Genomic DNA, 53,947 nt, shown 5'->3' on the forward strand with positions numbered 1-53,947 from the left:
TATCTCCAGCTGAAGACAAAGGATATTGGGGTTTGGAAGGAGGCCAGTAGGGGAGGTGACCAAGAAAAGCACAGTAAACAAGGATAAGGTGTTATGCAGGATTAAGGTGTTTGCCTTCCCCATTGATAAAGTGTTCCTCCCACCCTTCCTGGTACAGAGAGGGCCACACCTTTGCAAATGAAGATTCCCTTTATAAATGTAAATACCTCTTACAAACGGGTAACTTCTAATTGGTTTTCAGAGCTTCTCTTGTCTGTTTTTAATAACCAGTTTAAAATAATATACCAAAAATGTATATTTTGGGGTCTCAAATTCTCCTACGCTAGAGCTCTCAAATACAGGGTGTGACAAAAGTAGGTTAACAGTTGCGAGTATGTGAAACATAGTTTATTCTTGTATTGCTATTTATTGTTTTATTTATTTTTAAAATATATTTTTATTGATTTCAGAGAGGAAGAGAGAGAAACATCAATGATGAGAGAGAATCATTGATCGGCTGCCTCCTGCACGCCCCACACTGGGTGTTGAGCCCGCAACCCAGGCATGTGCCCTTGACCGGAATCGAACCCGAGACCCTTCAGTCCACAGGCCGACACTATCCACTGAGCCAAATGAGCTAGGGCAAGTGTTTTATTTTTTCATACAAACAGCTGTAAACCTACTTTTGCCCCATCCTGTATTTTGTTGAGCAAAATAAGCCAGACACAAGAGTGCCTACTGTATGATTCTATTTACATAAAGAAGGAGGAGGGGATTGACCAGGAAGGAAATTCCTGAAATGTAAATGTTCTTTATTTTTATTAGGGTACACAAAACTTACTGGAACTCAATGAAATGGACAGTTGACTTCCGTATTATGATTTCACTAAATGCAAATGACACTTCAATAAAAAGAATAAAAGTAATAACTTAAATCTGGATACCTATAACAAGGTCTGGGAGGTGGGGGCGATTATTACTTCAGGTGACCCCAAACGCTCACTAGATTAAAAAGCAACAGGAAACCCTAGACTGGAACCAGAGTACATGAGCAGACAGCAGGGAGGGACAAAGCCTAAGAAATCACTGGAGAGCCGGCAGCCGCAGCCAAACACATGCGGAGCCGTCAGCGCGCAAGTGTCCCACAAAAATAAGCCCCCGCCTCCTTTTCCGGCGCGCATGCGTCGGTCCGTGTTTAACCGGAAAAGGCCGGGGGGAAACGGCGCCATCGCGAGAAAGGAGCCGGTGGCCGGCTTGTTCCTGCGCAGATGGTGTGGTTGTAGGCATCGCGCATTCGGTTCATTGCACAGCTCGCAGGGAGGAGGACGCCGAGGCTCCCCTATCCTCCGCTGCCCCCGTCGCTGCCATGATTCCGGTGTCGCTGGTGGTGGTGGTGGTGGGCGGCTGGACTGCAGTCTACCTAACCGATTTGGTGCTGAAGGTGAGGGCCTCGGGTCCACTGCCCAAGTCCACGGTACCCAGGACTGGGGCGCACGACCCGAGGCTTTTTCTCTTCTACCTCGCGTTTCACGGTCTGGAAGCCGCGCGGCGGATGTCCACGTGCGGCCTTCCGCATGGTGCCCGGGCCCGTGGAGTAAATTTTGGCGGGCCGCGGGAGGGGTGTGGCGGTCTGCCCAGCAGCCGCAGTCGCATTGCGGGGCGGTACCCCGCAGCCTTCGGGTCCAGCCCTGGAGGCGAAGGTAGTGGTCTTGGGAGGGCCGGGACACTGCCTTAATCAGCAGCAGTGCCCCAGGGTTGAAAATGTCCGCATAGGAAAGGCATTATTACCCCCATTGTCTTTGAGGCCAGGACCCTAGAGATTCTTGTATTGGAGTGAATCTAAATCAAGTTGTGATTTACGTCTAAAACGTCAAAGTACACACGGTCATCGGGGGTTCCGGTTAAAATGTACATTCTGATTCATCCGGTCTGGGGCGGGGCCTAAGGTTCTGTGTTTCCAACAAGTTCCCAGGCGCCACAAATGTTGTTTCCTAGGCTACAGCCTATACTTCAAAGTAATAAATACTTAGTAGCAAGGATTTAGAATTCTGACTAATCGTGTTCTAATTTGCATCCTCCACCCCCTTCTTCACAATGACTATCCCCCCCCCACACACACACACACACTCTGGGTACATGGTCCATTCTCTAGTTATTTGAAAAGGGTAGCAAAAATTATGACCATTTGACCACATGCTTCGAGCAACCTTTTGGAATTGAATATTGGAGGGTGGGGGTAACTCTGTGTGGAATAAAATCATATAAATTCTCAAATGTTTAATAAAAATATTAATTACGAATAGTAAAACCATGTCGTGAATATCGTCTTAAATAGTTTCGTTTGTGTTTTAGGTTTAATAGTAAAATGAAATACTTGTTCTACTTTGTTGCATTTGAACTTGCAAGGTGAGGAGGTTACACAGTGGAGTCCTTAGATCCAAGATTGGGCTCTTCCACTTCCCAGTGGTTGTGAGACTGTTGGGCAGAATAGTCTTTTGTGCTTCCGTTTCTTCATCTTTAAAGTAGGGGTAATAATAGCAAAGATTTCCTGATATAGTAGAGAAGATTGCATTAGTACATCCACAGAAAGCCTTGCTACTCAACCTGAGGTTCAAGGATCAGCAGCACCTGTATCATCTGGAAGCTTCTCAGAAATGTAGAATCTCAGTCCTCATCTCTGGACTATAGAATCAGACTGCATCTTCACAGGATTCCCTAGCTGCTTCCTCTGCACATACTTGGCATAGTGCTTAGCATGTCATAAGCAATACAGACTACTGCTTCTTTAAACAGTGATTTTGTTGTTTAGAAAAAAGCAAAGCCACATGATTTCTTCATGCTGCATGTGTGACAAAAGTCCAAAATAAAAGGGATTTTTCAAACCTCTGTAGTCTTTGGTCAAGTGTGTGAGGTGATCAGGATGGCATTTTAGTTTCAGTAACAGCCCCTGGCTTGAAAGACCACTATTCCTTGAGCAAAAACGGTCTTATTCAGCGTATCTGCCCGGGGAATGCAAAGGCATCAGCTTTTGGAGTCTGTACCTTCAACTCCTCTGTTTCAGGGAGTTGTTGTTCTGCTGTTCCACCCTTGTTTCTTTTAGGATTTCCTCTGTGGACATCTGCTCTAGTGGTGTGTCAGTCCCCTTTAAAAAGTCTTGGAAAACAAGCAGGTTTCAGAAACTTCACCTGAAGATTGAGAGCAGAGAACATTGCAGATCCAAAGGCAAATAGATGCCTATATTCAGACTCAGGTCATTTTTTATGACTATGATAGGGGTGAAATATTCTTCTAGAGACAGATAAGTTTCTCAAACGGATGGGCATTGGTAGGACAAAATACTAACTGTACTTTCTGTAACTGAGGTAATAGGGGTCCATGTATATAAAATAGACTTACATTATCCAATATCTGTACTGAAGGACTTCAAACTTTCGTAAAAATAAAACTCTTGTTAGGCTGTATTTAAGCAGCTATACTGGCAACCCTAAAGAATGTAAGAGAAGTTACTGAGCTCAAGATGGCTTTAGATAAGTTTTTTGTTGTTGTTGTTGGTTTTTATTTTACTTTTACACCATCAAAGTAGGCCTAATTTCCTAAGGTTGCTCGGAAAAGAATAGAAAGCTGACTCCAACTAACCTGTTTCCTCTGTTTGGTTGGGATCTATTTAAATTATAACACAAGACCTCTTTCTGTGGTAGCAAATGGTAGCCACTAACTACATGTGGCCATCAAGCATTTGAAATGGAGCTGGTCTGAATTGAGATGGGCTGTAAATATAAAGTTAAAAGCAGATTTCAAAGTCTTGGTGCATAAATAAATAGGATTGTAAATTATTACAATATTTAAATTTTTTTATTAAATTTATTGGGGTGACTGGTTAATAAGATGATCTAGGTTTCAAGTGTAGATTTCTATGATGCATAATCTGTATATTGCATTGTGTGCCCACCACCCAAAGTCAAATCATCTTCCATAACCATATATTTGGCTTGCTTTACTTTTTATTACCCCTCACCCCCTTCCCTCTGGTAACCATGGTTCTGTTTTATATCCTACATATGAGTGAAATCATATGGTTCTTAGCTTTTTTCTGTCTGAGTTATTTCGCTTGGCATAATCTCAATCCATGTGGCAAATGGCAGTAGCTCATCTTTTCTTCTGGCTGAGTAGTATTCCATATTATATATGTACCATATCTTATTTATCCATTCATTTATCAAAGGACACTTTGGTTGTTTCCATGTCTTGGCCACCGTGATTAGTGCCGCAGTGAACATAGGGGTGCATATATCTATGCAAATAAGTTTTCAAATTTTTTGGGTAGATACTCAGAAGAGGCATTGCTGGGTCATATGGTATCTATTTTTTTAAAAAATATATATTTTATTGATTTTTTACAGAGTGGAAGGGAGAGGAGGGATAGAGAGTTAGAAACATCGATGAGAGAGAAACATCGATCAGCTGCCTCTTGCACGCCCCCTACTGGGGATGTGCCCGCAACCAAGGTACATGCCCTTGACCGGAATCAAACCTGGGACCCTTGAGTCCGCAGGCCGACGCTCTATCCACTGAGCCAAACCGGTTTTGGCCATATGGTATCTATTAATTTTTTGACGAACCTCCGTACTGTTTTCCGTAGTGGCTGTACCAGTTTACATTCACACCAGCAGTGAAAGACAGTTCCTTTTTCTCCACAACCTCTCCTACACTTATTATTTGTCTTGCTGATAAATAGCCATTCTAACAGGCGGAGGGTGGTATCTCGTAGTTTTGACTTGCATTTCCCTAATAGCTAGTAATGTTGGGCACCTTTTCGTATATCTGTTGGCCTTTGTATATCTTCTTGGGAGAAGTGTCTGCTCTGGTCCTCTGCCTATTTTTATTTTTATTTTTTTTAATGTTTTTATTAATTTTAGAGAGAGAGGAAGGGAGAGGGATAGAGAGATAGAAACATGGATGAGAGACAGACATCTTTTGGCTGCCTCCTGCATGCCCCACCAGAGATTGAGCCCGCTGCAACCCAGGCATGTCCCCTGACGGCAAGCAAACCGAGGATCTCTTGGTTCATGGGTCGATGCTCAACCACTGCTGGGCTCATTTTTTTAAAATATATTTTTATTGATTTCAGAGAGGAAGAGAGAGATAGAAACATCAATGATGAGAATCATTGATCAGCTGCCTCCTGCGCGCCCCCTACTGGGGATCGAGCCCAAAACCCAGGCATATGCCCTTAACCAGAATCAAACCCGAGACCCTTCAGTCTGCGGGCCGAAGCTCTATCCACTAAACCAAGCCAGCTAGGGCTGGGCTCACTTTTTTTATTGTGTTGTTTGTTTGTTTGGTGTTAAGTTGTACGAGTTCTGTATATATTTTGGATATTAACCCCATGTCGGAGCTGCTGTTTGTAAATACTATCTCCCATTCAGTTGATTGCCTTTTTGTTTCTTTTGCTGTGCAGAAGATTTTTAGTTTTATATAATCCCATTCATTTATTTTTGCCTTTACTTCCCCTGCCTTTGGCGGGCAAACTCATAAAATCTTCTCTAAGACTAAGGTCCATGAGTTTAGAACCTATGTTTTCTTCTATGTAATTTATTGTTTCAGATCTTATATTTAGGCCTTTGATCCATTTTGAATTAATTTTTGTACATGGGGATAAGCTGTAGTCTAGTTTCTTTCTTTTGCATGTGGCTTTTGAATTTTCCCAGCACCATTTATTTAAGAGACTTCCTTTTCATTGTGTAGTTTTGGCTCCTTTGTAAACAATTATTTGCCCATATACATGTGCTTTTATTTATGGGCTCTCAATTCTGTTCCATTGGTCTGTGCTTCTGTTTTTCTGCCAGTATCATGCTGTCTTGATTATCTTTGTCGTGAAGTATAATTTGAAGTCAGATTGTGTGATACCTCCAGGTTCCTTCCTTTTGTTTTGTTTTGTTTTGTTTTGCTATATTTTTATTGATTTCAGATAGGAAGGGAGAGAGAGATAGAAACATCAATGAGAGGGAATCATTGATTGGCTGCCTCCTGCACGCCCCCTACTGGGGATCGAGCCCCGCATGTGCCCTTGACCGTAATCAAACCTGGGACCCTTCAGTCCACTGAGGCCAACCCTCTATCCACTGATCCAAATCAACTAGGGCCAGGTTCATTCTTTTATCTCAGGACCGCTTTCGCTATTCCGGGTCTTTTGTAGTTCCATACAAATCTGATTATTTTTTGTTTTATTTCTTTAAAAAATGACATTGGAATTTTGATGGGATTATATTAAATCTATATATTGCTTTGAATAATATGGTCATTTTAACTGTTGATTCTTCTAATCCATGAACTATCTTTTAATTTTATCGTGTCTTTTTCAATCTTTAATAATGCATTGTAACCCTAACCGTTTTGGATCAGTGGATAGAGCGTCGGCCTGCAGACTCAAGGGTCCCAGGTTCGATTCTGATCAAGGGCACGTACCTTGGTTGTGGGCACATCCCCAGTAGGGGGTGTGCAGGAGGTAGCTGATTGATGTTTCTTTCTCATCAATGTTTCTAACTCACTATCCCTCTCCCTTCTTCTCTATAAAAAAATCAATAAAATAAAAAAATAATAATGCATTGTAATTTTAAGTATATAGTTCCTTCACATCTTTTGTTGAATTTATTCTTAGGTATTTTATTCCTTCTGTTGCAATTGCAAAAGGAATCTTTTCTCATTTCTTTTTCTGAAATTTCATTGTTAGTAGATAGGAATGCAGTGATTTTTGTACATTGATTTTATATCCTGTAACGTTACTATATTTGTTTATTGTTTCTAATAGTTTATAAAATATTTTTATTGATTTCAGAGAGGAAGGGAGAGGGAGAGAGAGATAGAAACAGCAATGATGAGAGAGAATCATTGATTGGCTGCCTCCTGCACACCCCACACTGGGAATGGAGCCTGCAACTTGGGCATGTGCCCTGACTGGGAATTGAACCTTGACCTCTTGGTTCATAGGTCGATGCTCAACCACTGAGCCATGCTGCCCGGGCTGTAATAGTTTGTTTTTATTTTTGTTTATTTTGAAGTTCTATGTTGAGTAAGAGTAGTGAGAGTGGACATCCTTGTCTTGTTCCTGATCTTAAAGGAAAAGCTTTCAGTTTTTCACCATTGAGTATATTAGCTGAGGGTTTGTCATATACACTGAGTGGCCAGATTATGATGATCTCTGAACGCATAATAACCTGGCCACTCAGTGCACTTATGTATAAGGGAAAGCTTGCAAATCTTGATATGTCAAGGGACCAGGAGATAGTGGCCCCCAGCCTCTGGCTAGTAAGTCCTCTGCTTCTTTCTAACTAGCCACAATGCATCTCTTATACATGGAAAAACCTCATTTTAAAACTAGTGGCCCAGTGCACGAAATTCGTGCACATTAAAAGGGGATTAATTAGAGGAAATAATTTAACATTGCTATTTTCCCTTTCTCTATAATAGAAGTGTCAGAGATGAAAGAAAATTAGTAAAATTATATGAAAACCTTCCTCCTGTCAGAGTCTGGGGCACACCACGGGACCCAGAGTCAAGTCCCCGCCCACCCACATGCGCCTCAAAATTGCGTGAGACCCAGACCCGGCTGGCCCCCTCCCATTGGGATAGATCCAGACCTGGATAGTCCCACCCTTGTCAATCCCTGCCGGGCAGGGGATGTAGCCTCAGGTCCCCTGGCCCGGCGCCAGGACGGGGGGCATGGCCTGAGGTCCCCCAGCCCAGACCAGGGTGAGGGGGCATGCCTTGAGGCCCCCGTCAAGCCCTGTCAGGTGTGGGACATGGCCTGAGATCCCCTGTCAAGCCCCGCTGGGGGGAGCATGGCCTGAGGTCCCCCATTAAGCCCTGCCAGGAGGAGGTGGCGCAGCCTCAGGTCCCCTGGCCCGGCACCAGGAGGGGGATCAGCCTCAGGTCCCCTGGCTCAGTGCTGGGGCAGGGGGTGCGGTCTGAGGTCCTCCAGCCTGGTGCCGGGGTGGGGGGTGTGGCCTGAGGTCCTCTGTCAAGCCCTGCCAGGTGGGGGGCGCGGCCTGAGATCCCCTGGCCTGGCACTGTGGCGGGGGGAGCAGCCTGAGGTCCCCTAGCCCAGCACCAGGATGGGAAGCGCAGCTTGAGGTCCCCTGTCAAGCCCCGCCGGGTGGGGGGCGAGGCCTGAGATCCCCTGTCAAGCCCCACGGGGCGGGGGAGGGCATAGCCTCAGGTTCCTGCTGATTGCTTGTTAAGGCTTCTTATGGGAACTTGGCCTCAGCTGTGGGTGCAGCCATCTTTGTGACGGTGTGATGGTTAATTAGCATATTCCCTCTTTATTAGATAGGATCCCAACTCTGTGGTCAGTCTACACTGAGTGGCCAGATTATTATGTGTTCAGAGATCATCATAATCTGGCCACTCAGTGTATGGTCTTTATTATGTTGAGGTACTTTCTTTCCATACTGATTTTATTGAGTGTTTTAGTCATAAATCGATGCTGTATCTTATCAAATGCTTTTCCTGCATCTGTTGATAAGATCATACGATTTTTATCCTTTGATTTGTTAGTGTGCTCTATTACATTGATTGATTTGCATATGTTGAACCATCCTTGTGCCCTGGAATGAACCCTCCTTGATCATGATGTTTTGTTATTTTTATGTACTGTTGTATTCAATTTGCTAGTATTTTATTTATGATTTTTGCATCTGTATTCATCAGAGATGTTGGTTTGTAGTTTTCTATTTTTGTGTTATCCTTGCCAAGTTTTGATATCAGGGTTATGTTGGCCTCATAAAATGTGTTAGGAAGTATCATCTCTTCAAGTTTTTTGAGGAGTTTGAGAAGGACAGGTATCAAATCTTTGAATGTTTGGTAGAATTCAAAACAAAGCCACCTGGTCCTGGACTATTATTTTTGGGGAGGTTTTTGATAATTGTTTCAATTTCTTCACTGTTGACTAATCTATTTAAGTTTCCTAATTCTTCATGATTCAGTCTAGGAAAGTTACATATTTCTAGGAACTTATCCATTTATTTATTCCCAGTGCTGTTCCTGTAGCCATATGCTGTTCCCTGTAGCCATATGCTGCTGGCAGTGTAGCCACAGTGCATGGCAGTGGGGTGATGTGGGGGAACCCGGCCACCTCTTTTGTTGCTTTGCCCTCCTGTCAGTGCCAACCAGTGGACCTTTCACACACACCACCCCCTCCCCCTCTCCACCGAACCCTGTGGCTTTGTTTCTCTACCTGGAATGCGGATTGCCAGACAACCGAGGGCACACCTCTGTGCTTTGTCCATGCCCAGGTCACTGGGCTCAGCTGCAGCTTGTACTGTCCGCACCTGCAGGAATGCTCATTAAATCTCTTTGCTTTTCTTGACGGAAGGGAGTGCCGGCCACAACCTGCTTCCTTCCCTCTCCACGCTGAGCCCCTTTGTGAGTTCCCAGCTGCAGGGCTTCGTCCGTGGCTAGTCTCAGCTTTTTCCCTTCTAGCCTTCCCAGTTTGCTCCCACTTGCCCACCTTTAGATGTTTCAGTGTGCGGTTTCTCAGACATGTTTGTGCATTGAGCAGGGAGTCCTTTGTTGAAATTGTTGAAACTTCAAGGGGAAAGACCAAAGGGATCTCTCATGCCACCATTCCTCTGATGTCACCCAGTACACTATTTTTGATATTGATTTGAGTTGAAAATGTATTTAAATTAATTACAACTTTTTAAATATTGGCTACAAGGAAACTTAAAATTATATAAATTGGATTGTGGCTGGCATTTGTGGCTCACATATTTCTATTTGGACCATGCTGTTCTCGGCAGAGGTCAGCAAACTTTTTCTGTAAAGGGTCAGATACTATTTTAGGCTTTGTGGGCCACACAGGGTGTTGCATATTCTTATTTGGTCGTTGCTGTCTTTGTACAATCTCTTAAAGATAAAAACCATCCTTAGTTCATAGGCAGTGCAAAAACAGACTGTAGGCCAGATTTGGCCCATGGGCTCTAGTTTGCCAGACCCTAACTTCAGCAGACCAGCTAATGTGAGGCCTTTCCTTTAACTGAAGAATGAACATAGAGTTTTAACATTATTAGCATTTGAGCAGTCAGTAGCTTGCTTTCCTATAGAAAAGAGCAATTGTTTATTTTCTTAAACCTTATAAATTGTTCTTCAAAATGGAATGGTGTGGAATGTTTCTTTCTCTTTTAGTCATCTGTGTATTTTAAGCATTCTTACGAAGACTGGCTGGAAAACAATGGCTTGAGCATCTCCCCTTTTCACATAAGATGGCAAACTGCTGTTTTCAATCGTGCCTTTTATAGTTGGGGACGGCGGAAAGCAAGGATGCTTTACCAATGGTATGCTTCATTTTCTTTTCTTTTTTTTTTTTTTGGTTTAAATTAGTCATTGTGATCATGAGAAATGCTTGTTAATGGAACTGTTTCCATCATATTCCAAACTCCTGAGTTTTAAAATGTTGACAGTGTAGAAATGTTCTGGTTTTATATAAACGTATGAGATTGCATCATTGTGCTTTTGCATACATTAAAAATCAAGATTCTATATTTTTCTTTTTTTTAAATCCTCACCCAGAGATACGGTTTTATTGATTTTAGAGAGGAAGGGAGAGATTGAGAGAGAAAGAAAGAAAAACATCGATGTGAGAGAAAAGTATCGATTGATTGTCTCCTATATATGCCCTAACCGGGGATTAAACCTGCAACCTATATATTCCCAACTGGGAATCGAACCCACAACCTTTTGGTGCATGGGACACTGCTCCATGCAAGTGGGCTACCCAGCCAGGGCAAGGTTCTATATCTTCATCTGGATGGTAGATACATGGGTGCACATATGTAAAAATTCAGTGAGCTGTACACTTTAGACTTGCTCACTTTATTCTGTACATTGTACACTAATAGAAAAGCAAAAAACCTATGGAGCCTTTTTTCACAGGAAAATAATCCTGGAGAATTCTCTCCCCCATCATCACACATAGGAACGTGGGTCCTGGGAGTCATAGGATGCCCAAAAGTCTGCATGTTTCCCCTTATACTTTTTTTTGTGATATTCCTCCAGGAGAAGGATTTTAAAAACATTTAACAACCAGTAAGGCATAGGCACAAACCACGTGGGAAAATGGCTAGCCAGATTGCAGTGTTGGGGTCCTAGAGCCCCCTTGTAATGCCAAGCATACTCCTTTAGTTAAAAAATATTTAAAAATCATGGAATATATAGCGTTTATGGTTAAGAGGTTTCTGATAATCTCTGGAATACCCTAGAGACAGACAGGTTTTATAATTGAGAGAATTTCTAATATGGGAGTTTGGGGGCCATTGTCTAAATTGCTTTTTGTTAAAAATTTAGCTCCAAATGGAGTAGTGCTAAATGTAAATAGATCATCTAAAAGCGGTAAATGCGCCAGCACATCAAAGCAAAGAAAATAAAAAGCAGGAAGTAATAAAGAGCAGAAATCAGTGAAATAAAAAGTATATCATAGATAAAGTCAGTAAAACCAAAAATTGGTTCTTTGAAAAGATTAATAAAATTGATAAACGCCCTACCATGGCTGATCAAGAAAAAAAGATCACACACGTAACTAAAGATCAGAATTGAAAAATGGAACAATAGTACAGATCCTATAGTCATTTTAAAAAATGAAACTATTTTGAACAATTCTATGCCTATAAATTTAACCATTTAGATGATATAGACAAGTTCCTTGAAAAACACAACTTATCAAAAAGTTAGAAAATGTAATAGATATAAGGGTAACTTCTAATTATTAAAACAGTAAAAGAAAAAAACTATCATTAAATTTTACCATGTTAGTATTTAAACTCATCACAAAATATAGCTAAAATAAGATGCAAATAATAGAATCAGTAAATAAAAAAAGAATGGATGTCTATATAATGTCAAAAGAACTTTCATAACTATATGAGAACAAGAGCAAAACAATGCTATGTAAATGAGCAAAAGACAGGAAACAAAACTTTTTAGTGGAAAGAATATTCAGCCGCTTCAGTTATGAGAGAAATGTAAGTTATTAGAACAGCTTAGATAGACTAGAGCCTGTGCTTCAATTACAGATCCGCAGTTCAGATAAGAAAAAAGAGATAGGGGTACTGGAATTTTTTACACATTTTGAAGCTATGAAATGTGCCTGGTCAATGAATTTTTTAGCCCATGAATTATGAAGAATTGTACACTTACGCAATTTTTTCCTCTTAACAGGTTCAATTTTGGAATGGTGTTTGGCGTAATTGCCATGTTTAGCTCTTTTTTTCTCCTGGGGAAAACGTTGATGCAGACTTTAGCACAAATGATGGCTGACTCTTCCACTTCTTATTCTTCCTCCTCTTCTTCCTCTTCTTCCTCCTCCTCCTCTTCTTCTTCATCCTCTTCCTCCTCTTCTTCCTCTTCCTCCTCCTCCTCACTTCACAACGAACAGGTGCTACAAGTTGTGGTAAGTGCCTTCTTTTTGCTTTAAGTAACTTTTGAAACATAGATATAAGGTATTTCTTTGGCTAGCATAACTCCTATCTGTAATATAAATATGAAAATAAAAGTTGCATGATTTCTCAAATTATCTCCCTAAACAAAAATATTAGTAAGAATATAGCAAAGAATTGCTGCAATATGGAGTAGTAGCAATAATAGAGGTAACAGAACAAGTGGACCATCATTAAGACTGTAAACATTACACCGGTTTTGATTTAATATGTGTTGTCTTGAGATGTTAAATGATTGTTACTATAAAAGAATAAGCATGGTGATTTAAGATCTCTATAATAATTCTCATTTTAAAGCACTTGTATAAACCTATATACCTTATTAATTCCTACTTTAGAGTTTGGAAGAGTGATTTTCCATTGGCTTTTATTTCAAATTTTTTAATTTATAGTTTTCATTTCCATGAGTCACGTATGTTATGTTTTTAATCATATTCTGTTTTAAAATATATATTTTATTGATTTTTTTTTTACAGAGAGGAAGGGAGAGGGATAGAGAATTAATTAGAAACATCAATGAGAGAGAAACATCAATGAGAGAGAAACATCGATCAGCTGCCTCCTACACACCCCCCACTGGGGATGTGCCCGCAACCAAGGTACATGCCCTTGACCAGAATCGAACCTGGGAGCCTTCAGTCTGCAGGCCGACGCTCTATCTACTGAGCCAAACCAGTTAGGGTTTAATCATATTCTTATTAACGGAATAGACTGTTTAAGAGTTAGTGACATGCCGAAACCGGTTTGGCTCAGTGGATAGAGCGTCGGCCTGCGGACTGAAGGGTCCCGGGTTCGATTCCGGTCAAGGGCATGTACCTTGGTTGCAGGCACATCCCCAGTGGGAGGTGTGCAGGAGGCAGCTGATTGATGTTTCTCTCTCATCGATGTTTCTAGCTCTCTATCCCTCTCCCTTCCTCTCTGTAAAATACCAATAAAATATATTTAAAAAAAAAAAAAGAGTTAGTGACAGATTTTTTTAAAACTCATCTCTTTGTGGCTTCTATAGGCTGGGTCACTATGGGAAAATTTAGAAGTCATTTATAGCGAATGATAAAGAATCTCTCCTACGCCCTAGCCCCGTGGTCGGCAAACTGTGGCTCACGAGCCACATGCGGCTCTTTGGCCCCTTGAGTGTGGCTCTTCCACAAAATACCATGGCCTGGGCGAGTCTATTTTGAAGAAGTGGCGTTAGAAGAAGTTTAAGTTTAAAAAATTTGGCTCTCAAAAGAAATTTCTATTGTTGTATTGTTGATATTTGGCTCTGTTGACTAATGAGTTTGCCGACCACTACCCTAGCCGGTTTGGCTCAGTGGATAGTGCATCGACCTGCGGACTAAAGGGTCTTGGGTTCGATTCCGGTCAAGGGCACATGCCCGGGTTGCGGGCTTGATCCCTAGTGGGGGGGCATGCAGGAGGCAACAGATCAATGATTCTCTTTCATCATTGATGTTTCTGTCTCTCCCTCTCCCTTTTATTGATTTATTGAAATCAATAAAAATATATTAAAAAAAAAGAAACTCCCCTATGGTAATAGCTCTTTTGTAGAGGTTAAAAGAAGTTAATTTTTCAGGTGAGGCCTTGGAAGAGATGACTTGTTTCTTCAGCAAACATTTAATGTGTGTATTTGGCCTCTTGGGCCTGTGTTGAGTCCTGCTTATACAGGGAACAAAATCCATTCCTAGCAGTCATGGAGGTTTTAGTTTAGAGGGAGAGCTGCTATACTTATGCTACAGTTGGGCAGAACAGAAGGTGCTATGGGAACAGAGAGAAGGCGTGCTGAGATGGGCCTGCCACTGGGGAGAGAGTAGAGGAGTGCTTCAAGGGAAGGGTGAAGAGAATCCACATAGCCTGGGAAAGGAAGATGGCAATTGAGCATCTTAGTAACAGAGGAAACCATATAACATGGAAAGGTGAAGGAAATAATAATAGTAATAATAAAACCTAGTTAATATGCAGTGCTTCCTGTCTGAGGTTTTTGTGCCCATTTTATTTTATTCTTATAACAATCTGGAGATACATTTCACAGATGAGAAAACAAAGGCACAGAGATGTTAAGTCACTTGCCTATGGTCACAGGTAGTAAATTGGGGCGGGGGGGTCCATCACTCATCCACCACTGACCTCAGAGCCATCATACTCTACTCCCTTAAGAAAGACCAGTAATTCTTCAAGCAGCTATAAAGTAACTTTGACTTATGTCTAGGAGGTATATGGCGGAAGGTGTATGTACAGGAGATAAGATAGAAGATATAGGTAGGGTCTGGGTTATGAAGGGCCATTCTAAGAAGTTTTGATTTTACCTATAGATAACAGGTCTATGCAAAATGAACCAAAGTAGGTGAGATGGGGAAACCATTTAAGAGGGCAGTTGGAATATTCATGTTAGAAGTGATAAAGATCTAAACTAAATTAGTGTTAAGTAGAATGAAGGGGGTAGATTCAAGGTATCTATTGGAGTGGAGTTCTCAGGCCTTGGCCATTAATTGAATGTGAGGCTAAAGAAGGGAGAGTGTAGGATAACTCTGGGGATATTCAATTAGTTATTGTTTGCCAAGAAGAGAATAGTAGAGAAAGAAGTAGATTTGGGGAAAATGAGACCATTGTCCTTTCTGCCTGCTAGGATTAGAATGGCAAAATGTTATGCAAAGAAGAAATAATTTCTTCTTTTTGCTTCTCATTTTATTCATAGAGCTCAGAGTCATGCTTTGGAAAAAGCAAGAAGTCAACTGCCCTCTGTAGTTTGCCGTGCATATTTATGTATACGTTTAAGAATGTTATTATCTCCTGACTTTGATATGAGCTCTGGTAGCTTAGAGAACATACTTTCTGTTTACCTTATAATTCCGTACAGTCTGGTTCAGGATTAATTCCCCAAAACCTGGCACTCTGTTGTTGAGAGATCAGTATTCTGGTACATCTATTACCCTGTTTGATCACAGCCAAGACAGATGGACAGTCGCATACTATTGCTAGCAAATAAGACCTACCATCTGTTGGTATAATCACATGCTCAGATCCTTACCTTGTCTCATTGTTACATCTATAAAATAATAAAGAGAAAGAACCAATGTCCTATTGCAGCAATTTTCAACCTTTTTCATCTTGTGGCACACACCAATGATTACTAAAATTCTGCGGCACACCAAAAAATACATTTTTTTTACAATTTGGCAAAAAAATAAGTATAATTTTGATTGATTTACCAAAATAATAATAATTACCTACCCTTTTGCTCCAAAGTAACTTTTTAAAAAATCAGGTGCCTATACTTGTATATAAGTACTAGAGGCCCGGTGCACGAAATTCGTACATGTGGGGAGGGTCCCCTCAGCCCAGCCTGCACCCTCTCCAATCCGGGACCCCTTGGGGGATGTCCGACTGCCCTCTCACAATCCTGGACTGCTAGCTCCTAATTGCTCACCTGCCTGCCTGCCTAGTCGCCCCTAACTGCCCCCTCTGCTAGCCTGATTGTCCCTAACTGCACCCCCTCCCCGCTGGTCAGGTTGCCCCCAACTGCCCCCTCCCTGCTGGCCTGGTCGCTCCTAACTGCCCCCCCCCCTGCTGATCTGGTCACCCCTTACTGCCCCCCCTTGCTGGCCTGGTCACCCCTTACTGCCTCCCCTGCCAACCTGGTCGCCCCATGCAGCCTGCTGTTCAGTCATTTGGTCATCCCTCACTAACCCCCCTGCCAGCCTGGTCGCCCCATACAGCCTGCTTGTTCAGTCATTTGGTCATCCCTCACTAACCCCCCTGCCGGCCTGGTCACCCCATGCAGCCTCGTTTGGTCGTCCCTAACTAACCTCCCTGCCGGCCTGGTTGCCCCACGCAGCCTGCTTGTTCAGTCGTTTGGTCGTCCCTCACTAACCCCCCTGCTGGCCTGGTTGCCCCATGCAGCCTGCTGCTCAGTCATTTGGTCGTCCCTCACTAACCCCCCTGCCGGCCTGGTCTCCCCATGCAGCCTGCTTGTTCAGTCGTTTGGTCGTCCCTCACTAACCCTCCTGCTGGCCTGATCGTAGGCAGCCATCTTGTAAGGGTGTGAGGGTTAATTTGCATATTACCTCTTTATTATATAGGATTTATGTTGCCAAGAATTAACCAGTTAGACTCAACGTTATTATGTGACATGACCAATAAGATGTAACCCGATTATATGACCTATATATATGGTTCAGGGCAGGGCATTCACACCAGGCGGCTTTTGTTGTGTTGGCTGTTGTAATTTTTTTGTTTTTGTTAATCCTCACCTGAGGATATTTTTCCATTGCTTTTTAGAGAGAGTGGAAGGGAGGGGGAGAGACAGAGAGAAACATTGATGTGAGAGAGATCCATCGATTGGTTGCCTCCCACATGCACCTCAGCCAGGGCTGGGGATCAAGCCTGCAACTGAGGTACATGCCTTTGACTGGAATCGAACCCGGGACCCTTCAGTCCGCAGGCTAACACTCAATCCACTGAACCAAACTGGCTAGGGCGGCTGTTGTCATTTTATTTGGCAATCTAAGGGAAGAGGTCAGTGCCCCTGAGTAAATACTCAGGTATTGCATGTTTTTAAAATTCTTGTAGCACACCAGTTGAAAACTGCTGTCCTATTATATTAGATCAAGCCTACTGATTTATTTGACATAAAGGCAAAGTAGCCAGGATACTTTGTGATATAGGGGAATGCTTGAGAACTAATCCTCAGTACATAAATTGAGAGAGGGGTCAGAGAAAAGGAAACCACTAATCTGAACAGAAAGATGCCTCACAACATGGGAATGAAGCTGGTATGTAGAAAAAGATCCACTGATGTTCTTGAAAAGAGGTGCTGAGTAGGGTCTGGGTAAAGAGGACTTTACATAATCAGCATCATAAATGGCCTAAATATAGAAAAAAAGTAGGATTAATCAAAAGTAGTATTTTCCCTAATATTATTTATTACTATGAAGAACTGGAAACAACCACAATGTGTAATATACAAATGAATAAATTATGGGATTGTCATTCAGTGAAATTTTATGTATACGTCAAAAATGATAATTATGAAAACTAAGGAAAAGACACTTGGAATTACTAATGAATTTAGAAAGCTGTCCATGCAGCATGGTTTGAATCTCCTGTTCAGTTACTAAAGGACTTAAAAGTGAAATTCCTCTGTTGTACACAAAAATAAACTAAAATTGAATGAATTAAAATCAAAACATAAAATCATAAAAGATCTTAAAAAGAAAAAAACAGGTTTCTGTTTATATGAACAGAATAAGGAAGACATAAGCATAAAACTAATGGCAGAAAACAGGAATATTGATAGATTTGATTACATAACATTTTTATATATCAAAAAAAACTAAAGGCAAAGAAACTTGTAAATACATTTGTGATGTATTACAGAGGACTGATAATTAATATTCAAAGTTATCTTATAGATCAATAAGAAAAATATGAATACTCTAAAAGAAAAAAAATAGGCAAATCATGAATAGGCTACTCTCAAAAGACTTATCAGGGGTCACAAGTAGGGGGAAAGTGCAGTTTTAATAATGATCAAAGAAATATACACCAAAACAATGGGATGCTTTTTTCTTTTTTTTTTTAAATCCTCACCTGAGGATATTTTTCCATTGATTTTTAGGGAGAGTAGAAGAGAGGGAAAGACAGAGAAACATCGATGTGAGAGAAACACATTGAGTGGTTGCCTCCTACATGTGCCCCGACCAGGGCCCGGGCTGGGGAGGAGCCTGCAGCCGAGGTATGTGCCCTTGACGGGAATCAAACCTGGGACCTTTTGGTCCGCAGGCCAACGCTCTATTCACTGAGCCAAACTATTCACTGAGCCAAACCGGCTAGGGCGGGATGCTTTATATTTCTTTCAAATTGCCAATTTGAATAAAATGAGCTTGCCCAAGTTATGGAAGTATCCGCTGTTAGAGAGCAGTTTGATATGTATGAAAGTCCTTTAGATTTTGTGTAATAATAGCATTTGTTACCCTCTCTGTGAGGCATAATTTTAAACATTGGACAAGGATTATCTCATGTAATCCTTAAAATTACTCCCTTATGTAAATGTGGTTGTTTCCATTTTAATGGTGAGGAAATTGAAGTGTTGGGGAAATAATCGAATTTTCTCCAGGTCACTTCGCTATTTAGTGATGGAGGCAGACTGTCTAACCCAAGTGATATTTCTCTGGAGCCTGAACCAACCATGCTTGTCTAATAATTTATCCCCCCAAAATACTTGGATATATGTGTCAAAGTATGTTTATTATAGTATTTATAAGAGCAGAAACTTAGCCCTAGCTAGTTTGGCTCAGTGGATAGAGAGCATCAACCTGCAAACTGAATGGTCCTGGGTTCGATTCCCGTCAAGGGCACATACCTTGGTGCAGGTTCCCCGGCCCTCGTCCAGGTGTGTGCAGTAGGCAACCAATCGATGTGTCTCTCTCACATCAATGTTTCTCTCTGTCTCTCCCTTTCCCTTCCACTTTCTCCAAAAATCAATGGAAAAATAACCTCTGGTGAGGATTAACAAAACAAAACCAAAAAAAAGCAGAATCTTTTAAGACAAATGCCCAACAATCTATTCCGTAGAATAAAATGCAGCTGTTTAAAAAATGTTGAATCAGAAAATACTCATGGGAAAATTTTTGTGAAACTGCTAAATGAAAGGGTCAGATTTTAAAACCATCTATAATAATAAAAGCGTAATATGCAAGTTGGCCGAACAGCAAAACAGCTGTCTGGACAACCATGCTATGACATGCACTGGTGCCAGGCCAGCCAAGGTGGGATTCAATTGGTCGGGGGGGGGGGCCCCGCCATCACCCCACAATTGCCCCGCAGAGGGAGGCCCAGGCCACCAGCCGGCAGGGCCATCGATCGGGGAGGGGGGTACTCCACGATGGCCCCAAAGAGGAGGCCCAGGCCACCGACCTGCGGGCTGCGGCGGGTGGGCAGGGCCTCCCTCTGCGGGGTGATCGATCATGGGGCTCCCGGACTTCTAGAAGACCCAGGCTGGGCTGAGGGCCCCCTCCTCCCCGCCAGTGCACAAATTTCGTGCACCAGGGCTCTAGTATTCATAATAAAAGCACAATTTAAAAAAATATGTGTATGTGAAAAGGTAGAAAGACATGCATCAAAACATTGAGAATGGTTTTTTTATTTGTGTTCTGGGAACAAGATTATAGGCTTCTCTTTATCTTTTGAGTTTTCAAGTTTCCCTGCTTTAGACATAATTTATAATTAATTTAAAACAATAATTAATAATAGAAAGGAGGAATTTCCTCCAGAAGGATACCTTCAGGGTCCCAACTCCTGGAACTGTGAGAAATAGATGCTCAGTATAGTATTAATGCCTGGTGGGCCCCACTTAGCCTAATTTATAGAATCTCTCCTTAACAATTGACATAACTTGGGAGTGATTATTTATCATATGAGCAGATTCTTGGGTATCTAAAAAAATAATTTAGAGGGGGGTAAAGGAGAGAAAAATGGGAAATATCTGTAATACCATCAACAATGAAAAGTATATTTAAAAAATAAAATGAAAAAAATTAATTTATCATGCAGCCCTTAAATCGCAAACTTCCCTTGTGTATGCAGTGCTGAATACCTATACAACATTTTAGGAGCACATGTTTGCAAGACAACTTTTTGTTGTTGTTAATCCTCACCTGAGGATATTTTTCCATTGAATTTTAGGGAGAGTGGAAGAGAGAGGGAAAGACAGAGAGAAACATCGAGGTGAGAGAAGAATATAGATTGGTTGCCTCCTGCAGGAGCCCCAACCAGGGCCCATGCCAGGGAGGAGCCTGCAACCAAGGTTCATGCCCTTGACTGGAATCGAACCCAGGACCCTTTGATCTGCAGCTGACGCTCTAGTCACTGAGCCAAGCCGGTTAGGGCACAAGACAACTCGTGATTCTTCACAGGTCTCTAATATGTATGAATGTTCCAAATGCCGTATCTTCTGCATTAAATATCAATTTTAATACAATATTTATGTATCACTTTGCTCCTACCCATGTACTGGACAAACTGATGCAATTAAAGTAATGGAGGGTATAGTACTTCTACACAAACAAGGCGCTTTATTACACTACCTTTAATTAACAACTCTCATATAACTTGAGAATACTAAAAGGAAATCCATTGATGGGGGTGGTGATATCCTATATCAGTGGTCGGCAAACTGCGGCTCGCGAGCCACATACGGCTCTTTGGCCCCTTGAGTGTGGCTCTTCCACAAAATACCACGTGCGGGCACACACGTACAGTGCAATTGAAACTTCGTGGCCCATGCGCAGAAGTCGGTTTTTGGCTCTCAAAAGGAATTTCAATCATTGTACTGTTGATATTTGGCTCTGTTGACTAATGAGTTTGCCGACCACTGTCCTATATTATTCACATAAGTACTTGGAACCCTGCAATAACAATATAGAGGAACAGAGGAAGAACTAGGAATTGTAACAAGAATTCCCAAATCAGGCTTCCAGCTTACTCCTTCAATGTCGCTTCACATTCCCTGCCCCCTGGCACTGCCAGGCTCTCTAATTCTTTCCCGTGGTGAAAACTACAGGTAGCTAAAATTTCAGCTTTTTAACCTGGTGTTTCCTGTTCCCTTTAGATTGGTATTTTGCTTAATTCAAAAGCGGCCTACTTCAAAAAAATGACTGGTGTTTTTACTTTTATGATGATAGAAATGAAAAAATGAACCATTGATACTCACATTATTTTTAGTTTATAGAACTATCAGCTTTGAAGTTTAAGCTTTAATACAAAGTGAACATCATGTTCTCTTGGTACCCAAGTGTGTACTTATCCTTGTGTCTATGAAATTTATAGGTTCCTGGTATAAATTTACCCGTCAACCAACTGACCTATTTCTTCGCTGCAGTCCTCATTAGTGGTGTTGTACATGAAATTGGACACGGGATAGCAGCCATTAGGTAATGATATTTACCTTTTTATTCCTACTACATGCAAAGCAGCTTGCATTTAGGAGATTTTATTACTAAAATCTGCTACATTTGATATTTTTCTTTCCGTGCATGCTACCCAGTGTATATCTGTAATTATTATTTTGAGGTACCTCTCTTTTGCAGAGGAGATTTATATATTGATGAATATGCTCAGTTAACTATATGTATAGCTATAATCTGGGTCTTTCGGTCCGTTGCCCTCTACCAGCACGGTTATATCCTCATGGTGCTTCATGATTTTCATCTAATCCTGAAACCTAATCTTTCTGTTCATCATTGGGTCAGACTGATACCTTTGCATTGCCTTCTTAGTACTTTCTTTGGCTTATCTGTCCGTTGAAATACTTTCCTGCTTCAACTCATGGCCTCTGCTAACTAGAGCAAGAACATTGAAAGCTCTGGGTTTGTTAACAAATTTCATAGCCTATTGAAACACCGAAGAAGATAAGGGAGGATGAGAACTGGGACTTCCTTCAAGTATCATGCCTTCTTTTTGTTGTGACTACCCAAATGTATCATGATTATAGCTGACTATTTTAAAGGTTCCTAAACCTATAAAATCATGATGGGCGAGAAGGTGAGTCACAACTCCCCTTCACTCCCACTGATAATTACCGCTATAAGGAGTACACATGCTAATGGGAATGTGTTTTATCCCTTCGGTGTATAGACCTGATTAAAGGGTTTTGATGAGAAGATTTAATCACTTCTTATTACTTTCCACTTGCTTATGAACAAGAGTCTATAGATTGGCAATAAACCCTCATCTTGACAGAGCACATACTGCTACACAGATGTGCTGTGTAGTGGTTTAAGTGGGTGGCTGCCTTTTTTTTTTTTTTAATCTCTTTCACCTTTGCTTCCACATTTTTTAGCCTTGCAGCCCTTAGGGTTTTACATATAAAAGCATTGTTATTAACAGTTTAATAATTCACAGTATAATGTGGTTAATTTTTTTTTTTATAAAATCACAACTGCCAAGATAAAGTGAATTATACAGTCCTCTGATATATTTAGTACTAAGTGATAGCACAGTGTATTTAGATAGTGCTTTTTTCAGAGTAACTATTTGGTCTTATGAGGCTGTTAAGTATAATTCCATTTTTAGAGGATTAATTGATATATAGTTCTCTTAAAGAAAGTCTGAGCATAATACATTTTTAACAGTACTTAGTTTAACATGAATAAGCTTAGATAAACCTCTACCTTCATTTATAATAGCAGAGACAGCCCTAGCAAGTTTGGCTCAGTGGATAGAGTGTCAGCCCGCGTACTGAAGGGTCCTGGGTTCTGATTCTGATTGAGGGCAGGAACGTACCTTGGTTGTAAGCTCATTCCTCGGCCTTGGTCAGGGCGTGTGTGGGAGGCAACCAATCGATGTGTCTCTCTGACATAGATGTTTCTTTCTCTCTGTCTCTCCACCTCCCTTCTACTCCAAAAAATCAATGGAAAAATATCAGGTGAGGATTAACAACAACAACAAAAAATAATAAGAATAATATAAAAGCTAAGACAAATATAAATATTTAGATAATGTACTTGAATTATATTTTCTACTGTGTCCTCAATAAATAATTCAGACTAAACCATAAAAATGTTTATTTAGGTTCTCATAGAAATATTAAACTTTTCTTTATATATATGACTAATTTCAAGCTATTTGTTCAGCATATTAGTTTCTAAGAAATTTCAAGTTAAAAGTCTATTTCAGAATACCATTTTATAAAATGCAGTTTCATAAATGACCAAATATGTACGTTATTGTAAAATTGTGAGATGTAGATAAATGATAGCTAGATAATCATATATATAGGTATAACTTTTTGACTGTCCAGAGAGACTTGTTTTTCAAGTAAGAATTTGAACTACAGTGGGAAGTACTAAAATTATATACATTATTAATTTTACAAGTGCAATACTAGTGCTAAATTTCTTTCTCTTATGTGATTTCTTAGGGAACAAGTTCGATTTAATGGCTTTGGAATTTTTCTCTTCATTATTTATCCTGGAGCATTTGTTGATCTGTTTACCACTCATTTGCAACTTATATCACCGGTCCAGCAGCTAAGGATATTTTGTGCAGGTAACAGATTTAAATTTTTTTATTCTTCTATGTGTTGTTAGTGGTTTTATGGGAAATACTCAAATCACAAATGAAAGCATCTTTCGGCTAATAAATTCAGTTTATAAGAATCTCAGTCAAAAGTAGTAGAACAAGCCCTAGCTGGTTTGGCTCAGTGGACAGAGTGTTGGCCTGTGGACTGGGGGGTCCTGGGTTCGATTATGGTCAAGGGCACATGCCCAGGTTGCGGGCTCGATCCCCAGTAGAGGGTGTGCAGGAGGCGGCCAATCAGTGATTCTCATCATTGATGCTTCTCCCTCTCTCCCTCCCTCCCTCCCTCCCTCCATCCCTCCCTCCCTCCCTCCCTCCCCCTTACCCTCTCCCTCCCTCTCTACCCCTTTTCCCTCTCCCCCTTCCTCTCTAAAATCAATAAAAATATATTTAATAAAAAAAAACCTAAAACCAACATAATTTTAAAAAGACAAAGTACAATGAGTTGAATAGAAAATACCATGTGAATAGAAAATATGACTAAAGCATTAAATGAGACAGGGGAGCACTTAATCATATGGAGTATAATCCACAATGAAAATGTAATTGCTGCGAATCTTACTGTACCAAGTAACAAACCATCAAAACGAAAATGGAGAAAGCACAAAGAAAAAAAACAGGTGTAACAAAAGAGACTCCTATCTCTTAATATTTGTCACGTAGGCATGAAAAAGTCAGATCATAAAAGCTGTTAATAAGAAAAAAATAATTATGTCAAATCCACAATTTATTTTCAAAATGCTCATAGTACATAAAAATTGTCCAATTTCATTCAAAACAATAATTGCAGTATATTTAAAAGTAAAAATGAAATAATGTATAAAGTTTTGCTAAAAGGAAAATTCACTGCCTTAGGTAGTTATGAAATAAGTGAAAGTAAATCAGATAAGCAACTGAAGAAGTGTGGGGGAAAAACTATAAAATAGTTCAGAAATTATTATAATTTGTAAGGATATAGGCAGAAAATAATAATTGGAAAATAAAAATTGGAAAAAATAAAAAATACAACTGTTAAGTCCAAGAGTTAGTTCTTTGAAGGAAAAAAAGATTAAACAATGGGAGAAAGCGTCTATAGACAGAGTTAGCAGTCAGATTGGGGAATGACAGCTGATAGAAAATTAGAACAATTATAAAAATGTTCTTTGTTCATCTCTGCAAAAAATTTTCAAAATCCTGGATAGTTATTAAAAAAATAACAAATAGTCTAAATAAAGCCCAGAAGAGATAGGAAAAAAAGTATATACACAGGTTAATTACAATGAGAGAAATTAAGAAAGTTGAGGAAGGATGCCTCTGAAAGTTTCGTAGGTGAAATTCTTTCAAATCTTGCAGGAAACGATTTTTCTTTTTAATTCCAATTTAGTATAAACTTTTCAGAGCACATAGAGAAAGAAACTAAGATTTTTTCTTAAGCCAATATAACTCAGATAAAAGCACCAAAAATACTCTGCAATCACATTATATATCTAAACAAAGCAAGGATAGTTTAACATTAGGTAGTCTATTTGAATGTGGGAATCATTATTAAATATTAAGGGGGGAGGGGAATCCTCATCTCAGCAGATATTGAAACATTTAATAAAATTCAGTATCTATTAATGGCTAAAAACCAAAAATCTTTAGTAAAAGTAGAAATAGCTGGATGCTTCCTAATAATATAACACTTAGAAGCATTCCTATTTAAAGGACAAGACAAGCAATTCCGCGGTCAACTATCACTAATACTATTAAATGATCTATAAGTGTGGGTCCGTGCAAAAAAGAGTATGAATATTAAAAAGGCCTCTCACTCCCCCCCCCCAATACTGTTATACACTGAGGAGAGAGATGGATAAAATAAATGGAAATGAAATATAGAAAAATTCAGTAAAGAATCTGGTTAGAGAATTAATATTGAAGAAGCAATAGCGGGTAGACAGAGCGAAGAGGCCGGAGGGGTAGCATACGAGTTTGAGCGCGACTGCACGCATGCGCCGGCCGGCCGGCCGGTACTACCAGGGTGTCGCGGGAAGCGCATGCGCTGGGTACCAGGATGCCCAGAATCCCCCGCGTCTAACGCCTAAACCGCCGGCGAGCACCGTTCTCTGCCTTTCGCCGGAGCTCGAGCCCTCGTCCGGAGGCACGCTCCTTCTCTCAGCTTTTTCCGCCGCCTTCCAGGAGCCCGCCCTGCGCTGCCGCCTAGTAGCGAGAGCCTCGTCAGAGCTCTCAGCCATGGCTTCAAACAACTTTATCTACATCACCCCAGAAGACGTGGAGGAGGCTGCCAAGTTGATGGAATTGCACCAGGTACACCTAGAGACTATTGCCATGGAGAATATAGCTATGGACAATATTGCTTTGGAGAATATCGACATGGATAGTATCTCAGTGGAGACTATCCCTTTGGAGAATCTCACCATAGAGAATATCCCTTTGGAGAATATCGCCATAGAGAATATGGCCATGGAGCATATCGCTGTGGAGAATATCGCCGTGGAGAATATCGCTGTGGAGAATATCGCCGTGGAGAATATCGCTGTGGAGACTATGGCTGTGGAGACTATGGCTGTGGAGACTATGGCTGTGGAGAATATGGCTGTGGAGAATATGGCTGTGGAGAACATCCCCGCGCAGCCCGCAGCGATGGAAACCATTGATTATCAGGCTATGAGCGGCAATTGGGTCCACGGTGGCCACCACAGTTCACCTCTGATTGCGCTGCAGCCACTCATGGTTAACCAGAATGAAGGGGACCAGGAAATGATCATGGTGCAGACCCAGGAGGAAGTGGTGGGCTATTCCTCCGACGACGAGCAGGCTAACGGCTTAAAGGAGCTGCAGGTGCCGGTCCCTGTCCCTGTCCTGGAGGAGGAAGACGACGTCTACTTCCAGCGGACTATGACTTCCCTGTCAGCCTCCGCGGCATCGTCGAGCAAGAAGATCAAGAAGCGCAGCAGCCACAACAAAAAGCTCAAAAAGCTCAAACACGGTCAGCAAAGCGCCGTCAGCCACGGTCAGCAAAGCGCCGTCAGCCACGTTCCGCAAAGCGCCGTCAGCCACGTTCCGCAAAGCGCCGTCAGCCACGTTCCGCAAAGCGCCGTCAGCCACGTTCCGCAAAGCGCCGTCAGCCACGGTCAGCAAAGCGCCGTCAGCCACGGTCAGCAAAGCGCCGTCAGCCACGTTCCGCAAAGCGCCGTCAGCCACGATCAGCAAAGCGCCGTCAGCCACGTTCCGCAAAGCGCCGTCAGCCACGATCAGCAAAGCGCCGTCAGCCACGTTCAGCAAAGCGCCGTCAGCCACGGTCAGCAAAGCACCACTAACCACGGTATGGAAAGCGCCAGCAACGGTAAGAAATGCGCCACCAGCAACGGTAAGAAATGCACCGCCAGCAACGGTAAGAAATGCGCCACCAACAACGCGGTCGGGGCGGCGGGAGGCAGCGGCTCTGAGGGAGGCGGCAGAAAGTGGGAGCAGAAGCAGGTGCAGATCAAAACCCTGGAGGGTGAGTTCTCCGTCTCTATGTGGTCCCCAGTTGGTGAGTCCCCGGTTGGTGAAAGAGACCAGGTGATTGAAAAACAGAGTACGGTGAACTTACCGAACTTCTCTCCTGATTATTCAGAATATATGACGGGAAAGAAACTTCCTCCTGGAGGGATACCTGGCATTGACTTATCAGATCCCATACAGCTGGCAGAATTTACTAAAATGAAGCCCAAAAAGCCCCAAGATGACATTCCAAGAACAGTAGCTTGCCTTCAAAGAGGCTGCGGAAAGATGTTCCGGGATACCGCTTCCATGAGAAAACATCTGCACACCCACGGCCCTAAAGGTCACATATGTGCAGAATGTGGCAAAGGTTTTGTTGAGAGCTCAAAATTAAAACGGCATCAGCTGGTGCATTCTGGAGAGAAGCCCTTTCAGTGCACGTTTGAAGGCTGCGGAAAATGCTTTTCCCTGGATTTCAATTTGCGTACACATGTGCGAATCCATACCGGCGACCGGCCCTATGCCTGCCCCTTCGAGGGTTGTGATAAGAAGTTTGCTCAGTCAACTAACCTGAAATCTCATATCTTAACGCATACTAAGAGCAAAGATAGCCAGTAAAAAGGAGAAAAGCTCCTTTTTTGATTCCTGTATATCTAAGGGTCATGTTTTCATAGGTTCATTTAAAAAATTAAAAGGTTAAAAATGTTAAGATTACGTTGTTAAGATGTCATGCTTTGATAGAGTAGTAAAAGTAAAAGGTTAAAGTAAAAAGTGAAAAAGGTTAAAATATATATAAGATTACATTCTTCTGTAGTATCATTTGAAAAACATGCTGTTTTGTCAAGTTTGATCCCAAAAAAGGATAATTCATAGACTTCACATCAAAAGACTTTTTATGCAACTGTGTAAAAATGGGACTTTTTTTAAAGTTCTGTATTTTTCAAATGTTCATGTTTATACTTTTAGGAATATGTTTAATAATTATGTGTGTGGGTTTTTTTGGAAGTCGATAACTTTGCTTACTGTAGATTTTGTTTATGAGAATGAATGGTCATATATGTACGTGAAGTGTTTTCCTGTTTAAAAATAGGTTATATAGGTTTTGTTTGCTATCTTAATTTTGGTTGTATTCTTTGATATTAACGTATTTTGCATAACTATCTTTTAGCTGCATGAATGATGTATGTATAGTATTGAATATTAGATGTGATTAATAGTATTAGTCAATTTAAACCCATTTTAGTAAATTAAAACCTATTTTAGTCATTTTATATCTAATACTGCCAAGTAGTGTTATTTAGTGTAATTTCTTTGCTTCTTCAGTTAGAAAATGCTGCTCAATTGTAGTTGTATTGTTTATATAATGACTTTTTAAGTATTTGATATGTACACCTTATATAGTAGAAAAGGCAAAAGTGAAATACCTGTTCTAAATAAAGAAAAAAAAAACTTGCCTGTATAAATACTGTAGCTAGAAAATAGGAAGGATGCTACTGGCATCTGGGGAGTAGAAGCTAAAAATCGCGCAGTGCATAAGGAATTATCTGCCCCAAAATGCCAATAGTAAGAAAACCTGCTCTAGAGAAAGTAAAGTTGTTATGGATTCCTTTGATGTACTTATAAATATTAATGGATAAGAGGTTGTTTAAATAAAGGAAATGTATGTTTTCAACCACCGTTGTTGCTTCTTAACCATCATGGGCAAATTGGGACTCTAGAGGGGTGGTCTGGTACAAGTTGCATCCCTGTCCAGAGAGAGGAGGTTGCCAAAATAATCAGGAAACAGTGCTGCTGAATTACCCCCTGATTTGTTCGGAGGGAGAGTTAATGAGGATGCCAGCATCCAGGTAGTCCTGGTAGACTTTTTCATCCTGGCTTGGAAGGAAAAGCTGAATTTAGCACATGGTAATGATCACAAAGCTAATCAGCGGGAGTGGAATATTTTGTGGAATTGTATTGGGACTAGCAACTTGGTGGGTGATGGGGTTATAGCTATATTCCAAAATTAGTTTCATTAGAGTAAATTTCAGTGGGTCAAAGAATTAGTGTTTTTTTGGTTGGTTTGTTTCAATTGTGTTTTTTAAATGACGCTATGAAAGTAATACAAGAAAACACAGGTATCTTCTATAATATTGAACTGGGAAAGGCTTAGTACAAAGGAGCAATTTGACCACACCAACATTTAAAATGTCTGCAGCCTTAGCTGGTTTGGCTCAGTGGATGGAGCGTCAACCTGTGGACTAGGGGGGGGTCCCGGGTTCAATTCTGGTCGGGGGGGGCATGCCGGGTTGTGGGCTTGATCTCCAGTGGGGGCATGCAGGAGGCAGCCGATCGATGATTCTCTCTCATTTATGTTTCTGTCTCTCTCCCTCTCCCTTCATCTCTGAAATCAATAAAAATACATATTTAAAAAAAATAAAATAAAATGTCTGCATAGGCAGCCTATAAACCAAGCCAAACAATACCCTGGATGAAAAAATTTAAATGCCTCTTACAAAATACCAAATTCCTTAATATATACATTGCAAACAATAATATATACAAATTAGTAAAAAAAAAAAAAAAAAAAAAAAAGCAACCAAGTCAAAAAATGTAAATAGGGAATAGATGTAGTTCTCAGACAAAGGAAATAGAAATAGCCTTTTAACAAACATGAAAATGCTATAATCCACTCATAATTAAAGAACTAGAAATTAGCTCTAGCCGGTTTGGCTTAGTGGATAGAGTGAAGGGTCCCAGGTTCGAGTCCAGTCAAGGGCACACATCTCAGTTGCAAGCTCCTCCCCAGCCCGGGCCCTGGTTATGGCTTGTGCAGAAGGCAAGCAATTGATGTTTCTCTCTCATCGATATTTCTATCTTTCCCTTTCTCTTTCACTCCCTCTAAAAATCAATGGGGCCGCCGAAACCGGTTTGGCTCAGTGGATAGAGCGTCGGCCTGCGGACTGAAGGGTCCCGGGTTCGATTCCGGTCAAGGGCATGTACCTTGGTTGCGGGCACATCCCCAGTGGGAGGTGTGCAGGAGGCAGCTAATCGATGTTTCTCTCTCATTGATGTTTCTAGCTCTCTGTCCTTTTCCTTTCCTCTCTGAAAATACAATAAATTTAAAAAATAAAAAATAAAAAAAATAAAAATCAATGGGAAGTTATCCTCCAGTGAGGATTAAAAAAAATAAAGAAATAGAAATTAGAACATAGATTTTACTTTTTACCTAGCAGATGGCAAAGTCTAAAATTACGATAGCATTTGGTGTTGTTTCAAAAGTGGGAAAACATGCCAGTTATGAGAACATAAATTAATACAAACTCATTGGAGGTCGATTTTAATGCACATATTTTTTGACACAACAATTTCATTTCTGTGTAATTTTCCATACCCTCACAGATGCATATTTAATTAGGTACATAACAATATGAGCAAAGCTGTTGAAGCATTGTATGAAAAAGTTAGTAGGGAACCTTATAAGTCAGTATGTTAAAAAAAAATGGGTTACTCTGTAGTGGATATAAGAAATGGGATAGCTATGAATGTGCAGATAAGGGAAAAGTCCAAAATTGATAAATGAAAAAGCAAAGGTAATTTGATACCTTTGGTGTTTTTATTTTATTTTTATTTTTTTAAAATATATTTTATTGATTTTTTTACAGAGAGGAAGGGAGAGGGATAGAGAGTTAGAAACATCGATGAGAGAGAAACATCAACCAGCTGCCTCCTGCACACTCCCTACTGGGTATGTGCCCGCAACCAAGGTAATGCCCTTGACCAGAATCGAACCTGGGACCCTTGAGTCCACAGGCTGACGCTCTATCCGCTGAGCCAAACAGGTTAGAGCTCCTTTGGTGTTTTTAAAAGAACTGTGTATAGATCAGAAAATATTGTTTACTCGTGTCCTGGACTAGACTTGCTCTGGATATTTTTAGAATGTAACAACTTAAAGCATTCATAAAGGGGGAGGGGGTCCATCTTACAATGTGAATATGGTGTGTGGAACATATTAGCTAGGTATCTGGCTGCTGTAATAACCAAAAATAGCAGGCTTAAACTCTCATAAAACATTCCAAATGTTTTAAGTAGCTCAGCGCTGATATGATAATTCTGTGATTTGGGCAACTCAGGCCTTTTCTGTCTTGTTAGCTTATAACACTCAAAAAAAGGGGGGACATGCCCTAACCGGTTTGGCTCAGTGGATAGAGCATCGGCCTGCGGACTGAAGGGTCCTGGGTTCGATTCCGGTCAAGGGCATGTACCTTGGTTGCAGGCATATCCCCAGTGGGGGGTGTGCAGGAAGCAGCTGATCAATGTTTCTCTGTCATCGATGTTTCTAACTGTCTATCCCTCTCCCCTCCTCTCTGTAAAAAATCAATAAAATATATTTTTAAAAAAAGGGGGGGGGGACATCTTACAGTGTGAATAAGGTATATGGAACATGTGTTAGCTAGGTATCTGGCTGCTGTAATAACTAAAAATAACAGGTTTAAACTCTCATAAAACATTCCAAAAGTAAGTAAATCAAAGCTGATATAACTTTGTGATTTGAGGGATTCGGGCCTTTTCTGTCTTATTAACTCTGCTGTTCCCAACATGCAGCTTCTATGTTATGGACTCAGGTTTAGCTCCCTCCTATGGCTACATTCCAGCCAGTAGGACAGGGATATTCCCATCATTTCCACTCACATCCTCTGGGGCACAACAGTCATATAGCTATACTCAGCTTCCTGAGAGTCTGGGAAATGTCTTTAGATTACATTTCTATCATTACAGAATATTGGTTCTCTACTACTGATGCTATCACCCTCCTGAGAATGTTTGGAATGTGTGAGGTGGGAAGTGTTCATTGGTTGTCTGACAGGGGAGCAATAACGGTATTTAAAGGATGGAGCCAGGAATGCTAAATATCCTGTAATGTTAAGGACAGACTTGCTCAACTAAGAATCATGCTCCTCAGAGTGCTATGACAAAAACTAGCAGAAGTGAAGGATAGGTTTGGAGGGAGGGGTTACATAGCTGTGTGCTAGTGTATGTTTAGCACCTGGCTCTGAAGGGGAGGGGAGGGAGCTCTGATATGTAGCTTCTGCTGGTTTCTGTCATGTAAATATGTGGTCCCACCCTGGCCAGTTCAAGGTGCCAGCCTGAAGTCCCTAATTGGGAAGGGATGCACATAGCTGTCTGTGGCAAGCTGGTAGGAACAGACTCCAACACTCCACTGGGTTCGTCCAACCATCTCTGTATATATGCTGGGGGTGGTTATAGTCCAGGCGTCCTCAAACTACGGCCCGCGGGCCACATGCGGCCCGCCGAGGACATTTATCTGGCCCGCCGGGTGCCGCTGCCTGTCCTGCTTAGCAGCCGACTCGTCCTGGGCCCGCAGTGCGCATAGGAATTTGTTCATAGTTTTTTTTTTTTAAACTATAGTCCGGCCCTCCAACGGTCTGAGGGACAGTGAACTGGCCCCCTGTTTAAAAAGTTTGAGGACCCCTGTTATAGTCTGTGACATGATGGTAGATACATACTCTATCTGGCCCACCAGTAATATTCTCCATAATAATTTTATTCTTAAAACAATCTCTTTTTCCAAATACCATTTGAATTTTTATACCCCAGTTCAGCAAGAATGTTTATTCCATCTTAGCTTTTATGTGGATAGTTTTAACATTCCTTTCAAAGATCACAGCTGGGCCAAAACCGGTTTGGCTCAGTGGATAGAGCGTCGGCCTGCGGACTGAGGGGTCCCGGGTTCGATTCCGGTCAAGGGCATGTCCCTGGGTTGCGGGCACATCCCCAGTGGGGGGTGTGCAGGAGGCAGCTGATCAATGTTTCTCTCTCATCGATGTTTCTGGCTCTCTATCCCTCTCCCTTCCTCTCTGTAAAATATCAATAAAATATGTTTAAAAAAAAAAAAAAAAAGATCACAGCTGGATTCCCGGTCAGGGCACATGCCTGGGTTGTGGGTTCAATCCCCAGTGTGGGGCATTCAGGAGGCAACCAATCAATGATTCTTTCTCATCATTTATGTTTCTCTCTCTCCCTCTCCATTCCTCTCCCTCCCTTTCTGAAATCAATAAAAATATATTTTAAAAAAAGATCATAAGTATGTTTACATTAATAATATATACATTTTCTGAAAATAGGCTTTAATAAATAGAAGATAGTCTATTTGTGTCATATATATGTATATCAGGTATAATAGGATGTATATTTTATTGGTGTTAAATCTTATTAGCATGTGGTCTTTTTAATGTGGTATTAACATGCTTATTTTACATTTTAATATATGAAATGGAAGAGACGTCTAACTGAACATCCATCTACTGTACTAATAAGTAGATCTATTATAAGAAGTTGAGCCTCACAGCTTCTTCTGGTTACGTAAGCCCAGGTGTTATGAAGTCCAAATACCTATGTCCCTCCTGCCCCTGATTCAGCTTATTCCTTTTTTTTTCTCTTTTCAGGTATCTGGCATAATTTCGTCCTTGCACTCTTGGGTATTTTAGCTCTTGTCCTCCTCCCTGTGATCCTCTTGCCCTTTTACTACACTGGAGTTGGGGTGCTTATCACTGAAGTTGCTGAGGTAAATCATGGATTACTTGGGCATTTTTTACCAGATTTTGTGATGTAACACTTAGCATCTTATGTTAGGTGCTTTTTAAATCAAGTTCTCCTCATAGCTCTAGCCAATTTGGCTCAGTGGATAGGGCGTCGGCCTGCGGACTGAAGGATTCCCTGTTCGATTCCGGTCGAGGGCATGTACCTTGGTTCTTGGTTGCAGGCTCCGATCCCCAGCCCCGGTCCGGGCGTATACAGGAGGCAACCAGTCGATGTTTCTCTAACACCCATGTTTCTCTCTGTCTCTCCCCCTCCCTTCCATTCTCTCTCTAAAACAAAGTTCTCTTCATAGACAGAACGCTTCGTCTCTCCTGGAGAAATTATTGCCAATCCTTTCAAATGGAACAAATAGTTTTGTGGAATACATTATCTTTTTAGAAATACTAAAAATTGTTTCTGTTCTGAGTTACAAAGATAGTATAAAGATTTTCTACCTGTAATTTGTTGATAAAATACGACATTTACTTTTACTGTTTATTTTTATAATTCTGCTTTTGGGTAAAAGGTCTCTTGACATTTGAAACCTAGGCTAGCTAGCTAGCCAGAACATTTCATGGGAGTTCAGGTCTTCAATTCTGTATTTTATTCCCTTATTTAGTAACTACTGAGATAGCATCAAGTCTTCTATTCAGACTTAGGGAAGAGGAAAATTGCCTTCCTGGGCAACTGGCTCACATATTCATTGTGCTGACAGTATCATCTGCATATTTGGGACTGTGTCCAAATAAGGACTTTTACAATTTTATCCATGGAAGACATAGGAAAATGAAGGCATTTCTGCTAACTACTTTCACACAAAAAAATAATTGGCAGTTTACCAAAAACTACTAGTTTAATCTTAACAGTTGGCAAATGGGTTTTTGTTTTTCCAGTTGCAGAAAATCCAAAATCTTGTAGAAGTAGGAAAAGTAACTATAATTGTTGGGTTTTGTTTTAATTTTGTAGTATTTTACATCTTGGATTCAAAGCTGGATTGTTTTGTATATTATTCAAACAGTCTACTTATTCAATTCAGTGTCTTTAAGGATTATTTGCTCAGATGAGTCATAGCTTTTTTTCACACATTATCTGATTTGTTTTTGCCTTTTTCCCAAGGACTCACCTGCAGTTGGACCCAGGGGTCTTTTTGTGGGAGACCTTGTTACCCATCTACAGGATTGTCCCGTTACTAATGTACAAGATTGGAATGAATGTCTAGATACCATCGCCTATGAACCCCAGATTGGTTACTGCATAAGTGCAGCGACATTGCAGCAGTTAAGCTTCCCTGTTAGAGGTGTGTATATTTCTCTCTGTGTAACATCATGCTTCAAGCAGCTGTACTTTCCACTCACAAATCTTAGATTATGTCTATAGATTTATTTTGTTCTAATTTGTTTAAAACAAATTTTGTTCTAATTTGTTTAAAACAAATCAGAAAAGTAATAATAGGCCCGAACTAGTAAACATTCTTGGTGAACTGCATACTAATACGTATGTTTCTTTTATTATAAATATTGTTATTGAACCTCTAATTTCATAACATCATATTTGAATTTCAGGACTCTAGAATCTAATTCTCTCTGTATTAAAAAAAACAAACTTGGATGCTCTGCGCCATGGTGGGTGGGTGCCACTGAAGGGATCCGCTGCCATGTAAGAATGCACCAGTCCCGCCGAAACCGGTTTGGCTCGGTGGATAGAGCGTCGGCCTGCGGACTGAAGGGTCCCAGGTTCGATTCTGGTCAGGGGCACGTACCTTGGTTGCGGGCACATCTCCAGTGGGAGGCGTGCAGAAGGCAGCTGATCGATGTTTCTCTCTCATCGATGTTTCTGACTCTCTATCCCTCTCCCTTCCTCTCTGTAAAAAATCAATAAAATATATTAAAAAAAAAAAAAAAAGAATGCACCAGTCCCACCAAATGCCCACGAGCCTTGGGCACCTCCTCCCAGTGCTGCCCAGGCCACTGGACCCGGCTACCCTGCTGCTGCTGCTGTTTGGCCATGGCAGCGGCAGGCACTGGGGTACCAGGGCCCAGGAGCCGGGTGTGGCGTCAGCAGTGAAAAGATTGAGCAGTATGAGGGAAAGTAGTATCTGGACTCACTGAAAGAGTATCTGGAATCGAAACTCCAGAGTATGGATGGGGGTGCCCCAGAGACCATCCAGCCCTCAGAGGCCTGGGTGCTGGCTGCCCAGCCCAAGGCCGACAAGGGCCTAGTGTTGGCACATTGCAGAAAGAATAACTTTCAGCGAATTTTGTGCTCCATAGTGTGGTCATTGTAAGAATCTGACTCCTACTTTGGAAGAACTCTAAAAAGGAATTCCCTAGTTTGGCAGAGGTCAAGGTCGCTAAAGTGGACTGTACTGCTGGACGGAGTACAGAAGTAGGCAAATGAAGGTTTATAGTTATGAGTATTAGAAATACAAAGTCAGTGAGTACAGTGGTGGCAGAGACCTTGGATCGTGGCACTTTGTTCTGCAATGGGCAAAAGATGAACTTAAAAAATGCAGGTGTGAGTCGCCTATCCTGCCTGGCCTCCTTAGCAGGAGCTAAATCATGCGGATGTTGCTGTGTTTCAAGTGGTGGCTATTCAGAAAGGTGAATGTACTAAATTTGTGGTATCTTCTTCTCTTTTTTTTTTTTTTAAGCCAACACACTCTACAGATTCTTTATTAAGTTTCTTTAAAAATGTAACTCATGGCCCTAACTGGTTTGGCTCAGTGGATAGAGCGTCGGCCTGCGGACTCAAGGGTCCCAGGTTCGATTCCGGTCAAGGGCATGTACCTTGGTTGCGGGCACATCCCCAGTAGGGGGTGTGCAGGAGGCAGCTGATCGATGTTTCTCTCTCATCGATGTTTCTGACTCTCTGTCCCTCTCTCTTCCTCTCTGTAAAAAATCAATAAAATATACTTTAAAAAAAAAATGTAACTCATGATCCTTTTGCAAACTATTTTCAGTGGCAATCTATCATCCCCTTTAACTTTCTCTTGATGAAATTGAAATGGTTTTCTTTGAGACTAAAATAGAGTTGAAAATCAAATTGCTGGACTATTTTTGCCTCCTGAGTGATATTGGTGAAAGCATCATCAAAAGCAGTTTTTGAACTGCTCACAAGTCTGGAAAGGTAGCCATGTGGCAGTATTGATATTCCTCTGATCTGAAGGTCACATTGACTTATTAATAATGTGGTTAGTCTGTGGCTTGGGGAAGATTTTAAAAACACTGAAACCCCATACCTCTGGAAGGTATTTTCACAGCCACTCGTGGACTTTGTTTCTGTTAATACTACTCTCATCAGGAGAGGTTTGCCATGATGAAAGCAATGGTACTTTTCACCCGTGCCTGCGTAAGATAACGCTGATGCCATCATCTTATGTGTGTCGATATTTGTCAAATACTGTTCAAGGGATACTTCTATTTATTTCTCATGAGTGAAAGATTTCATTGGTTAGGTTAATATGAAGTCAAGGTCCATGTAAAGATTTTTAACATGTAAAATCCATGTTTAAGATTTGATGTCTCCCGTGGAAAATGTGGACATAGAAAGTTCCACAAGGCTTGTCTTGACTATTTTGTTAACTCATAGAAAGATTCTGGGGCAAGAGGACTAGAGAAGCTTTTCCAGGTCCTGCTATCGGGGACCAGGGGAACCTTGCCGCCTCACTACAGGGCCCTAACTGAAAACAGTTTCAGTTCTGCTCTAGGTAGTCCTTTTAGGGGCTCACTGTGAATCATTTGCCTTCGCGGAGGTTGACCCTCTGCTGATGTATGAAGAGTGCGATTAGAGCAGCTGCTGCTATGCTCTGCCTCTGCCCGGACCAGCCATCAGCCCCTTTGGCTTCTGCTTGAGGGAGCGGCTCGTTCCCCTCCGTCCCACCAATATCTGATACTACCCTTCCGGTGCTGCTCGCAGTCCGCCCTGCAGTCGTCTGTACGTCCCCCCAACCCCCTCCCGTAATATTTTAATCTTTCCCGAATAGCAGAGCCCCTGCCAGGCCCGGCCTTGCCGTCTTCCCTCCCCAGCCCTGCCCTCCCCTCTCCCCTCCCCTCTCCCTTCCCCTCCCCCGTCTCCCCTCCCCTCCCCTGTCTCCCGTCTCACCTCCCCCACCTTCCTGTATCCCCTCCCCCACCTTCCTGTCTCACCTCCCCCACCTTCCTGTCTCTCCTCCCCTCCATCCCGCGCCGCCATGGGCTGTCTCAGAAACGGAAAGACCCAGGACCAAGTCAAGGAGGAGAAGGCCAATAAAAAGATCTAGTAGCAACTGCAGAAGAACATGCAGGTCTACTGCTGCTGGGTGCAGGAGAATCTGGTAAAAGCACTATTGTGAAGCAAATGAGGACCCTGCCTGTTAATGGGCTTAATGGAGAGGGCAACTAAGAGGACCTGCAGGCTGCTAGGAGCAACAGCTATGGAATATATTACCCTTAGGTGATGGCTGCCTCTTACCTTCTTCTAGCTATGGCCCATCACTCTTGCATGCTGGAATTGTCTCAGGAACTTCTAATAAGAATACTATTCTGTTGTGGGGGGAGGGGGCTACACCTAACTTCTAATGATAACTGGGGAGAGGGAAAAAAAAAACCACCAAAAAATTTTTTAAAAGTCAAGGCTTGTCTTGACTATTCTGTTAACTCAGACAAGTCACAAAAACAACAAAAATGGAATAAAATTCTTTTTTTTTAATTTAACAAATCTTTTTTTTTAATTTAATAAATCTTTATTGTAAAATTCTTAATTGTTCAAAGTGTAGTGTGACATCCAAAATAGGCATCTACATAAAAAGTGACTGTCAGTTTACTATACCAAAAGTTGGCATTTGAGAAGTAGTGACAAGTCCTTACTAAACAACTACTGTGTGCTAGATGCTAGCCTAACCCTGCCTTACTAATCCCTGCCTGCTGCCTGCTCTTTTCTGTGACTGTTCTGCAGTAAACACAGTATTAACATATGTGATAAATAAAACTAATCTGTCCTGACCAGTTTGGCTCAGTGGATAGAGCGTCGGCCTGCGGACTGAAGGGTCCCGGGTTCGATTCCGGTCAAGGGCATGTACCTTGGTTGCAGGCACATCCCCAGTGGGAGGTGTGCAGGAGGCAGCTGATCGATGTTTCTCATCGATGTTTCTAACTCCCTATCCCTCTCCCTTCCTGTCTGTAAAAAATCAATATAATATATTTTAAATAAATAAATAAATAAAATAAAACTACTCTGCCAAAAAGAGTGGGATTAACTTGACCTAAAAACCAAAGAAGGAAGTAGGCAGGGCTGAGTCAGAACAAAAAATAGGCCATGCTACGTACCATCAATGCTAGCATCCTTCTAATTCATGCCATTTTTACTATCACCTTTAGAAATAAGCAATAATAGGCCTAGGCTCCCTTAAGATAGCTAATTGTATGTTCTTTGCCATCAATTTGTTTATATCATGATACTTTCTAAATAAACTCTTTAAAGGAAAAAATTTGGGTTAATTCAGCATTCCAGCTCAACCATGACCAATTAACTAAATTTCAGTAATTAAATATCCCTGTACTGTATGGATGATGGCATGTCCAAAGCTCTTTGGGGTAGAGTTATTTTATGTGGCAGGCATCCAAAGGAAGTAATCTTGGCTTCCGAAAATATCCCCTGAAGTCAGATCTGTTGTTCCGTGTAGCAGGTGGCAGGGTGAAGCAAGTTTATTCTCAGAAGCTGCCAAATTTATTTTGAGTTCTTTCAGCTCTGAAAAATCAGTCTCCCAACTCTTTTTTTTGTATATTTTTTTATTTATTTCAGAGAGGAAGGGGGAGAGAGAGAGAGAGAGAGAGAGAGAAACATCAGTGATGAAAGGGAATCATTGATTGGTTGCCTCCTGCACATTGGACTGAGCCTGCAACCCAGGCATGTGCCCTTGATCGGAATCGAACCTTCGGTCCACAGGCTGACACTCTAGACACTGAGCTAAACTAGCTAGGGCTCCCAACTCTTTATATAAAACTAGCGGCCCAATGCATGAAAACTCATGCAATGGAGGGGGGTCCCTCAGCCCAGCCTGCCCCCTCTCACAGTCTGGGAGCCCTCAGGGGCGGGAGGCAACCTGGCAATCAGGGGAAGGCAACACCCCCATCACACCTCTGCTGCTGCCACTGCTGGCAGCGCAAGCCTCGGGCGTCCCTGGGTGGTTGGGCAGCCACCATCTGAGGCTTACCTGCACCTCAGGTGTCGACGGAGCAGCTGACATCCGAGGCTTGCCTGCGCCTCAGGCCGGCCCTCGGTGGCTGGAGGGCTGAGGGGACTGGGGGACTCCGGAGGCAGGCACGCGGAGCTGACAGAACTGGGCACCACCATCTTGTGGCTGTGGATGCCGTCATCTTTGAGGGCATGGCAGTCAATTAGCATATTCCCTTCTTATTGGCTGTGGGCACCGCCGTCTTTGTGAGGGTGTGATGGTCAATTAGCGTATTCCCTCTTTATTAGATAGGATTATCAGGTCCCAAATTATTGAAAGTGTTGGAAAATACAAATTATTCTCACAGACTGTATCTTTAAGTCAAGAAATGCCCTGAATCCTTGTCCACATTTACTGGGGTTAGAAAATATGATTAATAATCAAGAATAACTTTATTAAAGTGCTGTGTGCAACAATGGCAAAGCAGTAAGAACTGATTTTTAAAATTTTAATATAATTTTGCATGTATAACCCATTTTAAATAACTTCCTATTGTAAATTTTTTTCAAGCATGCATAAAAATCAAGAAAGTACTATAAATTAACTCATGTATCCTTCTTTCAGCTTCAGCATTTATCAACATTTCGCCAATTTTCTTTATTCAATCACCTCTCTTTTGTGGGGAATATTTAAAGTACATCCTAGGCATCCTATCATTTCATCCATAAGCTTTATCATGTCTTTAACAGATGGTGGCTTTTTAAACATGACCACAGTACTAGTATCACACCTAACAAAATTAACAATAATTCCTAATATCTAGTTGGTTTTCCCTGTTAGGTTTTTTTCCATAACCATTTTTTTATAGTTGGTTTGTTTCAGTTGGATGGTATGTCTTTTAAGTCTCTTTTAACTTATAACAGTTCTTCCTGGCTTTTTTTTTTTTTATATTTGTTGAAGAAAGCGGAGTCATTTGTTTTGTTGAATTTCCCATATTCTGAATTTGTCTGGTTATATCTTATCCTCATGATGTCATTAATATATCCAGATGTCCCCCATATTTCCTTTATAGGCTTGATTATATTCAGGATCCATGGTGTGGGGATGGGGAGGGGGCAAAAATACTCCTAGGTAGCACTCATTACTTCCTGTCGCATCCTGTGGACGCAAACAGCATCTGCTTGTCTGCCTCGTGGTTATGTTGATTGTTCAGTAGGCTAACTTGATTCTTTAAGGTTGAAATATTTGTCAATTTTTCCTATTCTCAAGAGCCACTTACCATCTTCCCAAATTTTCAGTTGACAGAAGGTTAGTATGTAACCCACAATGTGTTCTCAAAGATAAATAATCCATTATTTCTTACTTCCGAACTACTTTATCATTTTCCTCCAATTTTTCTAAATTTGGTATACTCTACATTGAATTATAAGAGCCAAAATGACACAGTGGACAAATCAAGTTCTCTCCAATATAATTTTTTTATTTAAGATATCTGCATTCCAGATGTTTGAGGTTTTGTCCTTTTCCTGTCAGAATGGAAATGAAAATTTTCCTTGAAATACTCTTGAAACTCTTTCCTTATTAACTTTTAGAATATTTCACTATTATGAGTCATGTGCTATATTCTTGAAGTATTTCTTTAAAAACCTAAGGCAGGTATTACTCTTCCACACTAATAAAAAAATCAGTCCGATAAAGCCACCTTGGAAAGATGTGACTCTGAGTGCTCATAAGTTGTCCCAACCAATCATTGCTGTCACCTTATTTCATATCCTGACTTTCCCTGGTATATTATTAAAATTATAAAAATATTCCCTAAGATATTAAGTAGACTAGATGTTCTCCTTAAAATATTAACATTTTTACAGATTAAAAAAAATGTGGTTAATCTGCCTGAAATGACTGTATATTTTATTAAATTGTTGAGACCTTTTTTTTTCTGTTAATCCTTTCCTTTTTATTTTTAAACATTAACCTGCTGAACTATGAATGTCACCAACAGAGCCAAGGCTGGTTAATTTTACCTCTGCCCTTGATGCGGGAGGTAAGCCTAAGGAGTTTATTCCAGACACTCCTTGGAGACTGAATGGCCTTGCCTGGAGGTCCAAAAAAGGACAGTGGGTGAGGGCTTAGAGTTCTTTGCACCTGTAATAGATCTCTGGTTTATTTGCAGTCGGAACAGAAAACAAAAACTTTCCCTCCTTTCACATTTAAGCCTTTGCTTTTAATATTGCTGGGTGTTCATATGCCAGTTAGTGATCTGAATAGAACTAAAGTTACAGGCAAGAACTAGTCTGGCTCTTTTTTTGTGTGTGTGTGTGGGGGGGCTATTTTCCTCTCTTTAGTTTGAGAGGACACTCTATATCATATATGCATAAAGCAAAATTTCTTTTTTTATTTTCTAAAAGCATTATTTTGAGTAAGAAAGACTGTACTCAGCAAGGCCAGCATTTGAACTGCATTTTAAGGAGAATGATATTGAATACGGAAGGCAACTGCTTCCTAAAATGAAGCTGTGAGCCCAGACTCAGACATTCCCCTTGAATAACCTATATTCCTATTCAGAAGAAGTGAGGGTATATGCCCATAACTGTTTGGCAACAGGAATATTATTCTCTTACATATCTTAAGGTAATAAAAGGAAAACTGCAGGGATCTTTTCCACATATTTTAAATACCCAGATTATTTTTAGGCCCAAATTTTCTATAATGTTTGGGGGGAAAAGGTGTCTGTTTTCCCATTATGAACATCAAGTAATAATATAAGATTTCTTTGCTATCCTAAATTGAAGAGAGTGTGTGTGTTTTAAATAATTTTTAAACTACTTATTACTAGGTGATGCTGTAAAACAGGGGTGGGCAAACTTTTTGACTCGAGGGCCACAATGGGTTCTTAAACTGGACCGGAGGGCCGGAACAAAAGCATGGATGGAGTGTTTGTGTGAACTAATATAAATTCAAAGTAAAGGAGCGGAGGGGAGAGCAAGAGAACCCTCTGCTCTTTCGGCTCCGCGGGCCGGATAGAACAGCCGAACGGGCCGGATCCGGCCCGCGGGCCATAGTTTGCCCACAGCTGCTGTAGAACTAAGAATAAGTAGGCTTGCCTCTCCCTGTGTTGGAGCTCTAACTACATTTATGTGTTTAATGAGCTAGGTTAAGAAAATTATTCAGTTGAACTATAGATTGAAAAAGTTTCTCTCCAACCTTACTCCAAAATCGCCTCTGGTCTAGACTACCCTTTGAAGACTAGGAGATGTCTATGACTATCTTAAGCCCCATCTTAGGGTACATTCAGAATATGCAGGTTCTCCCTGTAGTGAAATTATGAAACTAATCTGGTCTTAAATTTTCCTAATTGTCTCCCAGACTGGGGAGATATATGGAATAATTCTAATCTTTAACTCAAATTAAATTGAACCCATAAATGCCTCTAGGACCTCCCGTTGCAGTCTTGAATATTCTTTCCAAAGCAGAATTGGATTGGCTTCTCATGATTAATAGAAGTACCTTAATGTGAAAGTTTTCCATGGCGTCTCTACTTTATAGGTTAAGAATTGAGTTCCAGAAATTGGTTCAGCAGCTTGTTCTTTAATATGACCCAGTAGAAAAGATTCTAAAATAAGATATTTTAGACCCACAACTTTTTAAAAATTGATAAACGCAAATACCAAGTTTACTTTCTCACCTGGTAACAAAATATTTAACTTTTTAGTGGAAAACCCTGCATGTCAGGAGATACTTAATCTTGTCAGAGTAGCCACAGCCATGGGTTCATGTTTTGGTTGGAAAAATCTCCATAAGAAGCAGCCATTACCCAGAGGTTGAAAATTAGTGGTAGACTAGAGGCCAAATCCAGCCTTGGCAGATGTATTTGGTTTGGCTTGCAATGTATTTTTAAAAATTTTAAGTGGCTGCTAATATTTAAAATTCAAGAGGGTTCACATGAAGGTCCAGATTTCTGATTCCTCTTGGAATAAAACGGAGGAACTATCAAATCTGGGCCCCAAATTGAGTGGCCTGGCTGCTAACCCCTTAGAATAGTATATATTTTTTCTAATTCATTACAGTCCCCATCACTTGCTATTTTTTCTACACACTATCCACTTAATTTACTAGAGGCCCGATGCCTGGGATTCGTGCACTGGTGGGGGCCGTGGCCTGCGGGGATCAGCCCGCTGTGGGAGCGCCACTCATCCAGGTCAGCCAAGCAGCTGTGGACCTGCTCTCTGAGCAGATGCTCCCTGGTCCGGCATCTTCTGTGGAGCCGGAGCACTCACCTCTCCAGGGGACCTGGTCAGGGCTGGGCCCAGGGACAATAGCACTGAGAGGTGGTGGAGTAGGCCTCAGTCCTGCGGTGGCCACATCCACCTCCCAGCCTCCAGGGTCAGCTCTACAAGCCCAGAGGCAGCAGGGAACGAGGAGGAGGAGCCTGGGGCAAGGACGCAACAATCGCAGCCCGGGTTCCTGCCTGTCGCCCAGGGTTAGCAACAGGAGCAGCCACTCATCCTGGTCAGTCGAGCGGCGCTCCCACTGTGGTAGCACACTGACCACCAGGGGGCAGCTCCTGCATTGAGTGTCTGGCCCCTGGTGATCAGTGCACGCAGTCCTGTCATTCTGGTTGTTCCACCGTTGGGTCGCTGGGCTTTTATTATATAGGATTTGCTTGTCCCCTTTAAGCATTTGGGTTATCACACATGCTGTATCAATACATTCTGTAGTAATACCAAATTCTTGACTTTCATTCTATAGTGTGTACAATCCTCCAAGGAAAGTTAGTGATCATGCATCAGATGTAAATTTAAAAAAAATAATTCCTAGCAAAGACAAGTGGTATAGATACAGTGGTTGGCAAACTCATTAGTTAACAGAGCCAAATATCAACAGTACAACGATTGAAATTTCTTTTGAGAGCCAAATTTTTTAAACTTAAACTTCTTCTAATGCCACTTCTTCAAAATAGACTCGCCCAGGCCGTGGTATTTTGTGGAAGAGCCACACTCAAGGGGCCAAAGAGCCGCATGTGGCTCGCGAGCCGCAGTTGGCCGACCCCGGGTATAGAACATCATTTAAGTATTTGATGCATATTGACTTATCTACATTATATAAGATACTGAGAAACCTTTTCTCAAGGAGCTTCTAGTGAAAAAAAAACAGAGTATGCCTATATTATTATAGTACAAGGTTAAATGTAAGTAATGACCAGAAACATTGCGAGTTGTGGGAGCAAAGGTGGTCAGTCTCAACTGAGAAGTTAAGGGCAAAATTCATAGCAGCAGTCCTGAGTTGGTCCTCAACAGTGAGTTTAATTTCAGGAGGCCAAGCTAGAAATGAATCATGGCACCATAAGACTAGAAGGTGCTCAAGGATCTGCTAGGAATTTGGTTCAGCAAGAGAATAGTATAAGATGATGAAAAATGAAAGTCTAAGTTTTAGGCTATGAAACTTAGACTTTATTTGGGAGCAGTGCAGAGCTTTTGGAAATGTTACGTTAGAAGAGTCATATTCTTGTAGTTCTAAATTGGCAGATTAATTTGAAACATTCGGTATGTAGGACAGGTTTGCACATGCGAGCTAGATGATAAGTAAATAAAACTCATTAGGACTTTGTTCAGATGGGTAAGGTGAGAAGGAATTGGAGTCTACACTCAAGTGGGAACAGATGGTGATAGAAAAATGATTAGGCAGTAAATACTGGTGGGACTTGGCAACTGACCAAAATGAACACTGAGGGTTTTACAGCTTTTATTGATTTTTTTTAGTCTAATAACTTTGTGCCTTACACTTTATCATTGTGCTGATGAGTGATTGTAGGCACGGGTTTGTCAGTGCCGTTAAATATTCACAGTCTGCTTTCATATTTTAAATACGATATGTCAACCCAGATTTAAATATCTATTCAACTATGATTAGGAAAACAAAACTGCCCATGTCGCCAACCATTGCAGAGGAGAAGTAGATGCATTGGTTAGTTAGCGACACCTGTTTTCTTCTTTATTTTGTGTTGGCCAAGAAGAGAGAGCAGCAGTGGCTAGGGAAGATCCAGTGTAGCCAGTACAAGATGTCATTCTTAAAGAATCTAGTATAAAAAAAAAAAAAAAAAAAAAAAAAAAAAAACTATTTAAAAACAAACAAAAACCTTTGGCTGAAATACAGTGTCCTTATAAAATCACATTGCATATTAACTAACATTTTCATGCCAGTGTTCCTAAAGACACTCTTGTAATAGAAAACCTTTTTTTTTTTTTTTTTTTTTTTTTGTACTGGAAAGCATACTTTTTTTGCAGTACTATAGTAACTTTGTTCTTGAATGTCTTCCTCAGCCCATTTGATTATATGGCTGTATGAATATAAGATTTTAAATTTAATTGGTCCTTCCCATATATCAATCTATGCTTCACAAGTTTGATGTGTTGAATGCCAAGAACCTTCCAAAATAAATACATGGAAATCATTTTTTATACCACCTCCGTCAGTGATTTAGCTTCCTTATTCTGCCCCAGATACCAGTGAAGCCGTCTACTAAAGAACTTTAAAACAATAAATGAATAGTGGGAATAAACAGTTTCTGTTATCGTTCAAAAATGGTAACTGGATTATTGGTGTGCAGGCAAATGTGTACACATCTGTGGGGTCAAATTGGGCTGCCCTGGTTCCGGAAGGAAAGCCCCAAGGTAAGCCTGGAGGTGAGATAGGTATGTGATATAATAGTGATTTCCTTAGAGGTGAGAGTCTCTTGGGCATCCTTTCGCCCATTTTGTTTGCTAACACAACCGTGTAGGGGCTCAGTAGTGATATTGGATCAGTGGCATTAGGGCAGCTAACAGTGGCTCATTAAATGTTTGTGCTTGACCAGCTGGTGTTATTGTAAAGCCCACTGAGACTGGCGCTCCAGCTTTACGAGTGGGTCAGTTTATATGAAGATAGCTAACCTAGGGCAAGTGCTGCTTTGATTCCAAATTGAATATCTATCGTTTTGTAATATAAAATCAAACTGCCGTGAGTAGCCATCAAGCTGAGCTCTGAATTATCCAGTTGTTTCTGAATTCATATGCATCTTGCTGTTGTTGTCTTGAAAGCAAAATTTTTATTAGAAATGTAATTCTATATAATAGATTCTAATAAACTATTTCTCTTCAGCATACAAACGGCTAGATGGTTCAATTGAATGCTGTAACAACCAAAGCCTCACTGATGTGTGCTTTTCCTACAGAAATAATTTTAATAAGCGTTTGGTAAGTTGTCTCTGAAGCTGTCTTGTTTGTCTGGTATAATTATTATATAATAAGCAGAGAGCTAAAATGGAATCTTTAAAAACTTCTCTCCCTTTTACTTTGTATCATTTTATTAAAATCTCTGCACTTCATGTGTCACATTTCATCTGAGAATCTTTAAAAATGTATAGTGGTAATCTCTTATTTGGACAAAGTAAAATACTTGAATCTGATTTATAGTAGGTGCACATAAATGGCATTTTTTACGTGAAATTCCTAATATGCTAGGTGACATTAAAGATATTGAAGGACTTGTAACTTGGTGATTTTCTTCTAATAAATCATTTTTAGTATTGACTAATTAATATTTTATCCGTAGCATACATGTCTACCTGCCCGGAAAGCAGTTGAAGCCACCCAAGTTTGTAGAACCAATAAAGACTGTAAAAAAGGCTCAAGTTCAAGTTTCTGCATAATCCCTTCTTTGGAAACTCACACCCGCTTAATAAAAGTGAAACACCCACCTCAAATCGATATGTTGTACGTAGGACATCCTCTGCACCTGCACTACACAGGTGAGTATTATGGTGGCAGACCCTCAGAAAATCATTCAGATGCCATATTGCATTAGTTTTTGTTATAAATTTGCTCACTTGTCAAAGTCTTGCTAACTTGTTCTTATTTTTAATTTTAAAAAATTATCAGTTACAGTTGAAATACAACTTTATATTAGTTTCAGGTGTTGCTAACTTATTCTTAAGTATTAAATAAAATTTAGGCAGTAGGAAAATAGTCTGAATTTATAAAAGCAAGATGGAGCTGAATCCCATGTCTGCCTTTGGAGAGTAATACATTTTTCCTTCTCTTGCACGTATGCCCAGGTCATAGAGCTGGTCTCTTAAATATTCTGTGAAAGTTTATTAAATTTTATCCAAGCTCCCAAAAGCAGTAGCAAGAGCAGCATACCCCAGAGAATGCCAGGGATCATAGAGATATGACAATAAAGTAATTTGTACATGACACGTGAATTTTATGTGAACATAATTTCAAAACACGGCAGCATCATTATTTGAACAGTATAGAGCTTCTCCATGTGGCTGAAGATCCTATAGTCTAACTCATTTTGTTGTCTAAGCTTTTTAGTATTCCTTTTTTAAATAACTTACTGAAATATAATTTACATACCATACACCTCATGCTTTTAAAATATTTTTTTTATTGATTTTAGAGAGGAAGGGAGAGAGAGATAGAAACAACAGTGATGAGAGAGAATCATTGATCAGCTGCCTTCTGCACTGCGGGGGTTGAGCTCGCAGCCTGGGCACGTGCCCTGAACAGGAATTGAACCATGACCTCCTGGTTCATAGGTAGAGGCTCAACCACTGAGCCACGCCAGCCAGGCCAATTCATGCTTTTAAAGTATACAATTTAGTAGTTTTTAATATATTCAGAATTGTGCAACCATCTCCAAAAATCTAGTTCCAGAATATTTTCACCTCAAAAAGGAACCCCATTCCCATTAATTCCTCATTTTTCCCCAATATCCCCCAGCCTTTGGCAATGACTAATTTCTGTGTCTATAAATTTGCCTGTTCTTCGAGTTTCACATAAATGGAATATTTTGTGACCAGCTTCTTTCACTTAGCATAATGTTTTCAAAGTTCATCTATGTTGTAGCCTGTTCCAGTACATCATTTTTATGGCCAAATAATATTCCATTGTATGGCATAGCACATTTTCTTTGTTCATTAATCAGTTGATGGACATGTGGGTTTTATGTTACTCTTTAAAAGGCTCTCATTCCTTCATAGTCATTTCCTGAGGTACAACCTGAATCATTTTTATTTTTGAGTTTTATATTAAGTGACTCTAGATTATAAATATTAAATACATCCTCGACAAATGAAAAAAGGTCCCCTTTTAGGGTAATGCAGAAGTGTATTTTGTAGGTTCCACTTAATTACAAGAAAGTTTTTAAATATTTTGAATAAAAATAGGATTGTGAAATCCACATAGTGGAAGAGACCTTAAAAATTCTCTAGTCTTAATCCTTTCAGCAATGAAGAAAAAAACCGAGACCCAAAAGGTCAAATGGCATAATAGTTGTAATGAATGTAACTTTAAGGTTATACCTCTTTGAAGGGGTAAGGACTCTTGATATAAATTCTGTATTTATTAAATCAGTCTCTGTGTTTGGTATTCATATTTGGTATATAGTTAACTTTATCTTATTCTCACCTCACAATATAAGTATGTATTGGGGCATGATTTCTGTATTCCAGTATTTTTATTAGATGTTCCTAGAATAGTTGATTGTTTTTATATGTGATACAAAGCCTGTCCCATATGTTTGGAAAAGGTTTTCTCAACCAATTTAATAGGCTAGCCCAATTTTTATTATATGGTAAAATTTATAATATTGTTTATCTATATGAATAATATGCATTATTTCTTTTTTTTTTTTCCTTTTAGTGAGCATCACCAGTTTTATCCCACGTTTTAACTTTCTAAGCATAGATCTGCCTGTAGTTGTGGAGACATTTGTCAAGTATCCTTTCTGGTGTGAAAATGTTTTTAAAATGTGTTATGTGGAACTTGATCGTTCTTACCTTAAATAGAACATTCATAAACCTTACAGATATCAGTTAATTACTAACAACTGAAAAAAGACACTTTAAATTGAAAAACATCAACTAAGGAGAGAAGAAGTCAGAGGGAGGAGAGGGATTGAAAGGGAAAGAGAAAGTTTAAGGACACGAAAGGAACACAGAATACAAATTGTGAGTTGAGTTATAAAGGATGAAAACTGCAGTTATTAGTGAGGTGATGAATTCTGCCTCTTCCGGGCCTATTGGTTCTGAGCAAATGAAGGAATGCATAAGGGACAGCAGACACATTTCCACTACTAAAATAGGATTCAGAGGACAAAATCTCTTGTATTCTTTAGCATATTATGTTTGCATATACAAGGTGAACTTTTTTATTTTTTTTTAATATATTTTATTGATATTTTACAGAGAGGAAGGGAGAGGGATAGAGAGCTAGAAACATCGATGAGAGAGAGAAACATCTATCAGCTGCCTCCTGCACACCTTCCACTGGGGATGTGCCTGCAACCAAGGTACATGCCCGTGACCGGAATCGAACCCGGGACCCTTCAGTCCGCAGGCCGACGCTCTACCCACTGAGCCAAACCAGTTTCGGCAAGGTGAACTTTTTTAAAAAAATTATTATTGTGTAGAATTTGAATAAACTGAACAGTTTGGAGGGTTTCCTTTTGCCACTTTCAAATATTTTTTAACTCCTTTCCTCAGTGATTTGGGGGAAAATGAAATGGAAAACAAATGAGCAGTTACTAAAGAATGTGTACAATCAAGATTGTATCTTGTAGATTGTAGTTTTGTCTCAGGGATTTGTACTATAGACGTACAGATGATAGTAAAATAAGGTTATATTTACATTATAGTTATATTTATGCTATAACCTTATAGATTATGGTAAAATAGAGTTCAAAGGGCCAAAACCTTTGTTTCCTAATGGAAGGTAATACTTATAAGGATCAAAAAATAATTTTCTTTTATTTCTTATTCCTTCCAAATTCCTTTCCTTTTATCATTAAAGAATTAAAAAGACTTAGTCTTTCCTGGGGTTCATTATAGAGTATCTCAGTTTACAAATGGTTGGCCTTTAGTTTTCTAGTCAAGGTTTTTAAACTTAGAAATAATATGTTATTTGTTTTAAATAGTAGAGATCCAAGAAGGAATGGCCTGTACTGGTAGGCACAGATTCAGAGAAAGGAAGGAAGTCACCTGTAATCTTGAATCCAGTCTTGGTAAAGTATCTTCTTCCGAATCCTCGAAATGTGATTTCCACTCAGACCTCACAATCGGCTCCTTAACTGATTTTAACCAGGTACCTGATTTCTCTCTCAGGAGCTCTGGCTATTGTTAATGCAGTGCCCTGCTTTGCTTTGGATGGACAGTGGATTTTAAACTCTTTCCTGGATGCTACTCTTACCTCAGTGATTGGAGACAATGATGTGAAAGATCTGATAGGATTTTTCATCTTGCTTGGTGGCAGTGTACTCTTGGCTGCCAATGTGACTCTGGGACTCTGGATGGTTACAGCACGGTAATGTTGGCGCTCATCTGACAGAATCTGTGAGTTACAATATGCAACACTGAAAACCAGTACTTGGTGTGAAATATAAAGTGTTCCCTTAAAATTACATTTTAGCCAACAACTTTTAAGCTCCTCCTATATCCAGAGTATCCAAACGCTAGGATGGGGCTAAACAGAAGAAACGCAACCTCTAGTCCTTGACTACATTCTAGTTTCAAAGACTGAACTTACAATCTGCACATGCTTGTGGAACAATTTCTCAACAAGTGCAGATTCTTGTTAAACCATTTTGTGTGACTTCATATCGTCTCAGTAGTTTCAAAGGAGAACAGAATTGGGTAAAATTAGTTGGGGGAAACTTCTTGAAAAACCATCATTAATCCATATTTGAAGGAGACCAGACTTCGGCCAAGTGGAAGGGTGAGCATTTTCTCGGCCTATACCTCTTGTCCTTTGTCTTGTTAGAAAAGTATTTTAAAATTTAATTGCGTATTGTTTTATACTCTGATAACTGAGGTCTGATTGCAGTTAATAAAATTTTATAAGAGAATCTGCTGACACAAAAGGGAAAATCTTTGTCAAATGATGCCAAATAACCGAACAAATTAAGAAGTAGGGCCTATAATACCTTGAAACAGGTTTTGCCCCACAAGTTACCTCTTTGCTAATGTGTCCCCATTCCCTCACAGAAGCACTTGGCCATGACATTTAGAATCAGCTGCAGGAAGGGTCTCCCACTTGCAGCACGTGAGCTGGAGCAGTTAGGGTTGAACCTCAGAACTAAGCTGGGTCTTTTGACAGATCACAAGCCACGACACAGGACCTCTGCGGTCCTGATTACCACTCTCCGCAGAGCTTCAAAGCTTGGAACCCTTCCAGGGTAGACCTTTTTTCCTACGCTGCTGGGGCTATTTGAGTCCTAGCTCCCAGGTTCCTGTCTTCAAGAAGCAACTGCCTTAAGCTCTGAGCTATGCTCTGTCCTCACCAGCAGCTCCCACGTTTCTCTGTGTTGGGCAATAAAACATCTAGTCCTGGCCTTCCATCTTTCCCCCGAGCTACCTCACTGGGTCCACAGAACACTTGGTAGCACAGTGAGAATGGCTTCACATTGAGTACCAACGTGGATTTGCCAGAGCCTGGGAACCTACTCTTGTGCCGAAAAAGCCCCGCCTAGTTCAGAAGTGTATGAGCATGCCGTACTTTGATGACAAATATGTCCTTTTCTCATACACTCAGGAACACTAACAGTCATGTATCTAACTTCTTCAATAAGTGAGGTATTCCATGGGGTTCACCTTTTTCAGATTAATGAGTTGCTGTTCAGGTACTAAAAGTTTTTAGTCGTTTTTAACAAACTCTTTAGACTATTACACATTTGCCTGTCTTCTTAAACGAATTATATATTGAGTATGATTTTAGTATTTAAGTAATGACTCCAGGTTATCAGTTATTAGCACTACTAAAACCATACAAATTATTAGTCTATCCTAGGAAAAATGTATTTGTTCTGTTTGTACACAATCATTCAGGATCAAAATGTATTAGCAGAGTGATGTGCAGACCTGATCAGGTAGAACTTGGGAAATACCATGAAATACTTGCATAATTAATTCGAATACGTGAGCTAAGCGATTTACTAATGAAAATGTTGTATATGTGCAGGTCAGTTTCTTAAAAACTGAGGGAAAAAATAATAGAAAAAATCCTTCCCATTAATTTTGTTTTCTGGGTGAAAAAAATCCCAACCACATTATTTTCTTGTAGCTTTTAAACACCTTGGTCTGTTGCTCCATAGGGTCAGGATTTGGGAACCACTCTATTAGGGTATTGAGCAGATCAGTCCCATTTGTATACAAATGGCCTCATCCTGTAAGAAAGGAAAGAAATGTTACGTGTTGTCTCTTCAGCTTGATTGTGGGCACTTCTAGAGCAAGGACCATGTCATACTCCTCTTTGCATCCCTGACACAGTGCATGAGACATCATAAATACTTAATAAATATGGTTGAATGGATGATAATTAGTGTTATTTATGGATTAGGGAAGCATGTATCTATTTAAGTAAGCTATAAAAACTATTGAATATTTACTGTAAATATATGTTAACATAAAAAATAACTCGGAAGGTCTTTGTGTCCCTGGAAGATTATCATCTCTATGAAAATAATCCATTTTGATTTCTGTAGAGCAATTAGGAAAATTGATTTATTTTGAGGCTTTGAAGAAAGTGTTCTTTTTGTGTTGTCATTTTGTTCAATGAAATTTTATTTTCAGTGTTCCTACTCTGCATTGTTTACATTTTTGAGGATCTTAAAAAATCACCTACGATCTGTAAAGAATGTATATATTTCTTTCAGCATCTCAGTTTGAAAAGACATGCAGTTAAACTTGACCTTTTGATAATCACTCTTGTAGGTCATTCATTGTCTGTTCTAGTAGTAAATTGTAAACTTGTACTTCATGGATATGTAGCTCTCAGTCATCAGTTTGTCCTATGGTATTTATTGAATGTCCATATACTAATGGTGCACAGAGATTTTTTTTTCTCTAAATCTTTTGACTGTGTTGTGATTCATTCATAGGACTGAACTTGAAGATACCATAGTTGCTGACATTTGATGTTTAGCAATAAAAGAATAAATGTGTACCAGCAGTCTATATTTTATCATCATCTGTGTGTTGTCTTTTTAAAAATATTTGTATTCTTTTCTATCAAAATTGTTTCTTTTACATGCAGTACGATCTTAGCTGTCGTGTTGTTGTTTTTTATTTTTAGAGAGAGGATGGGGGAGAGAGAGAAACATTGATTGGTTGCCTCCTGCATGTACCCCAACCAGAGATTGAACTTACAACCTAAGTATGTGCCCTGACTGGGAATCAAAC

At 40.5% G+C, this 53,947-nt stretch overlaps 2 protein-coding genes across 2 annotated transcripts; both read left to right on the forward strand.

The window, feature by feature from the left end:
- Positions 1 to 1,182: 1,182 nt before the first annotated feature.
- On the forward strand, positions 1,183 to 28,674 carry YY2 (YY2 transcription factor). Its single transcript, XM_080653494.1, has 6 exons — positions 1,183 to 1,420; positions 10,162 to 10,310; positions 12,190 to 12,421; positions 21,288 to 21,391; positions 23,380 to 23,507; positions 25,695 to 28,674. Exon 6 carries the CDS (start codon positions 25,749 to 25,751, stop codon positions 27,618 to 27,620), a length of 1,872 nt encoding a protein of 623 aa, XP_080509620.1. The 5' UTR covers positions 1,183 to 1,420; positions 10,162 to 10,310; positions 12,190 to 12,421; positions 21,288 to 21,391; positions 23,380 to 23,507; positions 25,695 to 25,748; the 3' UTR covers positions 27,621 to 28,674.
- MBTPS2 (membrane bound transcription factor peptidase, site 2) lies at positions 1,197 to 53,709 on the forward strand. Its single transcript, XM_080653495.1, has 11 exons — positions 1,197 to 1,420; positions 10,162 to 10,310; positions 12,190 to 12,421; positions 21,288 to 21,391; positions 23,380 to 23,507; positions 33,449 to 33,567; positions 34,698 to 34,878; positions 46,870 to 46,964; positions 47,323 to 47,518; positions 49,416 to 49,491; positions 50,856 to 53,709. The coding sequence occupies exons 1-11, from the start codon at positions 1,346 to 1,348 to the stop codon at positions 51,076 to 51,078; spliced, it is 1,578 nt and encodes a 525-aa protein (XP_080509621.1). The 5' UTR covers positions 1,197 to 1,345; the 3' UTR covers positions 51,079 to 53,709.
- The last annotated feature ends 238 nt before the right edge of the window (positions 53,710 to 53,947 follow it).

This window comes from Plecotus auritus (assembly GCF_963455305.1).
Source record: "Plecotus auritus genome assembly, chromosome: X".
Taxonomy (NCBI): Eukaryota; Metazoa; Chordata; class Mammalia; order Chiroptera; family Vespertilionidae; genus Plecotus; species Plecotus auritus.

Excerpts from the sequence above, each read along its gene's own strand:
- MBTPS2 (XM_080653495.1), top strand. The coding sequence starts at position 1,346 with ATGATTCCGGTGTCGCTGGTGGTGGTGGTGGTGGGCGGCTGGACTGCA. Across the intron at positions 23,508-33,448 it reads GCTAAGGATATTTTGTGCAG|GTATCTGGCATAATTTCGTC; the intron begins GTAACAGATTTA and ends TTCTCTTTTCAG. Across the intron at positions 49,492-50,855 it reads GTTGTGGAGACATTTGTCAA|GTACCTGATTTCTCTCTCAG; the intron begins GTATCCTTTCTG and ends GATTTTAACCAG.
- YY2 (XM_080653494.1), top strand. The coding sequence starts at position 25,749 with ATGGCTTCAAACAACTTTATCTACATCACCCCAGAAGACGTGGAGGAG.